The sequence below is a fragment of the Tympanuchus pallidicinctus genome, unplaced genomic scaffold, assembly GCF_026119805.1.
Source record: "Tympanuchus pallidicinctus isolate F22 unplaced genomic scaffold, pur_lepc_1.0 scaffold6, whole genome shotgun sequence".
NCBI lineage: Eukaryota > Metazoa > Chordata > Aves > Galliformes > Phasianidae > Tympanuchus > Tympanuchus pallidicinctus.
In genome coordinates this window covers 8,661,739-8,713,791 of record NW_026294780.1, presented here as the reverse complement: position 1 = coordinate 8,713,791, position 52,053 = coordinate 8,661,739, and the positions used below count along the sequence as shown (strand labels likewise).

The window sequence follows — 52,053 nt, the reverse complement described above, 5'->3', positions numbered from 1 at the left end:
AAATTAGCTGTTAGTTTTGGGGAAAAACCGAGCCTTTCATACTTGTTTCTGTTTCAGTGTGGAGCAAAAAAAGGCAGGCATACAGATATTTTTATTTAGTAAAGGAGAATTTGAGAGTCTGTGTAAACCAGAATGACCTTGCAGCCAGAACACTTTGATGGGATATGTGAGAGAGCGTTGAAATTTCTCCCTAGCATGATTCAGGGAAGACTCCAACCTTTAGTTCTGAAATGGTCTGTCCTGGAAGCTGAAATCTGAATAGTTTATGATACCTTCTGTTTGGTGGGTAGTAATGCTCCTTATCTGCGTCAGGATGTCCTGGAGTCTCCTCTTGGAGAACGGAGCTGGCACATACCTGGAGTCCCACATCATAGGGAGTTACTGGAGATGAAAAAGGAAAAGGAAAAGCCATACAAATTTTGGGAGAAAAGATATCTTAGTGAACAGAAAATGAACTCTTCCTCCAAAACTGCTTTCAGTCACATGAACTTTGAAATTTAACAACTCACATTTTTAGCTGAAAATGTGCCTGGGTCAGACTAATTCAACGTTGACTGCTCTGGGGCTTGTGATTGCTTCACCTGTGTCTGCTCTGAACATTTGAGGCTGAAGCCGTGCAATTCCGATGACATGAACAAAATGGAGGGTGAGGGTTAGGACTAGGGTTTTTGCACATGCATACTGCTCAGATATATGTGGCAGATGGATTGCATGCCACCCACAGTGATGAAGACTGGGATATCCTTGTAAAAATGGCTGAAGAAAACCTAACCTTAGAGTCCCACTGTGTGCAATAGAAATTTCTCAAAAATATAGATGGGAAAACTTACCAAGTGCAGGATCAAAACTGGCAGCACAGGAGGTCTGAATGCTGAATTCTCCTTCTGCATAGAGGCGGTGATAAATCACTCTTGTCTTGTTATATGTGTCATGTGCAAATATTGATTTATCACAGAAATATGGAAGGAAATGGATGAGTTCCTTTTTCACTGTTATTAAGGATCCATTTTACTGTTCTTTTCTAGGTATGCACTCTAACCTCAAGAAGCACTTGTTGTGGGATAACATATTAATTTTCCCTACTGAGGCCACACAGCCTATGTTTGGTTAAGTTTTTCTTGCATTGTTTCATATTAAACCTGGGAATTGTCAGGATGATTTATTCTTTTCATTTGAACACTCTGGTTGGTCTATTTGCACAGCCCAACCTCTGTCCTGAGCACCACACTATGCTGCACATGTACAGGAGGTTATGTTTTTATATGCTTGTTTCTTTCCTCCAATCTGTTTTAAAAAGGCAACTATTATTATGGCAGTCTGTCAACATGATGGATTTTCCAATTAGATTTGCCAGATGGCTGAGCTTGACCAGGACAGCCTAATTTCATGTTGTATCACTAGAGCATAACCAGATCATTGAACACCCATGTTGCTGGTTCCTCATACTGCCTCACACAAAGTTGGCAGTGCTGAGGTTAGGGTTGCCCATCCAGCTTTGGGACAGCCTAAAGCTATGCTCAGGCCTTGTCTTTATGATTCTTTTCCAGCTACTGAAGTGGTACTTGTCCTGCTCACCTCCTCATAACCCAACACCTGGAGACAGGCCAATGGCACTGAACAGAAGCATAAGATGAAGTCAGCTTATGAGGCCATGCTGCTTCTAGAGAAATGCATCTCAGAGTACTCAGTAGTGCCCAGGCTGAACTGTGTGAGGGATGAGTTCAGCACATAGAATCTTTAAGGTTAGAAAAGACCGTCTACTCCAACCACCAGCCCACTGACCACATCCCTCAGTGTCACATCCACACGGTTCTTCAGCACCTCCAGGGACAGTGACTGCACCACCTCCCTGGGCAGCCTGTGCCACTGCATCACTGCTCTTTGTGAGAAGTTTTTCCTAACAGACAACCAGAAACATCATAAGATCAGTCTTCTAATTACAAGCCTGTTAGTAAGGTTAGTAAGGTTAGTAAGAAATGAACATAAATCACATCTGTGACCTAAACTGAATATCAGCTCTTTTTGACCAGCCCTTGCATTTGAAGCAGCTCCAAGGGCTGGGTAGGGGCTTAGAAATGTCAGAGCCATCCTCTCTCCTGAAAGATGCTCCACATGCTACTCCTGCTGCTGCTCTTGTAGCATGTTCAGGAAGGGGAAACCTTTCCACCTCCAGCATCATTCCCTGCCCCAAGCAGCATCCTCCCTGATGAACTCAGAGGAGAGAGATGCAGCATCTGAGCAGCTACCCCTCTAATTCGTTGTTTTCCATATCACCCTAAGGCTCTTGTGAGAAAGACGTTGGGAAATGCAGGACACATTCTGTGGTGTTATGTTGGGACTGTTCTCAATTTCATTATTTAAAATAGAAACAATTATTGTCATTGAATTTCACAGGAGGATTTATGGCAGAGTTTGATGGAAAGCTTTTGATTTTAGGAATGTGGCTAATTCCAATATCTTTAGTTACACTGAGGTAAGCTGCGTGTTTGAGGTTTGTCAGAACTGAAAAACTGAAGACCAACCTGAACAGTCTGGCAGATCTGCCCTGGTTTACTGTAAAGATACAGAGCAGATCAGACTGATGCACCAAGCTTTGTTTCCATGGAATGACAAGCTCCAGCCACGCTTTCCCTCATCCTGGGATGTATTCTGAGTTCACAGCATGGCACATCTGACTTCACATGTGCTGCAGTTCTTTATACCTCTCCTGTTCATCTCTTTTAATACTTCCAGGCAGATTTCTTCTGCTTTGTTGGTCAACCAGAATCCACATGTTGCACCACTGAGCTTGCATTGATCAGCCTTGGTGACAAGAAGCCTGCATTGGCTTGGGGTCCAACCTGCTCTGTTGGAGCTACAATGAGGCTCAAAGTTAAAGCAGATCTTGGTTGCTGGTTCTTGAATCCAAAATGTGGGTTAGCAGTTAGTCATAAATGCTTGCAGATGACGAATTTTCAAGGTCAGCATTCTCCTGAGGTTAAATCACTGATGTTTGTATCCTTCTCAGATAGTCCTGTCCTGTTAGGATCTGCCTGAAGCTGCAGCTGAGGCTCTGCGTGGTGCCACCGCAACTCCCAGCCCAGGAAGATGGAGTAGGACATGGCTCTGTGGCACTGCAACTCTGGGAAGCTGTGGGCTGCAGAGCCAGTCTGCCTGCTTGAGGCAAGAGGGATTGTCTGCTGGGAACATGATGATGAAAGGGTTGGAGCACCTCTACTGTGAAGAACAGCTGAGGGAGCCACGCTTGTTCAGCTTGGAGAAGCCTTCAGAGAGATCTCATTGAAGCCTTTCAGAACGTAAAGGGAGCTTATAAGACAAGATAGACACTGACTTTTTTCACAGTCTAATAGTGATAGAAGAAAGGAGAATAGTTATAAACTAAAAGAAGGGAGATTTAGATAAGATATTCAGAAGAAATTCTTCACTCAGAAGGCGGTGAAGTGCAGGCATAGGCCAGGTTGGATGGGGCCCTGGGTAGCCTGAGTTGGTGTGGGGCAGCTCTGCCCACGGCAGAGATGGGCTGTGAGGTTCCTTCCAACCCAAACCATTCTGTGATTCTATGATTTCTTGATTCTATGAACACAGAGAGGGGCTTCTGTGGGTTGACAGTCTCCTCACCTACTACCAGCAATTCCTGAAATTACCAAATGGAAAAATTACCAAGGGAACACCAAACCTTTTACCAAGAGAAATGTGTGTATAGAGTGTATATAGGTGATTCGGTGTTGTGAATACAGGTGGCGAATATAGCTGTAAATGTTTGTTTTTCTCTGCTATTCTTCACATCTTTCATTTTCTCTGCCTGTCTGCAGAGCCTGGCTTTGTTCTGAAAGCCTTTTCATACATACTGCATTCATTTACCACCCGCAGTTGCTGCCGCTTTGTTCTTTCCTGTTGTTTCCATTGATCTAACATGAAAGTCACCTTGAATTGAAGGAGCTTTGCCCTTGCTATGCTTATAAAATCTCAGAAAATATAAAAATTATCATACAAAATACAAGAGATAGGCAAGTTTTTGTAAGGATTGCTGTTGTAGAAGGTCATTGATGCTGAATATGTGACATCCATAAAAAGGCAAGATGACAATGGATACATTAGATTAACTTATAGCGTGCCTGAAGATGAGAAAACAAGGCAGAGTGTGTCATACCTTTCAGAATTTGTTCTGGTATCCCTTTTTTTTTTCAAGCAGATAGAGATTCAGGTACCTACTCCCTGTTTTTCATTGATATCAAGAAGGCTGACAGGGGGTCAGGCTGTAGTTTTCATGTGCATGTGTTTTATGATGCTTATCACTGGAGAAAATGTCTTTCATAAGAAAGGTTAAGCCCAGGCTTAACAGCACCCTCTATTTTTATGCAGTTCCTTTACAGCACAAAAGAATCTCAGACAAGAATTTCCCTTACCAAACAAGATACAGCGCTTCAATTTAACTACTTGGAATTGGGTGCTTAAATAATTTTTGGCACATGGATTTAAAAGCATCTCATCATACAGTTGCATTGTGAATAGGCCTGCAGTGCTGGCAGCTGGGACTTAGTCTGCTTGTTCTCTTCATTAAATACGTGTCTGAGTGCACTTAGCTGTGCTGGTGCTGGATGGGATGAGTGGTGCCACGCTTGCTGCTCCCGTACAGCTCTGCTAGCTTCTGTGGTCACACACAGCAGCTACATGCTGTGGCCATACATTCTCATCCCAACTACAGAAGCCACGTGTAGGTTTCTTTCCTTTTCATGCTGGTATTCCTCATCTCTCACCATCAGCTGTGTCTCACACTCAAACTTTCCTTTTCGTATATATTTGCTTTTGTGTGTATGTGCTTTACACGGGCTGTGGCAAGCTCTTTCCAACTTCAAAGAAGCCAGAAAAAAAGGTGAGGTCGGGTCTAATCACTCTGCAGAAACTAGCAAACACAGACCTGAGAATAGCTGAGTAGTAGCTAAGGTGGAGTAACTAATCAAAAAGAAAGTCAGCCTTTACCATACTTTCAATCATATCTTGTATATTTTTATACTACATCCTATACATGTGCACACGCTCATCTATTGCTGCTTTGCCTTTTCTTTTCCTTGGATTAGTTTATGGGTACTTCTACAGAGGCTTGGGCCTTCTGATGAGCTGTGCAGTAGGGTGTCCATAGAGTTAGCTTATCGATAGGGTTAGGGCTATGGATAGACTTAAGGTTAGGGATAGGGCTAGGGGTTTGGATTGGGGGTTAGAGGTGCTCAATAGCACTGCAATTTTGCTCTTTTCAGCATGGCCCCAAATAACTTGTAGGGGTTATTTTTACAGGCATTGTAGACACCGGTGTGCATGACTTCAATTAATTCCAATAATATTCACCCAATACTTTTCACCACGCATTACCTGAAAAACGTGCCTCATCACAGTGACCTAAATGTCTTTCTATGTCTTTCTATGTACTAAAATGTGCAAAAGAATGTTAGCTGAATTAGAGGTGAGAGCCACACTTGAGAATTTTCTTCTGAGAGCTGGCATCTAAATGTACCCCCATGGTGAGGAGTATGTGGGTGTCCAGGATCCAGATTTAGTATCTAAGTGAATGGAGCTGAAGGAAAATCCAGTGATTTGGGCTGTAGATACGATGCTCATGAATTATATCCACAGATAATCCCCGGCACTCACAAGAGTTCTGAGCCCTATCAGTGGAGTCGTTCTTTTGGTGAATACTTAGGGAACATCTCAGATTTGTCTCCTTATATCCATTATATCCAAAAGAAAATGCTTGATTATTTTAAGAAGAATGGAAGAAATAATTTTGTTCTTAGAAAACAAAGGCATACCTACTGATGCCAAGGCACACAACAAAAGATGCCACTAAAACTTTTAATGAGCTGCTGCCCAGAAAGTCACAAGGGAACACTTATCTGCCCTGCAGTGTGCATTGAAAAATCATTCAAGTCTGAAATACAGTCATAAATGACACGAAAACATTAACATAACTTTTATTTGGACACTTTCTGATGGCAAGCCAGGTCTTTCAGTTGGATAATAGAAACAGCAGCTTCCTGCCTGAGAAAGCAGCAGTGGATTTAGTTTGCACCACATGGGTGGGAGGGTTCAGCTGCACAGGGAGCCTCAGGCTCTCCAAGTGCTGCTCTCTGCTGGCGTGCATTTTCAACTTCTCCCTGTGTTTGCTTTTCTGCTGCACTAGCAGAAGCAGCCCCCATGGCTCTTTTCCCATGTCAGCTTGGCAAAGCAAATGAGAAAGGAAGTTACTGCCTCACAGAAGAGCACTGGGCTGTTCGCTGGCATCTCAATCCTGCCAGGAGCCAGATGCTCCCAGATTGCTCAGAGGCAATCATGGCCCCTGGGGAACCTAAAGGGACAGGAACTTACGGGGACATTCAGAAATGCCCATCCACTTATTCCTGGTGAAGTGGCTGATGCACCGGAAAATTATATAATTTGTTGAGGCTGGGAAAAGGGATTTGTATGCAATTTATTTCAGTGTTGAAGAAAAGACATGGCATGGATCCTTTGGTGTCTTTATACAGAGCCACAGCTTCACAGGGAGTGAATTTTTGTTATTTATGTCAAACAGGACATAGCCCATACAACAAACTATAGTTTTCCTTTAGGCTGACACCCTCTACTGTTCATTCCTGCACATTATATGTTAGCAAAAGCATTAAAGTAACTGCAGACTTCTGTGTGGAACAGTGATCTCTTGACCACTGGCCGGTTTTTCTGGTTGTTCTTTGAAAAAAGCAGAGCAGAGATGGAGCCATCTGACCTACCTTGCATGCTTTTTTTTGACAAATAACATGCAGCAATGCCACTTTTCAGTAGTTCAAATATAGGAGGATTATTTTTGAAAATACCTTCAGTGTGAAGAATAACCCAATCACACTGACGCTGCTGAGTGCTGGAGCCTTAGCTTAGCAAACAGAAACTTGTGAAGTCGAGTTCAGTGGAGTTTCATTGCAGGTGGCAATCACTTCCATTTAAGAGATTTTGGAGATGACACTTATCTTCTTTTACGTGTTCAAAGAGCAAACGTGAATGAGCTCTCACAATCACAATCTCCATCTAAAGAGGCATCTAGGCTGCATACCTCTGAATAACAGGAACACACAATTCATCTGCTGTTCATGTAATCAGAATGAGCCATGCTTTGAGGATAAGGTTGAGGCAAATGAAACATCCCAACAGTAACATATTATTTGTCACAGAAAAAGAAGTTCTAAAGTCTGAAGGACTTACAGCTTCCTCTCCTTGAAAGACAGCTACACGGCAATGCAAGCAGCAGGAAGAAACTGCTGTGCACTTCTCCCCAGCCACTCAGTAGCACAGCAAAAGTATCTAAAGCTCAGCCTTCTTACTTTGGCAGAAAAACTTCTAGCACATGCTGCTTTCTAGGAATCCCCATCTCTCTTTGTAAGGAAAGAGTTTAAGAATAAAGTTAAAAATACTATTTTCTACGGGCATGAATTTTGTTCTTTGCTGCTATTCTCCATGTAGAGGACAATAAACAGACAGAAGACCTTTATGAATATTCTCTGCCAAAACATTCCTTTCCTTCCTGTCATAATCAGCATCAACTCAGCCAGTACTTGTTACTCTGTGTGTAGGCAGGTGCAAGCAGGGTTAATTCTTATCAGCTGTGCAGGGTCTTAGCAGGATTAGTTGCATGAGTTCTTCTGTCTCACTGCCAGCCTCTGAAGCTATTTCCAAAAACTCTTTAGCTCCTTCCCTAACTGTCAGACTTGCTGACCACCCAAAGTTTTCCCTGGGTTTCCTCTGTGCAAAAGGCACAGTCCTCAGAAATCCCTTTTCCCAGCTGCAGCTTTGCTGCCATTTCTCATTTGACTATTCAGGAGGCGTCAGAAGATCAGCAGCAGTCCCTTTGCAGGCTGCTAATCCTACTTATGTTAGAATATGAATACACACAAGTAAGTAGACAAAGGTGCCTCATAGGAAAACCTGAACTGAAAGAGAGGGAAAATTGTAAGAGCTAATGATGGGTTTTTCAGGTCATCCAGTGCAAGCTTTCCACAAAGCTGGTTCTTCATGCCCCCAATACTGATGGCACACTGACACTCCTCTCTGTTGTCTTTGTACAGTCCAGTAAGGAGCTCAGTCAAAACACAGGTGAATTTAGCAGAGGCATATCGATGCCCTTACCTTATTAGATCCAAGCACAGATATTTATGGGTTGTGAAAGAGATGTTTTCACTGTGTGATCACCAACATCTGACTGCAGACTGCCACCTGAGCTTCCTCACTCCTTACTGAGGCCCGGCAGTGACAGCAGCTGCCTGCCCAAAGCATGATGAGAAAAGCTTTGAAGCCTTGCTGTAAGTTCCACATCAGCATTTCTTTTCCCTTTGCTTACCTCTAATGGAACACCGTTATGTGACTGAAAATGCCTGTTTGGAAGAACCAAGCTGTGTCCTGACCATTCAGGCCAGACACACACTTCACAGAAATTCCTTTGGAGAGAGCAGAATCATTACATATTCCCTAAGAGAGGACTGTCCTGATAAGCAACATAAAATATAAGCATGCTCCAACTATCCCAAGCTGCTCACCTGGGAAAGACCAACAAGGATGCATTTGCAAATCATGCTTGGTTGAGCAGAGTTGTATGAGAATTCACAGCAGCATCTCTCCAGCTCCCCACACACCTGTAGCACTCTGCAGGGCTTGCTGACCCCTGTCTGTGGGCACACTGACTGCACAGGACCACAGACAAGCTTCCAGGTAGGCCTGCAGGCAGTGGCAGCTGACCAGGAGCTGAGTGCTTTCTGTCCCTCAGAGCTGAGTGCTCAGTAAGGCACCAGGCAGCCAAGGTCCTCATCTGTCTGGGCTTTGGTCTACTGTTATGCAAATACCTCTATTGCCTTGGCACTAACATCAAACAATCTTCTGAAAATTTAGCGTGTAATGTTTCATACTGTGATTTTGCCTGTAAAAATGACTGTCTTCTGGGGGCTGCTAAGGGTTTTCATTTATATACCAATGCTGCAAAGCTCTGTAGGATGCAATCCATTGATTTAAGTGGGATACAGAGCCCGCTGCTGTGGATTCTGCATTTATTTTTATTCAAACCAAGGAAAAGCTCATTCAGCTGAGGTAAGTATTGCACACAACCCTATCCTCTTCCCCTTACTACACCTTATTACACACGTACCATTTGAACCTTTTTTTTCTTGTAGCTGGGCTCCAAATCATAACTGGAGCTGTTTAAATGCCAGTGGCTTTTTAAGGCCGAGTTAATCCGTGTTCCTCTTGGGAATGAAACCAAATGAGCTCTCCTCAAGTTTGCAATTCAATCCAATTATTGCACAGATTTTTGTTCATTGAACTTCTTTGAAGCGGAACAATCAGAAGAAATGGGTAACAACTGCAGCGCAAACAGGAAATGATGACTTCTGAACCTGAAGAAAATGAGATTTTAAGCAGTCTTATTCTTCTGTCAGCATCCTGGAGGAGCTTTACTGCAATCACAGCAGTCCTGGGAGAACTGCTGCTGTAATAGCTAACGCCTCTCATGGTAGAACCTCATCACCAAAGCTTCAGATTTGGAGAGCAATCAACAACTAAGGTGCATCAGGAAATACAGTGTGGTATCGCAGACACATTTATTTCCCCAGCAGTTTAATGCTCATGTACCTCATTGTGGAGACAGACCTCAGTGATTTGCCTCAGATCCCAAGCATTTTCTCACAGAGAAGGAAACTAGAGTCACTTCGCTCTGGAATAAAGTGAGCACCTTGCATGTTTCTGCCTATGCTCAACAGTTGAAGTGTTATGTCTAACAACCAATAGACATTACTTGAATTATTCTGGTTAATGTTTGTAAGCTGGAAAATGATTCTTGCTTGAAAAGTGGCAACTGAGACATAAAAAGATTAGTAAAAAAGCTAAGAGCCAGCATCCAGATCTTCTGCATTCCAGCTGGTTCCTTATTCAGAAGTCACTCCTTCCTCCAAATTACCTAGGAAGCAAATCCTGAGTGGCAGCAGGCATCAGCAGCAGAAGCTTAGTGTCTAATGCAACAAGTTCACCTCTCTTTGCCTGCAGGTGAAGGATTGCCATCAGGTTGGTGAAGGTGATCCTTCTTCTCTACTCAGCATTGATAAGGCTGTACGTGGAGCATAGTTCTGGGCCCCAGAACAAGAAACCTGGACCTACTGGAAAGAGTCCAGCATAGGGTCATAAAGATATTGAAGGGCTTGGAGCATCTCTCCTATAAAGAGAGACTGAGAGCTGGGACTGTTCAGCCTGGAGAAAAGGAAGCTCAAAGTGAATCTCATCAATGCCTATTAATACCTGGAGGGTGCACAGCCAGGCTCTTTTCAGTGTTGCCCAGTGTGAGAATGAGAGGCAAAGGGCACAGATTAGTCCACAGGATGTTTCCTCAGAACACGAGGCAGCACTTTTGTGCTATGTGTGCGATGGAGCCGTGGCACAGGCTGCCCAGAGGCTGTGGGGTCTCCTCCTTGGGGATCTCCAGAAGATGCCTGGACACGGGTCTGGGCACCCTGTTCTGGGGGCTCTGCTGGGGCAGGCCCTGGCCCAGAGGGACCCAGAGGTCACTGTCAGCCTCAGCCACCCTGTGATTCTGTGATTCTCTGAAGTTTCTAGACAAAAAGGCATTGGTTAAATATCACTTACATATTATCATCTTTCTGCACTTCAAAATAAACTATAAAAGCCAAAGTATGGGCATTGGCAATTACGTTCAGTGAAGCCAGAATGAAAACACTATAAAACAAAATTCTTGACACAAAAGCAAAACATGAAAGACAGAAGTAGATGAGTGCAGTTGAACAGGGCTTAGAGGGTTCACAACATGAGAGACGAAATAAAACAATAGAAAGAATTCAGAACGGACTGACAGCTGAGGAATTTCACTGGGAAGCTCTATATGATTTGAAAAAGAATAAAATAAAAAAGAAAGGTACGAGAGAGAATAATAACAGGTAGCCAAGGAAAAAGACGTGGAAGACTGTAGCACAAGGAGTTGATTTTTCTTTTCTCTTTTTTATTCTGAACTCCAGATGTTCCCTTTCTTATTGATCATAATTGCCAGCTGCAAGCTACCAGTGGTGCTCTGCCGAATTTCAGACAGTGTGGAACAGAATTAATTTAATCTGTGTAGAAAACTACAAAATACTTTGTTAAAATCAGACATGGTAATTCATGGTTATGTTTTCTGTTATCAGAGAGCAATAATTTCAGATCAGTGAGTTAAATGATCAGCTAACAAATATATATATCTAACAAATCAGGAAATGGGAAAGTGAAAAGATATTTCTTTTTCTTTTTTTCCTGTTATCTTTGATATATAACTAAATAACTGGCGAAATCCAGCTACCAGCATGTTGATACCTACTGGTAAGTAGGTTTGAATAAGAGCATTATTGTCAAGCAGGAATAAATATTGTGTAGAACTGGAACATGTTGCCATATTTGACCACAGCACTCCGGATAGATTTCTGCTTCTTCATGTCTACTCCTTAGACAGTGACTGATAACAGTAACTGGCAACAGTTAAACACCTTCATCAGTTTGCTGTGTATACTTAGTGCTATTAGCCAAGTGTGTTTAGAGCATCAATGATTCCATACCAATGCTTCTCCATGTTTTGTCTATGTCATTTTACATAGATTCCTGTTAAATTATTCCCATTGGGAATTATTTAGCGGAATTAAATCTGTGAGCTTTGCAACCACTTGTGTTACATTTTAGACATAATTTCAGATATAATTACTAGGCACAGGCACTGAGGCTCTCTTTGGAGAGACATAGTCCTAATACCGATGTCTGGATCAGACATCAATCTTTAGAAAAGCAGTATCCAGCTAACATCATTTTCATTTGGGTAAATTTATGTCAATGAATAGCATGTCCCAGCATTTTTAGGCAACTTTCAGAACAACAGCGCTTAGAATTGATACTATGCTCACAGTGGCCCCTGTGCCTCATAAGTAAATTACACACTCACAGAATGGCCAGGGTTGGAAGGGACCTCAAGGATCATGAATCTCCTACCCCCTGCCACATGCAGGACCACCAACCTCCCCATTCAATACTAGACCAGGCTGCCCAGGGCCCCATCCAACCTGGCCTTGAACACCTCCAGGGACGGGGCATCCACAGCCTCTCTGGGCAGCCTGTTCCAGCACCTCACCAATCTCACAGTAAAGAACTTCCCCCTGAAATCCCACCTAAGTCTCCCCTCCCTCAACTTAAAACCATTTCCCCTTGTCCTGCTGTTATCTACTCTTTCGAAGAGTTTTGTAGGCTCCCTTTAGGCATTGAAAGGCTGCAATGAGGTCACCCCACAGCCTTCTTTTCTCCAGGCTGAACAAGCCCAGCTCCCTCAGCCTGCCCTCATAGGGGAGGTGCTCCAGTCCCCTGATCATCTTTGTGGCTCTCCTCTGGACCCTCTCCAACAACTCCCTGTCTTTCTTGTACTGGGGGCTCCAGACCTGGACACAGTACTCCAGATGGGACCTCACAAGAGCAGAGTAGAGGGGGTCAATCACCTCCCTGTCCCTGCTGGCCACCCCTCTTTTGACGGAGCCCAGGATATCATTTGCCTTCTGAGCCGCAAGGGCACACTGCTGGCTCATGTTAAGCTTTTCATCTATCAAGACCCCCAGGTCCCTCTCCACAGGGCTGCTCTCAAGGACCGCTCCTTCCTGTCTGTATGGATGCCTGAGATTCCTCTGGCCTAACTGCAAAACTCTGCACTTTGCCGTGTTGAACCTCATCAGGTTCACCCAGGTCCACCTTTCTAGCCTCTCGAGGTCCCTCTGAATGGCATCCCTTCCTTCTACTGTATGAACAGCAAACTTGCTGAGGGTGTGCTCGATTCTGTCATCGATGTCATTGATAAAGATGTTAAAGAGCACCGGCCCCAGGACAGATCTCTGGTGCAAGAGGACCAGAAGGAGTGGCAGCTGGATAAGTAGCCCCCTACCTTTAGTTTCTTCTCACTTTGTGTGTATTCCAAAGCACAAACTTTGCCTCGATGGTGGAAAAGGTTTCTTTCTTGTGATTTGGCCTGTAATGGGGGCATCTGTAATAAGCCTTCATAAACTTGGAGCAAGTTTAGACCTTCTGTTTGCCTCACTTTTTTGTGTTTTTCAATCCTTGAATGACGGCTGCATCCTTTATAACAGTGATTCTCTTTCTTGCTAAGGGGCTTTGCTAACACTTTGTCCTTCTCTTCATCACCTCCCAGCTAATCCTAATTTCTCCTGTTTATTCTTCCCTTTTCTTCCTCACTTTTTCTTACTTCCTCCAAACGTTTGGTTTTACCCTTGCTCTATCTTCCCCTTTGTGTCTGTTGTGCTGCTTTAGTGAGGCATGCCTTGCTATTTAGACATCAAATGGTTTTATCACATATTCTTCTGCAGCAGCAGTGATCATCCTCCCTGTCTGGGGAGTGCCATGGAGCACCGTGTCCCAGGTATCCTGTTCTTGTAACAGTCACTGCTTTTGAGAGGCCCTGTTTCAAGGGAGAAGCATGCAGTGTGTCTAACGCAACAGGAAGGCTGAGAATAGGGTGGGATGCTTAATGGAGAATGCTTAATATTGCTGATATCTTTGTTATACATTTTAACTACCTACACAAAGAATATTGTTGTTGGAACTTTAGGCTTTAATTGAGGCTTCTACTCCTCTAGAGATCTGGAAGAGCAGAACTGGTATTTACACAGAGATTGATGACTTCTCTCTTAAACTGTACAGACTATTCCAGGAAGAACCCAAGAGAGAAAGAAAACAATTGGTGCATGCTGTAATTTTTCTACACTAATTTGAGTATGCTCCCTTGTCATTTTGAGAAATAATTATCTATTCTTAAACACATGTCATTGAGCTTCACCTAAAAACTGAGAAACAATCCTATACATAAGAAATGAAGTAGCTATATTGACAGTGAACTATTTCCTCAAATGGAAAATAACAATTTTTAAGCAAACGTGCATGTTATGTTAAGTGTGTATAGAATAAACCTTTTTTTGCTTTTCTGAAATACCTTTTCAAAGGTATCTTGTCAAAGATTTAATTCTGTGATATGAAAGACTTAAAGAGATTTAACTTCTAATAATGGAGGCAAATGGAGGTATTATGAAGATGCGTTATAAATTTAACACAGTGCTTTCTCTAAAATGTCTCACACCAGTATCACATTATCCTGACAGACTTTGTAAAGGGATGCATTCTAGACATGGACATTCATTTTTATTATTCTTAATAATCAAAGTGTGTACTTGAGAATGGAAAAAAATAATGAAGGTCTGTTCATGTAACTCATAGTACAAAAAAAATCTGTATGTAATAATTGAATTCTTCCAAGAGTAGAGAAAACATCTGATAAACTTTATTCCCCATGTTCCCAAAACCCAAACCGTTACTTCTGTGAGACTTTGATCTCTATTAATAATGTAATTTTAGATATGGCTACATCTTTTTGTTAAGATTTTTAAAGGACTTGTGACATGGGAATGGGTTTCAGTTGTATGAATATAGGTGTCACCTCACTTGAGATGCAATAAATAAAGGAAACAACTAAGTGAGACTTGCATACATAACACAAGATCTACAGGAGACTTGGGCTCCCTTTGAAAAGCAGCTTGAGGCCAAGGAGGGTAAACTGAGGTATCTAAAATGGAACTGGACCCTTATCTTAAAGCAACTGAATCCTTTAGGGAGTGTTTCTATTTTGGGTCAATTATAATCTGTCCACGTGCAGAAGGTATTTGCTCAGATAACTGAAATATGGTGCCTTTGTGTTGTTCACTGAGAAGACAGTCCTTTGATTCGCATTGGTCCAAAGCATCCAGATATTTTCCCTGGAAGATTAGTGACTTTTCCAAGTGACTGGCCACTTCTAGGAACTTCCTTATTTTATCTGTAAAGTTATGGTTGAGCCTAAAGTCAGTGCATGCAGTGGAAGAAAGCTAATATGACAGACTGTCCCTCAGTATTTTTCTCTGGAGAAAAATTGCACCTGATAGATGAAATGCACCAATAGATATAGATTACTAGGATATGCAGCCAGCTTAGCAAAAAGAAGAAAATTTATATTATTCCCTGCCATGCTTTCATGTTTTTTCTTCTTTAACCTAATTTTAACCAATGATAGAAGAACACAAACAGAGCACAGATTCCCTCTGTCTGTTCTTCCAAACATATTCAAATGAGAATCTCATGACAAGGGGCACTGCTACCAAAACATTGGATAATGCTTCATTTAACTGGAATGACAGTGAAACAAATGTGTTTGTTGAGGTTTGTTTGAATACTTCGATTGCAAATCCATGATAGTTTCTCAGATACCATCACTATCACTACAAGAAAACTGCTTCTTGCCAGTCACCAATGAAGCACCTACAATGAGCTCTTATTACTGCATATTAGACTAACAATCTATCTCCTTTACTACAGTGTTATTACCTCTTACAATCATTCCTCTGAACTTGTTTGGGCAATAACAACCTTACTTCATGTTTTGTTTGCATCTGGGAAGGACCTGACTTCAAAAGACAGAATTGTGTATGCATGTATAATTCACTTTTGACTGCCTCCCTTAAATAGTTCATTTAAGTTCATTCAAATAGTTCATTCAAATACCTACATTTTTATCAAGGTTAAGTGCCAAAAGTAAGAGCTACGTCACAAATTCACATATTCCTGGGCCAAATACCAACCTGAAGCCAATCATTTCAAAACCAAGGAAACAGCATCTCTCTCCCAAAATACGGTAAAATGTACAAGCTGAGAACTTGTCCTCTCTTCAATTGCAGGCTGTGGCCTTCCTTTCTTGGCATTCATCGGCACTAGCATTCGAACTGCATCCCAGACTTAGTGGTGAAGCAACATATCATGCAGCCACAAGTCCTCACTACCTTGAAGTTCTCTGTCTAAGGGATCAGATTTAAGACCTTTTTGGAAATGTCCACAGTTTTTTTTGCTGGATCCCCTGCCCAGGCTCCCTCCATATAGCAACTAGAACAGGGGGGCAACACACCCTTATGACAAGAAGAAGCGAGGATCTGCAAACAGTACATACCTAAATGGAGAACCTGCAGCCTGAGCCTTCTGAGGGAAAACACCAACCTGGCACTTCTCGCCCTCCTGGTAGGCTTGTTCTCACGTCACAGCTTCCAAGAAACTGCTGGGAATCTACAGGGGACAGTAAGGCAGCAAAGGATGAGAAAAAGCTCTTCGAGATTTTCTACCTTCCCGTGCATTTCTACTTTGACCAAAAAAAACCCAGCCTATAACTCTGAAGATGGCTGTGATAAGTGTTTCAGAAAGACTTGAATTTCTGATTGGACTTTAAGACTTTGGGTTTTTTCTCTGGTTAGTGTTTGTTGTGTGATGTTCTTAATCTTTCTTATGTGAAATAATTCTCAAGGTAGAGAGAGCCACGGGAAATTCTGTCCCTCTTCATGAACCCAAGCAGTTACATGCACTTTTGGTGTCGTGTTTTGCTCAATTTGCCTGAATCAGTGTGCAACAGCTTCACAGTGATGAATGACATGCCTTTTAATAACTCTATTTTTTTCCAGCTCAAGAGGCATTTTATGGAGCCTTCACACACAGCATTTTGTTTCCAGCTTTTCTGGACCCTGGACAAAAAGCATGATCAGAATCAGATGAAGTTCAGAGGAGTGTGAAAGACTTCAGTGATCTTAAGTGTGACAAAATGAGGAAAATGCATCAGTACAGGTCAGGGGCTGACCTGCTGGAGAGGAGCTCTGCAGAGGAGGATCTGCGTGTCCTGGTGAGCAGCATGTTGGCCATGAGCCAGCAGTGTGCTCTTGTGGTCAAGAAGGCCAATGGTATCCTGGGGTGCATTGAAAAGAGTGTGGGCAGCAGGGTGAGGGAGGTGATCTTCCCTCTCTGCCTTGGTGAGGCCACATCTGTAGTGCTGTGTCGACCTCAGCTCAAGAAAGACAGGGAACTTCTAGAGAGTCATGAGTGGCGCTCTCCAAGAGTCAGTACTGGGGCCTGTCCTGTTCAATGTCGTTACTGATGACTTGGATAAGGGCATTGAGTGCACCCTCAGTAAGTTTGCAGATGACAACAAGCTGGCAGAAGCTTGTCCCTCTATACTCAGCACTGACAAGGCCATACCTTGAGTACTGTGTTCAGTTTTGGGCCCCTCACTACAGGAAAGACATTGAGGCTCTAGAGAGTGTCCAGAGAAAGGCAAATAAGCTGTTGAGCAGTTCAGAGCACAAGTCTTATGGGGAGCAGCTGAGGGATGACTTGACATCTCCACGATGACTTGAAGGGAAGTTATGGTAAGTCAGTCTCTTCTCCCATGTAACTAGCGATAGGACTAGAGAGGATGGCCTCAAGTTGCACCAGGGGAGATTCAGGTTGGACATTATGATTCCATGATTCTATGAGCGCAGCAAAGACGGTGAGGGGCTTGGAGCACCTCCCTTGTGAAGAAAGGCTGTTTATCTCGGAGCAGACTGAGAGATCTCACTGCTGTCTGTAAGTATCTAAAGAGTAGGAGTCAACTGGAGGGGCCAGGCTCCAGGACAAGGAGCACCAACAAGTAGGCTCAAACTGGAACACAGTACTTTGCACACAAACACGAGGAAGAACTACTTTACTGACAGAGCACTGCAACAGGCTGCCCAGAGAGGTCTCCTTCTCTGAAGGAATTCAAGACCTGACGCTTTCCTGAGGGCTGCAGGAAACTGCTTTAGTATGGAGTTGCATTCCAGTGGAGCTGGATCCGCAGAGGTTCCAACCTCCACGATTCCGTGATTCTGTTACAGTTAGCCTGCTATCGGTTTAGAATACTAGGGAAAAGAAATTCATTCAGCAGCGCGCGAGCGGAGGGCGCTTTCCCTGCCGGAGAAGGCGCCGCTCCCACCCGCGCCGTGGGCGCCGCCCCCTCACGCTGCCCGCCCTGACCCGCAGGCACGGCAGGGCACCCTCGGCTTCTCAGCCAGCAGCAGCGCTACCGATGAGAACCGCCCTCTCAGTACGGCCGCCGCCGGCGGGTGGGCCGGGCTCTGGCGGCGGAGACGGCGTGTACGAGACGGCGGGATTGGCGGGCACGGCGCGGAGCCCGCCGCCCGCCCTTTCCGCACGGAGCGCGGTGCCGCGGCGGAGGCGCTCCCGGCCCCCCGCAGCCCGCCGGGCCGAGAGGGTTTGAGGCGGCTCGGCGTGGCGAGAAATGTGCCGGGGCCGCCTGGCGGCTTTGACATGTTGATCCTTTCCGAGCGCTTAACAGGATCGCAAAACCTTTCGAGCGGCTTTTCCCCGTCAGCCCGGCTTACGCGCGCGGGTTTTGCCCGTAATCCGCCCTCGCCGCGTTCAGGGGCGGCCGCGGTGAGCGCTGCTCTCCCCCGCCCCGCCGCCCCCGCGGGGGTACCGCCGCCCCACGGCAGCGGGCAGCGGGCAGCGGGCAGCGCCGCTGGGAGCGGGCGCCGAGAAAGTTTGGGTCCGGATACTGCCGAGGGAGGCGTGGAGGGTGAGTAGGAGAAAAAGCAGCGTCTGTCGCGTCCTACCTGGGTGAGAGACCGTAACTCGTAAGTTTGCAGTGAGAACGTCGCTTGGCGGCTCTTTTGTGCCTGTGGTGTAACTTCAGCTGTTCGGTCAGTGTGTGTCTCCAGCGTGGGGCTTGCGGTATGTAGGGTATATGGCTGAGGGTCAGGTATGTACCTGGGGCTGTCCTGCTCAAAGAGAATGGAGCAAATGCTATGAGGGCTGCAAAAGCGAATTGTTTCATGCGGTTGAAACATGTGCGTTGGCTTTGTGTCTGGTAGTGTGACATCTTTTGCAAAACTTGTGCCATGTCAAAATGTGCCTGCGAGTGTGCGAGGTCCAGTAATTGCTGTGGTCAGTGTCTTTCTTTGAAGCATAGCCTGAGCTCTGGCTGGAAGGAAAAAGCCAAAGGGATGCATGGAAGAGTGACTCGTGTGGAAGAGTGATTCGGATGGTGCTTTCAGTCTCTGGAGAAATGATGTTAAGAGCAGCTAAAGCCATCCGATTAGAAAGCAACACAAGTGGTATGCGGGCTGTCAGGATGTCTGATCGGCCATGGGTAATGGTGGCAAACAAGTGGTTAGTGTCAGGAGATAGAAAGCATCAGCTTAAAAGATGGCATAGCATCCTCCCATGTCAGCATCTCTGCTCTGCCTTCGCTGCACCCCTGTGCATCTCAGGCTTTGTCATCCACTTTGCACTCAGCGCTGTCATTTCAGTTCAGCACGTTATCCTGCAGGCTTCTCCAGCCTTGCCGTCTCTTCCATTAGCATCTCTTAAATCCTCTTCAGCCCACTGCCTCCTTGCTGCCTGTGAAACGTGACAAATCGCCGCTCCCACTTTCCTTCCCCAGCCAGGTGGGATGGCTGGGGCAGTTTGCATGGCGTGAGCAGGGAGCGGGTTTGAGGGGTGACATTCACATGCACGTGCCTTTTATAATACTGCCTTTTATAAATACCCTTACAGAAATGTGAATCCGATGTGTTCAGGCTGTATTCATGCCGTTGTTGTGTTCACTTTGAACAGTTTCTTTGGCAAATAAACACCCTGATGGAAATGTCAGAAGGGCCAGATTTTAGCCAGAAGCCTTGCAAAGAGCTTGTGTTCTGTACGTAAACAAGGATACCTGCAGCGTGGTAATCCATGCTGGCAACAGAAAAAGCACGGTGTGTCTTGGTTGTCCACCTAGCTGTAATCTGGAACTTACTGTGCTGTAATTTACAATGCTGTGTTCAGTGTACACAGCTGTTTTCTCCTGAACAGCTTCCAGTCTAAATAATAATAAATTCATAGAAAGCATTCTGCAAAAAGGAGTAAATCAGAAAACTGTCAGGTATTGTTAATAATTCATAGAAACAGAGGGACACCCAAGCCAAATCATTCGAAAGATTATTATTTAAAAGATTATTTTGCTGCTTCAGGGCATCAAGGATGCAGCCTTTGAATGGATCAAGGATAATTGTATGCGTCTCATTCTGAAACTCAGTTATACACACATGAATATGCAGCGTTGCATGTAATGCATGCACATCCTGGAGTACTGTGTGGAGAAGTGTCCTTGACAGATCTTCAGTGCTGGGTTTATGAGGTGATGAATGCAAATAACATACATTTTTTAGAAGAGAGCAGTGCTTACAGACTGTAGAAAATGCAATATGATTTACCAGAGAATTGTAACATTTGAAAAGTGTTCTTTTGAAAGAGCTGGTGTTCTAAGGTGTTAGTTGTAGGTGAGGGCAAGGGGTGGTGCAGCCCGCTTGTTATTTTTCCATAGCATTGGGATTGCTTCAGTAGCTTTCATGCAAAGCTGATCTCTGTGAGAGTTTGCCACCATACAGTCTGCAGGTTAATTTAGAAACCTCCAAGTCACTGAAAGAAACAGTTGAACCATCTTCAAATCGCACACTTGCTGAATTTCTGCAGTCTCAGAGATCCACATGCTGCCTGCGCTGGTTAATACATCGTGAACTGTTGGCTGCCGTGCATAATCTACACAGCACTCATGGGGGTGAACTACAACTCTTACCAGATGATGTAACAAGGATCATGTAGGTGGAGGTCAAGGCCCAAAATAAATCCCAAAGGCTTACTAGGGTTGAACCTGAGAGGCTGTGTGAGGATTTGGGAGTGTGTCTTAACTAAAATGATGTAAGTGATCCAATGCAGCTTATCACTGCTTCCATTAGCGATAAGTGAAACAATTTTGAAAGCCTCAAGAACAACAGTATATTATCAACTATGCAAGTACATAAGATCCAATGTCCAATTACATGGAAAGTCACCTGTTACTCTGGCAGTGATAAATATTTCACCTTGAAAAGCTGTTTTTGCATTCTACTGTGTTAGTTATCTGCAGTGCTTTTCATCTAAACAAATAACTTTAAGAAACAGCTTCATCTGCCATTGTGACTTGATAAACAGAGACACATAATATCAGAAGTTTTAACAGATGTTTGCTTGGTTAGCAATTTTCAGTTGAGCTAGATTCGACATATTATGTCCAAAATGGGAGCTGCTTTAGTAGTCCAAATGTGGCATCTCGATGCAGGGAGAATATCCAGATTCAAAACCTCTTTCACAGATGTTTAAGCTGAAATGTATTGTTGCACAATGTTGACAAGCTACCCAGTTCATTTTGGCGGCTTATTGATAGCCAGCAAATTCCTAAATTTGATGTAATTTGTACTATTTATATCTGCACCAGTGTGTGGTGTCTATCTACTTATTTATCCACATCTTTATTACTTAGTTACTTCTATTAAGCCTGCGCCAAATTGTCAAAATCCTAAGCCATAAAGCTGCTCAGAGGCATTCTCAGCACAGCGAACCCGTGAGTACGCAGGAGTGTATCCTGCAGTGTGCTCGTGGAAGGCTGTGAAGGAAGGAGAGAACCTGATTTTGGCTTGCTTGATTTGAAGCAGACTTGAAAACTTCCTCATTTTTGAAGTGCAGGTCCTAACCACAGTGCAGTTTGGCGCCCATGGGTGATTAGACTTCAGAAAGGGAGAGATGGAGTTAGGGCCGTGAGCTATGAGCCGCCTACTTTTCGGGCGGGAATTAGATGCCTAGTTGTTTTTAGAGTCTCCTACTTTAGCTTCATTCATTTACTATGGATTGGTATATGAGGCTTCCTTAAAGGAGCAAAGAATGTCCTGGGTTGGAAAGCATGCACAAAGATCAAGTCCAACTCCTGGACTGCTGCCGTGCCCACAGCCCTGTGCATCCCGTTCCCCGCCCACCGCGCTGTGATGCAGCCCCTTTCCCTGACCCCCAGCTGCCCTCCCCTGACAGCTCCATGCCGTTCCCTCGGGCCCTGTCGCTGTCACACAGAGCAGAGCTCAGCGCTGCCCCTCCGCTCCCTGCAGCCACCATCAGGCCTCCCCTCAGCTCCTCTGCTCTGCAATGAGCACAACGAGGGGCCTCAGCCGATCCTCACACACCTTGCCCTACAAACCCATCTTTGTTGCACTTCTTTGGATGCTCTCTGGTTGTTTTGTCTTGAGTACCTGATTTTCTGCATGCCTTCTCTAGGAAACCTGGATGCTTGACTTGGCAAAGCTGCTGGGTGATAGAGTTCCTAAAAGTTAGATCCTGCAGCCTTTGCACCTTTAGTCCTAAGTCTTTAATATTGTAATTATAAGGAAATGAATAGGACCTAATTTTCAAAATCAGGAAATGCTCATATGAATCTGAAATTTTTATTTCTTGCTTGAACTCATGTTTATTTTTAGATAACTGACTGCCAGGGTAAAATGGATCTTTTATACCAAACAGTGCATATAAAATAATTTGATGCAGTGTTAGTTACTGTTTCACCCACGAAGAAGAGGACTGACCAGTGTATTAACTACTTGTGTTTGGAATAGGAAGAGCTATCAGTAATGTGTGATTTGCTGCATCTTTAGTAGGATAATATGTATTTCTCATTTAGCTCCTGTTTCATTCTTGGTGGTTTGTGCACCAGAAAGCAATAATCATGAAACTATCTGTTTCTTTCAAGTAGCTGGTAGCAAGAATAGAAAAACTGAGAAAGCATGCTGAAACTCTGCTGAAGTCACTGGTAGAGGTGTCAGTCTTTCAAGAGCTTGGGGTGTTTCAGATGGGTTTTATTTTGCTGTCTGATATCAGAAGATTCTTCACTTCTGAAAAGTTCAGGCAGCCTAAGACAGTTTTGTTTTGTCAGTGTGCTGAAAAACAGGTCACTGAGCTCTAGAAAATTCAAGGTGTTAAATGAGTGGGGATTAAAGGACTGAACTTGAGCTTGGGGATAAAAGGCAGTGAGATGGAGGGAAGAGGGTGGCTTAGCTTCATTATCATCCAACTTTGTTCTAGATTAAGCATCGATTAAAATAATTCTCCTCAAATCAAGTCTTTTTAGTGCGTGACAGTAATTGGTGAGTGATCTCCCCATCTTTATCGACACATGAGATGTTTCATCTCATTTTCTCCCATGGACTGCTGAGGAGGAGGAGTGGGAAAGCATCTGGCAGCCAGCCAAAACCAACCCTCTGCATCAGCCATGGTTGTAAGCACAAGGGCAAGCTCTGTGCAGTTCTTAAATCTGTCTTGTAATTGTCTGCTTTCAATAAAGGTTTAGGGTTGTGTGCTCCAGCTAGCTGGAGCTGTCTCTCTGTGTGCCCTGCAAAAAGTATGTGAAGGGCCTCTCATCTCTTCATCATTTTCCTGATTCCTGGTAGCCCCATACTCATAAGCTGCTCCCTACTTGGTCTCTAACAGGTTTGGATCCAGTTTAACGGGCTGTGGAGGACACTGCTATTTCTAAATACTTCAGTAACCTAGGGGTAGAAGGCGCAAATATTTCTCATTAATCAGATTACCACTAATTTGGCAGTGTTTTATGTGCTTCATGCAAGACCAAAACATGTTGCTTTGGGAAGTTTCACCACCTGCTCTGTACCCAAATTCCTGCACTGCTGATGTCTCTGAGTCCTGTACTCAGTCTCTCTCCACCACAGCTGAACACACGTAGCACAGTTTTGTGGTGACAATCCATGCACTCTTCCTACCTCCTTCCAAAAATTGAGGCACTTTACTGAATGAATAGTGGGCTTGGATTACTGTGATTTCTTTCCTCTGGTCTAGTGTAGAACAGGGGCTCAGCTTGCACTGTATGTTGAATTGGGATTTTACAGCTGAAATCATTGTAAAGCATCTAAAAAGAACTCTGAGTTTGCCTACATAATTTTATTTTGTGAGATGAAAATACTTTATAATAATAAATATTAATATATAAATAAAATAGCCATAACAAGTATAATTATTAAAAGCTTATTTCTTGCCTTTCACAATCATTCTTGCTGTGCATTTGCTCTACAGTGTGTTTTGTTTAAGGGGAGGACTAATAATATTGCAGAGAGGTCCATGCTGTCGTTTCATAGAGCACTTTTAATATTCTTTTTTGATTTTAACACTTGCCACGGATAAATCCTTCTACCTTTTTAGCTTTTGTGTCAGCAAGCTTGCTTGGCACTGAGCAGAGCATTTCACTGAGCTGTATGTATATAAATATATAATGCTCAGATTCCCTTTCTGAGAGCATGTTATCACTTTGGAATCATAAGATAGTAGTTTACATGCTTTTCATCAGCATGCATTGACTTGCATTTGCCTACACTGCATGTCACTTGCCGTCAAGTTGTGAATTTGATCTAGTTGGTGTGGGTCACTGGAATTCCCTGCACTTCTCTTTTGTTTCTGCAGTAACTTTGGTGTCCTGAGGTGTTTGTCTCACTCATTCATTTTCAGTGTCATTAATGACAGATTTTCATATGAAAACCTTATTCTTAAACTTCTGCAGCATTGAAGGTCAACTGTTTAATCCGGTTCTTGCTTTCTAGGCTAATAGTTTTTCATCCAAAATAGCATTTGGTTTTATATCTTGTGAGTTGTGTAGTTTCTTCATAGCCTGGCTTTGGAACATCTAAATAAAGCATGCAACTGTTTTCTGTACTCTCTGCTCAAATGGTATGTTCAGAGCATTCCAGGAGATTAGGACTATCCAGTTCCAGTATCTATTAGTAGTGTCTAATTCCAGATTAGTAGTATCTAATTCCAGGAGATTAATAACAGCTGGAGAAGCCATGCCAGTTTCAAGCTTAAAGAAAAACTGTACTCGGTGTTTTTTAACCAGTCTTCCCTGTAGACAAATTACAAGTCTGAAAATACGTACATAACATCTACAGCTTTTAAAATATAGAAAGGCACTATTCACTGCTCAGCTGGTTCAGAAGCAAGCACAGAATCATGGAGTAGCTTGGGTTGGAACAGACCTTAGATTGTCTAGTCTAACCCCTGCTAAAGGCAGGGCTGCCCCCCACCAGATTAGGCTGCTTGCAGCCCCATTCAACCCGTCCTCAAATACCTGCAGGGATGAGGCACCCACATCTTCTTTGGCAGCCTCTGCCAGTGCCTCACTGCCCTCTGAGGCAAAATGTTCTCCCTAAAACATCTAAATCTCCCCTCTTTTAGCTTAAAGCTATTTCCCCTTGTCCTATCACTATCAGATTGTGTAAAAAGTCAGTATCCCTTCTGATTACGAGCTTCCTTTTAAGTACTAGAAGGTCACAGTAAGATCTTCGCAGAGCTTCCTCCTCTCCAGGCTGAACAAACCCACCTGCCTGAGCTTTTCTTACTACTAGCCCTTTGATCATACTCGTGGCCTCCTCTGGACCTTCTCCAACAGCTCTGCAATCCTTCTTGTGCCAGGAGTGCCAGGCCTGGACACAGTACTCCGGACAGGGAGTCATGAGGCTAAAGTAGAGAACATTCCCCTCCCTCTCTCTGCTGGCCACCCCTCTGTTGATGCAGCCCAGGATATCACTGGCCTTCTGTGCTGCAAGTGCGTGCTGCTGGCTCTTGTCCCTCTTCTTGTCCATTAGGAGCCCCAAATCCTTCTCCACAGGGCTGCTCTTAATGAGTTTTTCTCCCAATCTGTACTCATATCTGGGATTGCCCAGAGTGACCCAAGTGCAGCACTGTGTACTTTGGCCTTACTGACTCATTTGGTTCTTGTGGGCCCTCTTCTCAAGTGTATCTAGGTTCCTTTGGATGGCATCCTTTCCTTCTGTCGTATCAACTGCAACATTCATCTTGGTGTTGTCTGCAAACTTCCTGTTGGTGCACTCAATCCCATTGTATTTATCATTAGTAAAGATATGGAAGAGCACTGTTCCCAAAACAGGACCCTGGGGAAAGACACTAATTGTTATTGGCCTCCACCCTGGACGTAGAGCCATTAACCATAACCCTCTGGCTGTGGCCGTCCAACCAATTCTTTATCCACTGAATATTCCACCCTTCAAATCTGTATTTCTCCAATTTAGAGATAAGGACGTGGTGTAGGAGCATGTCAAAGATGCTGCACAAATCCAGCTATATGACATCACTCGCCCTTCCTTCATCCACTGATGACTCCATTGTAGAAGGCCATGAGGATGGTCAGGCACGATCTGCACTTTGTGAAGCCATGCTGACTTCCAGTGAAGACTGAGGCAAATAACTCGTTGAGTATGTTGAGTGACGTCTGTTGTAGTGAGTTCTCCCTTCTCATTTAACAGATGGAGGTATACTCTCCTTGGCCTGTCTCTTCCAACTAATGTACCTGTACAATCCCTTCCTGTTACATTTCACATCCCTTGCTAGGTTCTGTTTCATGTGTGCCTTAGGGCTTTCCTGATCTAATTTCTGCATTATTCCTCAGTCTCAAATCCCTGCTTTTGCTTCCTGTACATGCCCCCTTTTTTCCCCTCAGTTTAACCGACAGGTCCTTGCCTAGTCATGCCAGTTTCCTGCCTCTTCTGCTTGTTTTCCTCTACTGGGAGACAGAGAGCTCTTGTGTTCTCAGAAAGGTGTCCTTGAAGAGCTGCCAGCTCTGCTCTCTTGTCCATAAGAACAGCTTCCCAGGGAATCCTGTCCAGCGATTTCTTAAACAGCTGGAATTTTGCTCTCCTGAAGTTCAGGTTCCTGACTTCGCTTTTTGCTAGGCCTGTATTCCTTGAGATCACAAACTCAGCCAGGCCATGATCTCTGCTTCCAGTATTAACCTTTTTTTATGGTCTCCTCTGTGTTGGTCAGCACCAGGTCCATTAATGCGTCATCTCTGGTTGATTTATCTACTACCTGGATCTAGAGGTTATCCTCAGTGAGCTCCTGGAGTCTCCTGAATTTCCTGCAGCATGCCATGCTGCTTTCCCGGTGTTTCTTTTTAGTGAGATGCTGCATGCTGACAGCAAACAAGCTACATCATGCCTACACTCTAGGTTTTTATTATCTCATACTTCTGTTGTCTGTGCAGTTATTCATTTTATTGGAGACTCTAAGCCAGGTGATCCTGGTTTAAGAACTGCTGTAGATAGATATGAATTAGCGAATCATTGGAGCTAGTGGCAAGGTTTTTGTTACATTAGGTGGCAGGTACTGGTAAAGGTTGGGTTGCATGGGGCCCTGGGCAACTGCTCTAGTACTTAATCTAGTGACTGGCAACGCTGCCTGTGGCGGAGGGGTTGGAACTTGATGATCCTAGAGGTCCCTTCCAACCCAAGCCATTCTACGATGCTATGATCTTAACTTGGCACTAACTTGGTTTTGGAAGTCTACTCTTAAAAAAAAGCTTGTGCTCTGTCACTTATGAATCATTCTGATTTTCTCATTATCAAGCTTTTAAAGCTTTGAAGTAGAATAACATGCAAGTCCAATGGTGGATGCGTTATGGTGTTGATTGGAATAGGGAGGAATCATTTCTCTCTCAAAATTCTATTTTGATTTAAATGACAACAACAAACAATTGGCTGAGTTTTGAAGGAATCATAGAATCATAGAATGGCCTGGGTTGAAGAGGATCATAATGTTTACTTTCTAGTTTCAACCCCCCTGCTATGTGCAGGGTCACCAACCACCAGACCAGGCTGCTCAGAGCCACATCCAGCCTGGCTTTGAATGCCTCCAGGGATGGGGCATCCACAGCCCCCTTGGGCAACCTGTTCCAGTGCGTCACCACCCTCTTGAAAAACTGCCTCCTAATGTCTAACCTAAACCTCCCCTGTCTCAGTTTAAAACCATTCCCCCTTGTCCTATCACTATCCACCCTCGTAAACAGCCATTCCCCCTCCTGTTTATATACTAACTTCAAGTATTGGAAGGCCACAATGAGGTCTCCTCAGAGCCTTCTCTTCTCCAAGCTAAACAGTCCCAGTTCCCTCAACCTTTCCACATAGGAGAGGTGTTCCGGCCCTCTGATCATTTAGTGACCCTCCTCTGGACCCCCTCCAAGAGCTCCACATCCTTCTTTTACTGGGGGCCCCAGGCCTGGATGCAGTACTCCTGATGGGGCCTCACAAGAGCTGAGCAGAGGGGGACAATCATGTCCCTCTCCCTGCTGGCCATTCTTATTCCTAAATTATCTTGCATTGGACTTCCAGTGTATAGCTGAAAACAGCGGAAATGCAATAGGTAGCAAGAGTAACTATTCATAGAAAGAAGCAGTTTGCTCTTGTGCCTTACTTTCTGTATGAGCACAACAATTTGCCAGCAAGGGGCATGCTGCTCTGCTTTTAAGTGAAGCAGTTGTGACAACCTGGCTACTGTGTTAGAGTCTCCCAGTATAACTTCAAGCCTTGGAACCTGGGAAGTGAGAACATAAATTGGAGGCCATCATCAGTAGTAACAAAAGAACAAAGGCATTTTATTTTTATCTTCAACTATCTTCAAATTAATATATGAGAAATGGGAGTTACTGCTGTAGCAAAATAAATCTACTCATCACCAAGTCACTATTGTGTGTAATCTATCTAATTCTGCTGTACAAAGCCTGTAATAGAAGCAATAATTGTAACTCACAAATAGTTAACGATAATTTTTCTCGGAGATAAGAGAAATTGGTATCATATCTATTTTGGAAACTGCTCATTCAGCTAGTTAATTTATTAAAATGTTTGTCCATCCAAGGCTGAATTGATTGAAAAGAAATGGTATTCCTTGATATTTATAATGGATATACCTTAACAGAATTGTAGAAATAATTCTTTGGACATAACAAATTGATTCATCTTGTGAAAATGATTCAGTTAACATTTTTGTATGCAGTTTTCAGTATAAATCATCCATGTCTTAGGAATCAGTTCTTCTCAGTGAACATTCAGATCTAAGAGTGGGTTGAAAATCCTCTATTTATATCGGTGTGTCGTAGAAATGCTGATTTTCTCCCCAGAAAAGCTGAAGTTACCTGGTATGTGCAGGGCTGGGTTTAAGATCAAACACAATCATGTATCAGTTGACCTGTGTTGAGGTAAGATTAGAAATAGGAAACACTAACCAGATTTTCAGGTGTTAAATAAGATATCCAGGGGCTATTTCCAGGCCAATTTTATTATTTCTGGATGCAAAATTTAAGTTAGTCTGTTTTGCGTTTTGAAATATATTAAATTCCTTTAAAAGTTATATGCTATTTCCTTTAGGTCTCTGGGATTTGGATGGAGGGTAAGTCAAGCATCTGTCTTTTAAGAAGCTGAGTGCATAACATAGACCTGTTAGTGGGCAATGAGTTTTACTTCAGGAGCGATGCAGGGGAGAGTTTTTGTGTCTGTATTTTGTTTGCCGCTAGTTGCATGCTGTATGGTTTTAAGGCCATACAGGGTGAGAAAAGGACATTAGATGATCTGAAGCAGTGGCCAGATCCCAGGAGAAATTGCTTCTAGAGATGTCTCGGATAGAAAAGGTCCCTGACCAGGGCTTCAATAATTAAAAAAAGTTCAAAATTCAGAACTTGCAGTGAAGTCTTTCAGACTGCCGTTTTTAAAGCAGTTGTGTTGACTCTTAAAAGCTGTTTTACTTACGTTGGTAAGGCACTGAAGGACACATCTGGAAAGGAATTAAGTTGAATAACTTTCCTAAATCTTACAGGAGTTGGATGGTTAGATATCTCAACAGACTTCGTCTTGAAGCGCTGCCATAAGAATGATAGATGAGAAGGCAACAGAAGAAATGTTTAGCATATTGTTTAGATAATGTATGATTAATGGATGCTGTGTATTAAGCTGAAGGACACATTTGGTTAATGATCTGTTTGCTTCCTATGCAATTTCAGAATAAGAGATTTCATCATAAAACAGAAACAGGTTAGCACAAGAGGACTGACTTGAAGCGGATTGGTTGTCCCAGCACGTAACCACTTTGCTTTCTAACTGTAGTCTTTGAATGAAATTTTAAATGCAGTTTCTCTGTGGATAATATGTCTGACACTGTGGATATTCAGAATCCCCAGAGACAAAAAATGTCGTGTCACATAAACCTTTTTGTTGGTCCTGATGGGTTTTCTTTGTTACAGGGCTTTTTCATTGTTATGTGTTTCATGAGCACTTCTGTCTGGTAGAAGTAAATCTGGGAACGGCTCTCATACTATGTATATAAATATTGCTGTCCATGAAAATGGTTAAATTAGCTTTTTACTGCCCTCTTGTTGTAGTCAGTCACTGTTTCTAAGAACTGTTACATTGCTTTTGGTGCCTTCATTAAATGCATTTTTTCCCCTGTGTTTCAGCTATCAATTAGATGTTGATATGTAAAGCAAAATGGCAAAAATCAACACCCAGCACTCTTACCCTGGCATGCATGGACTGTCTGTCAGAACTACTGAAGAAGATATTGAAAGGATTGAAAATGGCTTTATCAGGTAATGTGTTTGTTTCATCACAATCAGATAGCCACAGAATTTGGGGCAGTTCTCCATATCTGTATTTTGGAAGTGATCACATCTCCGTTGACCCTTTGTATTTAAATGACCTAGTGGTGTATTTCCAAAGTACAGAACAGACAGCAATAGGAAGGTTATCATGATTTGCAGTTCTGTATTCAGGACCTATATCACCTGAGGAATAAAACACATTTTCCCATTGATGGGAATTACACCATCTCTATAAGGATAAGCATCTTTCTTGAATCAGCTTGCAAGAACCTGCACTTGGAGTGTGTATGGGACGAGGAGAAAAAAGGCTCTTGCCAGTACTTTGCAGTGAAAAGCCTTAGGAAAGTTTTTAAAGCAACTTCTTCAAACTGTTTAGCTCCACTGTTAGGAAACATGTGTAGCATATAAAGCATAACAACGTTTTTTTTACTGGCTTTTCAGAGCTTCACACTGTACAGTTGAGCTGTACTTGTTTCCTTACACTCACTTTTCTCTTTTTCAGGGTTGTTTTTATGGCTGCATAAAATATGCCTGTGTGCTGTACACTTGTATTTTATGCAGTCCCAGTCATTTCTCTGGTCTGGGCAAATGCTACTGCAAGAAATTGTCTGATGATACACAGCACTTGTGCAGGCTGGAAAACGTTGCCTGCTTTTGGCTTCTTGTGGTCAACTGCCTCAGCTGTGGGGGCTTTGTCAGACTGACTCTTGTTGACCAAATGTTTAAAAGCCTGTTAGAACTGCTTGTATTGTGATAATTTTGGATCATGTGCCCCTAGCGTGTAGTGTGGATGTGATCCTTGTCCTCTTCACGTTATTTATTTTTTTTCCATTTCTGCTTTGCTTATGTGATACCTTCTGGTATGTAGGTGTACTCACACTAGTGAAAATGGAACTGCTTTTATTCTCTGCAGTATGGCTTGCTTGATTTAGTTAATACTGCTTCATGTTGTTCTTCGAGAGATTGGAAGCATCATGTCTCTTTGTCTTCATTTACAACCGTACCTCAGAAGCAGGGAAAACACACATTGCATTGAGCCTTCATTTTATGCCCCTTTTTTTTGGTAGAAAATATCAGTGATTGGCAGCTTAGAACTTACTAGTGGAAGTGAGAAGCGTAGTTACAAAGGTTTGAATGTAGAATTAAATGGCTGCAGTCAATGAGGCAATGACTTAAACATAAAGGGGCGAAAGTATGAATTACACTTTATGATGATAAGAGTCTTGATGGACCATTTATTTAAAATGAAGTTCATTGTGGTCAGCATTGATTATGGGATTTCACAGATGAGTAAAAAACGATTACAGGGTCGCTCTGTAAAAGAGATCTCACTTTAAGGTTTTTCTATTGCTGAAGTGAATGCCAAAAAATGGTTATATAATACTTTTGTAATACAGCTAAAAAAAATGGTATGTATATTGGCAAAACTCAATATGCTTGTGTTCATTAGGACACACATGCATTTTAGACCACTGAATCTATGAGAATATGATTGTTATTTAACAGAAGACAATTTTTAATTTTCTTTTATAAGACAGAAACCTTCCATTCTGTTTCTTTTGGCAAAAGTTAATCCTTTTTTCCACAAAAAGACAATGGGAATTATGGTGAGGGGAGCAAATAAAACGTATTTCATGCATTATCTGTCACGAACATCGCAGATTGTTTCTCTTTCCAGTTCTGAACTTAAAACCTCAGTCACTGTCAGCAGAAACTGCCACTTTCACATCTTCGCATTGAAGACAGTTGTGGGGCATTGGTCTTCATGCAAGACTTCAGGCAACTTCATGCAAGAAATTCTGATACACATTTTTGAAATTCAGATTAGCAAAAATTAAAACCGTAAACACAGGGGAAAACAAACAAACAAACAAATAATCAATCCAGCCAACCATAGGTTTTCTAGACTAGTGACACTGCTCCTTATTTTCATTTAAGTCCTGCTGGCTCTAGTTCAAGAAAACAATTAAGCACATTACTTAGTTCCCATTACAGTCGGGTGTTAATTTTATGCTTAATGCTAAGATGTGCTTAAGTGCTTTCCTGTAGTGGAATGCGGTGTTATCAAAGAAAAGCACTCACTGGAACAATTAACAGAAAGCTGCTGGTGGTCTTCAAATTGTAATTTGCTCATCTGGCAGATGAAGTAGCTAAGCTACTATCCATCGTATTTGAGAAGCTGTGGCAGTCTGATGAAATTATCACTGACTGGAAAAGGGAAACATAACCCCCATTTTTAAACAAGGAGAAAAAGGAAGATCCAGGGAACTACAGGCCAGTCTTGCCTCTGCCCAACAAGATAATGGAGCTGATCCTTATAGAAACTGTGCTAAGGAACGTGGAAGACAAAGAGGTGGTTGGTGGCAGTATGGCTCCACTAAGGGCAAATTCTGCCTGCCAAATGTAGTGGCTTTCTGTGATGGGGTTACAGCATTGGTGGGTAAGGGAAGAGCAACTGACACATCAACACTCCTGCCCACCCTGGTGTCATCTGCTAATGTACTCAATGTGTGCTCAATCCCTTCATCAAACTTGTTGATAAATATTTTAAACAAAACTAGCCCCAGTACTGAGCCCTGGAGCACACCATCTGTGGATTTAACTCATTCATAATGACCTTTGGGGCCTGACTATCCAGCCAGTTTTTACTCCAGTGAACCATACATCTCTCCAAGCCAGGAGCAGCCAGTTTCCCTAGGAGAAAGGTGTGGGAAACAGTATCCAATGAGGATCATCCAACTCCTGGCTCCCCACAGCACCACCCCAAATTCAAGCCCTCTGAGAGTGGTGTCCAAATGCTTCTTGAACTCCAGTAGGTTCAGTGCCTTGACCCCAAGTTCCAGGGCCTGACCACACTTTGGTGAAGAACCCCCAAATCCATTTCTGCAGGTCTGCTCTCCAGCCTCTCGTCCCCCAGTCTGAATTTATATTCAGGGTTTCAACTTAAGCTGAGGAGGCACAGTTATCTACTGTTCCTACTTTGTAACCTGCTCTCTGTTCTTAATGTTGTGTAGTCTCTTCTCATGGTGATTTCAAACTATGTAACATAATGGGACAATAATGGCAGTCCTTTCTGTTCTGCTGCAGATACCAACCAAACTAATGAGTCTGGGATAGGAGTGAGTTTGTGTTCATAAAAATAAAGTCAGAATTAGGCCACGTGCACTGAAGGTGTTACTTCAGAAGCCCAGTCTGTAACCTTCCTCTGCACTGATAGAAAGTCAGTTTACAAATGAGTTCTCTTGTGTTGTGTGAACGTGGTTGAGAAAAATCAGAAATGAGCTTGTGAGTTTTATAAGGAGTTACAGTAGTGGAAGGAAGAGAGCATTTTAGATTTAGTTTTCAGTTTGCTTGTGTGAATTAAAGTGGAATGTGTTTATAATTGCTGTGTAATGTTGGACAGATGCTTCCACAGCAGCTGCCTGGTAGAGTCCTATGAGTATTACTGTAAAGGTGAAATGCAAGCCCTTCAGTGCTGTTTCTGCAAACTTCTTTTGATATTCTTGAGTTGTCTGTACATGCTGCAACTTTTTTTGTGAAGTAAACCTGAATTTACTAAAAGCAGTTAAGCTGCTGCAACTTAAATACTCCTCTTTTTTTCTTCAAACTGTGTTCTGTTAATTAAAATAATTTTCTAAGAATTCTTTCTGCCTCCTTTGAAAATGTCTTTTCAGGACTCAAAAATGATGGTGATTAGTAAGTAAGAACAATAGCAACATTAGAATCCATGCTGTTTAAGAACAAGCAAGATATATATTTTCCAAGGAGGAAATACAAGGTAGTAAAAACAGGCATAGCACTGCAGTCTAAAGGATGCTGTCAGCCCTTCCCCAGCAGGAGTGCAGATGCTTCAGGAAAAGAAACGGAGTGGGGATAAAGGAGCAAACTGCAAGTATCTATGCTTGCCTTAGTCCTAGCATCCAGCTCAGCAGAATTCCTAAGCTGTGTGTAGGCCCTGTGTATCCAGTAGCCTGTAATGGATTTCTGTCCCATGAGTTTGCTCGTTGTCCCCTGGGAGCTGGGTTGACCTTGGCAACCCCAACAGTCACAGCACCCACAACGTAAACTGGGTTGTAAAACTTTTTCAATTCTAACCTGTACCTCTTGGTGTCTTATTAGAAGAGGAAAAGAAAACAATTAAGAAATTGTGAATCCCAGGAGTCACTATCTTTTGTAGTGTGGAGATGCAATGAAGTTTTAATTCTTTGTCTGCCAGCTTCCCTGTGTACTTCCCTGCCAGCTGTGAGTACAGACAAAACTAAGCTGCTAATTATCCTGTTGCTGGCACTCAAAATGCTGCTGCCAGTTCTTATGAAGTTAGTGTAAGTATCATCATATTCAGTGCTTTCGTGGCAGTGCGGATTAACAGAGTCATGTGAGAGATTGTTTGCATTACGAAGGGAGAAAAACGTGATCCTTGATGAAATGTGGTGATGGCATCTTGTAAAGGAAAACACAGAGAAAGCCTCAGGAGTCATAAAAAAATCCACAGTGAGCTTTGATGAAGTCCTGGTTCCACTGAAGTCAGTTCCAAAACTCCATTACAGAAAGATAAAGCCAAAGCTTCATCTATTATTTTTCAGTCTAATTATTTCTGTGCTAATAAGCAGTCTTAAAGAACTCACGTGAGCTGGCAGACACTGCATGTGACTTGACAGTATAATCACTATCTGCAGTTGCATGCAGCTGAGATTCTGCATTGTTTTCTGTGTCTCATCACCACCAGAGTAGCTCTGAACATCTATAAGCCCGTTTTACCATGCAGTAGGCTGATTTTCACTTATGGAGCGAGTAAGAACAGTAGTGGTGCTACTCAGTGTTATCTACTGTAGAATCAGTGTTTTTCCATTTCAGTCTAGACAAGGAGCAAAAGGAAAAAGAGGTGTTTGCTTTGAGTCATAAAATGGAACCACATTGGTGGAAATATCAGACTGTTAAACCCAAACAAGGTCTAGGGGATCAATACTGAAAAAAACAGTGGGCAGTCACTTTGAAGCCCCTTGGAGGCACGGAACTTTCCTCCCTGCTGAAGGAAAGCTGCTGATGCAGTGCAGGAGGAGTGCTAGGAGACTAGCAAATATGCCCAAGGAGGCTGTGGATGCCCCATCCCTGGAGGCATTCGAGGCCAGGCTGGATGTGGCTCTGGGCAGCCTGGTCTGGTGGTTGGTGATTCTGCACAGAGCAGGGGGCTTGAAACCGGATGATCATTGTGGTCCTTTTCAACCCAGGCCACTCTGTGATTCTATGATTCTATGAAGTGTTCTTCTCTTAATTGTGTATCACCAGAGCAGTAATTGACATGTAAGAAATCAGCTTCTGACCTTGCGGGGACAGATGGCAGAGCCTCGTCTGCCTCATTCATGTTGGATGGCTCCAGAAAAGTGGGAATATGGGTTTCACTGTACATTTATCAAATGCATGTCTTATTGGTAGAAAGAGGATAATTTGCAATATTGTTTTCTGGTGCAGTGGTGTTAATAATTGGATGGGGGGAAAATCTGCTGGAGGCTGAATATAAATTAAAAAACATTTCCTTTTGCAGAACCCATTCACTGTGTGAGGATACATCTTCAGAGCTGCAGAGAGTCATTTCTATGGAGGGAAGACATCTATCTGGATCACAAGCGAGCCCATTCACAGGCAGGGGAGCAATGGCAAGGTAACATGCTAATTAACACCATTTTCAGTATTAGCGTATTTGAAAGAGACAGGTCACTATTTATTTCAAGGTAAAGTAAGAAGAGCCATCACTTTCCAAAGAAGATGGATGGAGTGCAGCTCAAGATCCTGTATAGAACGTGACTGAGGCTTCTTTAGACATCGATTCTGAACTCATTGCTTACTTGTTTGTAATAAAAGCCTTGGGATCCTAGAGGTGCTGGATGAGCTCACACAAATTAGTCTGATTAAAGAAAAAGATATTTCTTTTTACAAGATCTGATTTGAAAATTATTGAATGCTGAGCAAATGCAAGAAGTGACAGCAGGAATGACTCAGGACTGTAGAGTAAATGGATAAGTGGTTCTGGCTGGTAGCTGATGCCGTGTTATTTTCCTATCAGGTATGGGCTAACGATTGTTGCCTTGTTGACGGGTATCTCTGGCAAAGGAGGAGATGGGGTGTTTGTGTTGTGAATGCTGGAATTTCTGTTTCTAGAATCCACTTTTGTTTGTAATGAAATGTGAGCCTGAGACAACGAATTTCAAGTCAGCCATTTGCTCAAGTCATTTACTTTACATAGACTTAAAACACAAACTTTGAACAGAGCTTCAAAAACTTTTTGTGTTGACTTTAAGGATTTCCAACTGAGACTGCAGAGCACTCTCTCTCCTGATGCCATGATGGTACATGCTACAGAGCATACTGAGTTTAAGCATAGTGTATTTCAAAGACAAATATTGCTATAAAACTAGAGTCATTTAAAGAGTTTACATTTCAAGGTTTTGGGTGGTAGAGAACAAACTTGTGTTGCCTTATTTGGTTGTCAGGTGATGATACCACTGTGTGTACATTACAAAGTCTGCAAGAAGTTGGTTTTAGGTGGAAAACGTTTTTTGGTGTATATTGGAAGCACCTACATGTGTAAATCAATACTGAAAGCTTCTTAATGTTTATATTATTCTATACCCTTTTACAGAATACTTTGAGTTACATGCATGTATAACTTCAATTTCTTACTCTCTGAATCTGCAAGGAAACCTTTGATACAAACACGAATGCTCAGCAGTTTAAATAAAGTATAGTAGTATAACATGCCTCTCAAATGCAGATTCTCAAAGACCTAAGATAACAGCCTCTGCTGGACTTCTTACTGAGAGTATCTTAGGACAAAAAAGGTGAGAATAAAACAGTATGGCAGAAATAAGAAAAGGCTTTCTTTCTTCAAATAGAGAAGTTCTCAATCTTATTTTGTGGAATCTGTTTGGCTTCTTAACTAACAGTTCTCAAAATGCCTTGTTTTCTAATATAAGTAAGAGCATCCCTGTCACTGGTTTTTCACACCACTTCTTACGTGAGAGCTGAGTTCTGCTCAGATAAAGAGGAAAAAAATCACAATTTAATTTTATGCAATGCTTTCTAAATGAGTTAGGAATCCATTAATTCATCTCAGACTTTGATGTAGAGCTTTTTTTAAATTTTGCATTCCTGGTAGATTTTGAATTCTCTCAGTTGTTGGACATTGGTGATGATTTATATGATGCTTTGTTGGTATAGGAATAAAGAGCTAAAGATGTCTTTCTCTAATTTCTGACATGTGGTATTGTTCCTGCTTTATTTGTCCTTTTGTTTCAAGGTAAGAAATCCTGGGCAAGATCTATGAGATGGTATAGTTAGGCCCTGGAGAAGTGCAGTAAGACAAGTGTACTTCATCATAAGATTGTGATATTGTCCAACATGAAGGGAATGCGAAGAGCTTTCCTTGAGTAGCCCAGAGCTCCTGTAAGAAGTTACTGGTTGTTGAGGATTTCATTATGGCATTTTCATGGACAAGGTTGGGAAACCTGAAGTAACACTACTTTTGTCCAAATTGGTCTGCTGATGAGAAAGAATAAAGAATACTGTTTGGGGAGTCAATAAAATCTAATTTATATATTTCAGTGTCTGTTGTTTTCAGTTTTTCAGAAGCACGTTTTTGTTTGAACTTTGGTAACATTACAAGAATTTGTGATGTGTTTCAGTCAATTAGTGGGAGCATAAAATGAGTCGTAACAATACAGTGATAAGTTAGTTTTGTTGCATGATGTTCTGCTTATCCAATTTCAGTGCTCTGCTTGAAATTTAGGATGAGGAAATAGTGCTGTCTATGCAGTAGGCAGGTTTATGTGCAGTGTGCAATTACTGTATCTGCAGACAGACTCTTTACAACCTAAGGGGAAGTGACTGAAATTTTACCATTCCTTCTTGCAAAGTTCATCCTTCTTCACCAACTATTCAGCATTTTTTTCTACTGTGTGTACCCTGAGAATACGTTCTTGTGAGTATGTTATGTCTCCTGATCTGTCAGTCCAAGATTCCTCATTATCACATAAGGTCAGAAGTTTTTTGACTCCATTGTGACCACTTGGCAAATCCATCTTTAATTGGAGTTTTTCTATCACCTCTGCAGTGCTGGTACAGTGATGATGTGTGAGATACTTTCCTGATCAATTACAGGAGATGATGTATGAAATTGTGGAAAGTGTCTTAAGTTCACACGGTTCATCTATCAGGCCTCATTTCTGTGGCAGGTGCAGAAGTGGAGAAAAATCCCCCTGAACTGATACTGTGGGGAAAACTTAATCCATCCGTGTGTGGTTCAGTCAGTGTTGTGTGTCTGTTCTGCACAGGCTGTCACGATTTGTTGTATCTCTGAGGTCGTGGGCCACAAGACATCTACACCATGAAGACCAAAGGCCTGATTCTTTCCTAGAGCGTATCCGAGGGCCAGAGCTTGTAGAGGTGTCCAGCAGGCAAAGTAACATCCGCTCCTTCCTGGGCATCCGTGAACAGCCTGGGGGAGTAAACAGGTAAGCAGATGTACTTAGATTTCAGGGGAAGACTGAATGTGTAAATTACTGTTCTAAATGTAACTCCAGCCAAGAGAGGAAAATGAAGTCGGAAGACAAAAGTTTGCCTTCTGCTTGGCAGTATGCTGTGGAGCACAGAATCCCATGGCTTTTTACTTAGTTAAAGATTGGAATGTAAGCAATTAATCACTTCATTTGTTTCAAGAGTCCGGCTAATAAGTTAAATTAAAGCAGAAACTTCAAGGGGCTCTGCATGGTAATATAGGTGACATTGATTTGTTGTCAGTGATGAACACAGCCTCATCATCTTCATTTGATCTGCTCCTTAGAAATTCCACTTAAAAGCACATTTTGTTGAATTAGCCAGTCTGCTGTCCATTAATTGCTCAAATGAGCAGACAATTTTTTTTCAGGTGCCTCTATCAGTAACAGTTGCAGGTTCCAAATCATTAGGGAGAACGCTGATCTTGGGCCAACAAGCCTGTATAAAAGGAAGTATCCATCCTTGCCTTCTCCTGCTTACATTGTGGCTGTATTACATTAACTCTCAGTTGTTCTGCTGTGAAAATTTAATTTTGCAGCACTGGTAGGTATGCTTGTCACAGAAGCCTTGGCACTGCATCTGTGAAGAACACTTGGAAGGACTGGAGAATGTTCAAAATAGCAACCGAATGCTTACAGGGCTAAAGATAGTGAGTTGCATGTTACCATGCACTAATACGCCTGAGAACAAGCTTCAGCCATCAGGTGTGGTCACAAACGTGTATGCCCAGCACGTGATAAAGAGAAACTGGTGCCTTGAAATAGTTATGCAAAGGGGCTTAGCGCCGCAGTCAAAGTTGACCTTCCTAATCTTATCAGTGTATATGTGAGAGGCCAGTAAGTCAGGCTGTCATGTTGGTAAACACGTGTATGAAATGCCAAAAACCTTTACGCTCTTCAACATGTTTTATTTCAATTGCTGCAGTCCGTGGCCCTTGGCCAGGTTTAATGTCAACTTTAGCAACAACACCAATGAAGAGTAAGTACTGGTAACTTCCATATGTCCTTCTGCTACTAGCTCCTTTTTTTTCCCTTTCCAGCCTCGTAACATTTGTAGTATGAACTCCTTATCTCTTCTTAAGCCCTTTCTAAGGCTTTAAGCCTTTCTAAGGTTTTAATTATAAAGAAAGATCTAGTTTTCTCAGTATTAGAAGCATCCTTCGTGATCCCTTTTGTCTGGTTACCCTTACTTACTTTCCAAGGAACGAATCGGATTAATTAAGCATTTGGTCCTTACCTCCTTTTATTCAACTGGCTGATTTCACTGCATTACCAATTGCTCTATTAATGCTTCAATTTTAAAAAGAGATTAAGATATTCATTTTCTGATGGTCCTTTTCCTCTTCTAACATACTCAATCTCCTTCCGGAAATCTTAAGTGTCCCCCAGATTTCAAAGTTATCACATGAGATGTGGATACGGAGCAGGGTGCCAATAAACCCTTTCTGTAGGCATTCAAAATGAACACTAACCTTCTTTCTAAAATGTGTGTTTTAACTCAGCCTGATATGGTTGCTGTAGATGTAGAGAGTGTGATAGGCAACATAATAAGGCTTCCATTGCAACTGAAGTTTTGACAGAAGCTGCTCTATTTTATTTATTTGACAAGGATATTTTACAGTTTCAGACCAAAGAGAAATCTCTTGAAAAGGTGAAGAACTCCTGTAATTTAAAATCACTCAAGATTAATGCTCGTTGCATGTATTAAACCACAGCTGTTTGAAGACATACCTCCTCTGTAGCATCTAGCAGTAGATTTTTATGTCATGGACTAGCAGCAAATTTCGTTCAGAAGTGATGCTGTGAAAGTTTTGTGCACATATCTCAACAGATCTTCCTGCTCCTGAAGCAGTGTTTTGGTTTGACTCGCATAAATTTTGTTAAAGCTGAAATGGAAGTGCAGCAAACAGTGACAGAAATGTGCAGCATTTTATTTAGACTGGGAAAATTAAAGGTGCTGGAAGCCTGGAGCCCGGCACGCTCGCCAGGGCCCAAAGGACTGGTTGGAATGGAAATGCTGCTTAGCCTGTTTCTGACATGGACCTCAGGCACAACTTACATCCTTCAGGTGTTGCATTATTGCTGACTGAAGACAACACCTGTCTGTCTGCCTGCCTGACTGTCTGAAAATTGCTTGATTTGCAAAGTAGTCGACAGCTGAGAAGTGCAAATATTCAGCTCATTCACAGACTGTGGCAGGGTTTCTTTGGAGATAATGAAGGCATTTTCTGAGGCTGAAGGTGCTCCTTGTAATGTGCTGGAGACACTGAATAGATGCCACTGTATTGCTGTCAGTGATGACAGGCACAAACAGCTGTTAACTGGATTAGTTTACTCAGTTGTACTAAGAAGGGAAAAAGATGCAGGTCTTTCTGAAGTTGTGTTTTTTCCCGTGTGCGGAAGACCTGTGAGTTCCTGCTGTTGGGGAACTGTAGGTAGTGCTTTCAAGACTTTGACTATGGCCAACCTTTTCTTCCAAGTGACCTCAACTGCCAGACTACAGGTAGCTGGGATTACGATGTTAGGAGATACCTCGAGAGATGAACAGCAGCCGCAGAAATGGAAGAGCCTCTCTTCCACTTTTTCACTGACTCTGTATCTCAGCCTACTTTTCCTTGGCTAACAGCCACAAATACGCGGTGACGCTGCCCTTTGGAAATGTATTACTTTGTATCCATCTCTTCCATTCCAGTAAGAATGCCAGACTCTTGAAGTTTTCCCCAGCAGCGTGATAACGCTTAACAGCAGCAACTGTGCATTGGATTTTCAGACACCAAGCATAGCAGTGCACAGAGAAATCCTGACATGTTTTCTACATAGGAAGGTGTTTTCAGGACAGATTTAAAAGAAATGCAGTAGAAGTCCAAGGGGCCAATGGCAGAGAAATAAACCATTTGAGTAGCAGTTCCTGCTGCTGTGTAGAAGTCAGCCTTGATGAATGAAAAACTGTTTCTTGGGAAGCTTGTATGAATAATTTTCCAATTGTGCCCCTTGTAGTGTATAATTTTAAATGCTTCAGTGGGGTTGATTAATTTGATAGGTACTTTTCTAACTTTTTTTTTTTTTTTAAGCAAAATTAGTCTGAGAGTTTCCAAATTATATTGTGATACTGTGTCTCTATGGAAATGTCCAAGGGTGAGAATTAGAGCATGTACACATTGCTGATAGGTAGAAGCTGTTCACTGACCTATTGTATTGGTAGGTGCTGTCTTCTTCCAGTCACAAGTCATCTTGTCCTGTTACAGAGATCTAAAATAGCTCATATTAATTGTGTTGACAATAAAACATTTACAAAATAACTTCCTTGTATGTGGATGTCAGAGATTAAGTGAAATGAGACGCACCTTGTTCCTCTATATTTGCTGCTTTTGTTCAAACATGGACAGGGATTCTTCTCCAAGGCAGTTGCTGAAAGCAGAGGTAATCATTTAATCACAGCTATGTTGGTTTTAAACAACTGTGAGAAGAGGTTCAGCCTCATTTCATGTAATCACCAATAAAGCTTCAGAGGGTCAATGTGAGGTTCTGTATATGTCATGAATATTGGCCATTTGTTAAGCCATTTTGTGGTCTGTTCTCATTAAATAGATTTCTTTTTAAGTGCTCAAATTCTAAAGATGGAACAAACTGGAAGCATTTAATTAAAACCAGCCTGGTACACTGCTGTATGAAAAGGCCAAGAAAACATGGGTGGCTAATGCACAGAATCAGCCAATTGGTTGTATAATGTAGTGGTGTTGGTTTGAGAAGCCTGAGAACCATTTATACCAGTTGGATAAATGGTATCATTGAGAAATCCTGTCCTACCCCATCCAGAATCCAGGTCAATAGTTCCCTGTACCTCACTATTCACCCTCTCCCCTAGCTATTAGAGAATTGATAATATTTCTAAGACTTCGATATGTTGCACAGCAAAAAGGAAGAAAAGAAAGAGGTTAAAGAGGAAAAGAAGGAGGAAAAGAAGGAGGAAAAGAAAGAGGAAAAGAAAGATGATAAAAAAGATGACAAAAAGAAGGAAGAGTAAGTATAACAAATGTACTTGTAACACCTCTCCTGCACTCCAAAGCATGGTATGGTATTGAACTGGAAAACTCCTACTACAGTTATTGATCTGTAGGCTGCAGAATGTTATACTGTAAACCTTGTATATGTTTTTGCTTTTGAAAGGGTGCAACTGCTCAACAGACTTGTTGTGTCTTTAATATTGTTGTTTAGATCTTCATGAGCAGCTCCCCAGGACATTAAAAGGGAGTTTGTCTACCTCTGGGCATTTGGTTTTCGTGTTCAAGATCACTTTATTCCTATTGGGGCGTTTTAGGATAGCAGCACTCTTTGCAAATCTGAACTGGATTTTCATGGTTCCAGAACATCTGTAACGATTTAGAGCTCACACCAAAAATGTAGTTTGGATAAAGAACAAAAATTTTACATGTAGAGAACTACAGATTTGCTTAATAAGTTTAGTTACTATAATTACACTGACCAGCACAACTGATTACTTAAAACTTGGCATAGTTCTTTACTACTGATTACTGAAGTTTTCTCTTGCTGACCAGGAAGAGCTGCTGTATTTCTGCAACAAAATGAGACCATTGGCATGCTTTTGATATAAATAGTTCCTTGTTTTGTTCCCCAAAGGCTGACCTAAACTCAATATGATTTATATATACTTAAGTGTGTACTGTGTCAGTATAGTGATGTGTAGGTAGGAACAGCTTCCAACTGGAATCTACTTGATCTAAGTATCTCAAGTTCCTTAACCAAAGCTTTGATTTGAAAGCCTGTGTTCAAATCTGTGTTCTTCAGCATCAGTTACTATGCAAAGACAACCTGAGTTTTACAGTACTGGAAAGTAGCTTCAAAGAAAATAAATGTTTCAAGAGTGAAAGAGGTAATGTGCTCTGTTGTATTAAGACCATATTTCTTGGTCACCAGTTTTGTGATAATGACCAGTTTTTTGAGAAGAAACGGCTCAGATGCTGCTGTGAAGATGGCAAAGGAAATGCTCATTAGATTAAAGCTGCTTTCTTTTTTTAACGTGTAGGTAGATTTTTACTTTGATGTTTTTAGATGTATTTTAGATACTTAGATACTTTTTAGATGTTCTGCTTTGTCTTTAGTGGGGGTCATATGCAGAAAAGGTGTTATTTTCAGCCTCAGCAATTTGAATAGCTCTGTTTTTCTTTCCAATCCCACTTACTTTTTCCAAAGCTGTGCCAAGCAGGAATGGAGCATCTCAAATAGGATGAAGGTGGTATCTCATCAGGGGTCATGGCTTAGGTACTTTCTCAAGCAGATGCGAGTTAACCATGAGACGAGCGGCCTCCAAAGGAGGGGAATACCAGTAGGCTGCTGTGAAATTTCCACTACAAATGTACATGTTTTGCTTTCCAGGCAGAAGAAAGAGGTCTTTGTGATTGATCCTTCAAGCAATATGTATTACAACTGGCTGACCATCATCGCAGCACCTGTGTTCTATAACTGGTGTATGCTTATATGCAGGTATGGATTTAAGTTAATAACAATTTTGGGATTCAAATTTAAAGTATCTGTGTTTTCTGCATAAATCACCCTCTGATCTCCCCGTAGTTTTTTATGAATTGCTTACCTAGAAGATTTACATGTGTTTGTAAGTTCCTCTGGGAAAAGCTGGTCAATGCTTCTCCTTTATCTGCCTCAAAAACCCGACTGTAAGGTGCAAGGAGCATCCCCGTGCTGGCTGGCTGTGGCCTTGGTGTGCCACCTACTGGCTGGATGCAGAGATGTGCCTTGGCAGCTGCAGGCTCGGCAGCTTTGTAATCGCAGAATCACGGAGTCGTGGGGGTTGGAAGGGACTTGTGGAGATCATCTAGTCCAACCCCTGTAAGAGCAAGTTCCCTACAGCAGGTTGCACAGGAAAGCATCCTGGCGGGTTTTGAAAATCACCAGAGAAGGAGTCTCTACAACCTCTCTGGACAGCCCATTCCAGTGCTCTGTCACCCTCGCAGTAAAGGTTTTCCTCATGTTCATATTTCTGTGTTCCATTTTGTGCCTCTTGCCCCTTGTTCTGTTGCTGGAAGCCACCAAAAAGATCCTGGCTCCATCAATTTGACCCTCGCCCATTAGAAATTCATAAGCACTGATAAGATCCCACCTCAGCCTTTCCTTCTCCAGGCTGAACAGCCCCAGGTCTCAGCCTTTCCTCACAAAGGAGATGCTCCAGACCTCTCATCTTCTTTGCATCCCTCTGCTGGACTCTGTCTAGAAATTCTCTGTTTTTCTTGAGCTGAAGAGCCCAGAATGGGAAACAGTGCTCCAGATGTGGCCTCACCAGGGAAAAGGAGCAGGGAAGGATCACCTCCCCTGACCTGCTGGCCACGCTCTTTTCAGTGCACCCCAGGATGCACCCCAGGCCTACTTAGCCACAAGGAGGCAAACAGCTGGCTCATCGCCAGCCTGCTGCCCACCAGGACCCCCAGGTTCTTCTGTGCAGAGCTCCTTTCCAGCAGGTCAACCCCTAACCTGTACTGATGCATGCAGTTTTTCCTTCCTGGGTGCAGAGTTCTGCACTTGACTTTGTTGAACCTCATCAGGTTCCTCTCCTCCCATCTCCAGCCTATCCAGGTCCTTTTGAATGGCAGCACAGCCTTCAAGTGTGTCAGCCAATCCTCCCAGCTTTGTATATCAGCAAATCCTCCAATAGAGAACAGTGGGGAAGGCTGCAGGCAATGAGGGGTCATCTTAAATTAATGCGAGGCATTTATGGATGCTTGAAGGATGGGAAAATGTTACTCAAGTGTTTGCTTTCCTGTTTGGGATGTGGGGAAACAACTTCAGTCAAACTAACGGAGTGCTGTGGAAAGGGTTCACCTTGTGCCAAATGGCAGGGAGAGATGCAGATGGTTGGCCTCCCAGAAGCAAATATTTCAGTTGAGAATCACCTTAATGGTGATGCTTATGGGTATGAGATGAGCATTCCTGGGGATCTTTCACGTGAAATCTGAGGCACATTTAAATGTAGGGGCACTTGCATGCCCCTATCTGTGCGTTCACATTTGTGAATTCTGCCAGATCCTAGTGTCTGTTTAGGCACAGCTTCAGTTTGCAGATGTCTAGGCATGGAGATGTGCTGCCCTTCATTTCATTGCCAGTCCACACTAGCACACTGTGGTTATATAGTTGGTCTAATGTTCTTTATTTCTATCTTTGTTTCTTTAGAGCCTGCTTTGATGAGCTACAAGTTGACCATATCAAACTGTGGCTGTTCCTGGACTATTGCTCTGATATCATCTATGTTTTCGACATGTTTGTCAGATTCAGGACAGGTGAGTTTTCTGGTGATTTTACAAAGTTTTCTGATACAACATGGACATCAAAGCAAGAAACAGATCTGCCAGGGTAGTGCCCTGTCTCAAGCAGTAGTGGAGGCTTTGGGAAAATGCAGTGTCGTGGCTTAAGGCTAGACTTACCAACACCTGCACTTCACTTGGCTCATCTTCAGCTTCCTCATCTTGTTTCTGTAGTCTAGGCAGGCTGAGAAGATTTCATAATGAAGTGTGCCAACAGATACTGATTCTAGCCTTAAAAAATCATCCGTTTTAAACTAAACAAGTTCATAATATAGGCTTACAGTGGTCCATACCACTAAATTGCTAGAGTAGTCCTTGATGCACTTTGACCTATTCCAGCTAGCACTTTTTCAAGCAGCATCGTGGCACAGCTAGGGGACAGCAGAGGCTGGGAGTTGTTCCTGGTATTATTTTTGGAGGGGGCTGGGAGAATCTGTGAGCATGAATAGAAGCTGTCACTGTAGCTGGTCTCCAGGCCAGAAAATGTTTCCTGGCTTGCACTGTTTACTGGTACATCTACAGCCCAAAGCATCACTTGAAAAGGTTCAAAAGTGCACTGATCATTACAAAAATGAGAGTTCTTTTAAATCTTTGAATTTTACATTTCTTTCTTTCTTTCTCTTTCTTAATCATGCTGACAGCTTGACACCAGTTATGGCTTGTGACAAGTTGTAAACATAATTACAAGACAGCTAAAAATGCTGTCAGTTTGAGAAGCACACAACTCACAGCAGCAAGCTGAATTCTAAAATCTAGCAGGTACCTTGTTCAGCAGAGATGTAAGTCTGTCACATTGAAGCCTAACCCTCAAGACTGCCATTTCTGGGACAATTTTGTATTAGGCTATGTTCTGCTAAAAAGCCAACTCTGCCCTCTAAGTTCCTCTTTTGCAGTTGTATCTGTCACTGTGATGGGAATGAACTGAGCAGAAACTGTGCAGTACAAGTTATAAGCTTTCCACAGCCTGCCCTGGTGATGGCTGTCGGAGCAGATTTGTTCTGCAGGCCTGAGTTGGACCACAGAAATACCTCAGAGATCTGCTGAGAGCTTTGGTGCAGCGTATGCTGCAACTTCAGGCACTCACATGGGGGAGTTGGTTCTTTTAGGTGCTGAGATCTTTGACAACTCACTTTGCAATCCCTCCTGGCTCCACATGTGTCTGCTGTCTTCTGTAACTGCAAGGTGCAGGAAGCCACTGGGGAAGAGTGTGACTCCGTGCTGCGTCAGGGTAGGAACTGACTTCACACTGGGATCTGAGCAGCCCCACAGCTCCTGTGATCTGTGGCAGCTTCTCTGTGGTGTGCTGCAGCTTCATTGCGTTTCTCCTACGTGATGACTGCAGTGAGGCAGAAAGGCGTCACCTCTCACTGATCATCATTGGTTCACACCATGGTTGGATGCTTTCAGGAGGTTTTTCTGTAGAATGCAGTTATATGAAGGGACAAAACAGAGCTGAGGAGCTGTTACCTACCTTCAGAAGGGATGTGTTTTCAGAGCTATTTTTAATAACGATGAGTCAGAAATCCAGTTGCCTGGCCAGCTTTTCTGTCTAGGTATATAGCACTGCTAATAAGGACATATTTGAGCAGCTCTTCTAGCAGTTTCCTGTGAGGTGACACATCCGTGGCACAACAACTGACTCTTTTTGTACTCACCATCAGTTTACAACTACCTACGGACTGACACACACATACATGAGGCAGATGTGCAGGTATGCAGACATTCCAGAAATGCAGCAGTGCTGCACAGGGCAGAACGAAGTGCAGCTGGGTCCCCTGCAGCAGATGCTTCTCTGAGACAGTTGCTGTTGCAAGGTTGCTAAATGAGGAGCAAAATGTGATAAGCTCTGATAAACAGGAAATCTCTCTGTGCACTTTTCCTCCTGCCTGCCCTAACGGGCAGACACTTGGATGCAAGTGTTTTGCAGTGTGTAGGCTGCTCTCTGTGCAATGTATTTAATGTTGTGAGCTTTCAGAGGTAAGATCCAGTCCTGCAGCTGTGCTGCTCGTGCAGTGTTCCTGTGAGCACTCTTCCGCAGGTACAGTTTAAGGTCATACTGCAGTTTGCATCTTCCCATAGCTCTTAAAATCTAATGCTTTTCAGAGTCTTTGGAATGAAGAAATACTAATGTATAAGATTCTGCTTTCAGGCAGCTCTCTCACTGGAACATACAAAAGGAAGAGCAAAGCATTTGCTGCACCATGAAAAGTGAAGTCAGCTGTTACACCGGTGCAAGAGAAAAGGCATGGCTCCAGGGAAAATGGTTGTCATGGCCTTGGGGGTATCCAAAAAACTCTTCTACAAAACTCTCTGGCAATTCATTGCACCTACTTAGCATTTATTTAAAAATATTCCACTTTGATTTTATGCATGATTGCTAAGCACACGCTTAACTTCAGTTCTGAGTCATGCCAATGATTCATGAAATACGAGGCAGACCAACCTCCCTGTTCTTTTTGCAGAGATACCTAAAAGGCAAAGGTACGGCTGTCCCAGAGCGGGGCACAAAACTGCAGGGAGCGCTGTGCTGATAATGCAGTCATTGCTCTCATACGTGCCCAACCTGGTAGTTTCATGCTTTTGTTGCCCTATTTTTTGGTTTGAATCAAAAGTAAAACTAGGTTTTGTTGCTTAAACACTTTTACTGTATTATATATTTTGTACGTGGCCCGTGACAATTCCTGTTTGCTCAGTGTGTCCAGGTGAGCCAAAAGGTTGGACACCCATACTCTACGTTGCTATTTACTGAACTGAAGTATTTAAATGTAGAATAAAGCATGATGTCACAGCGTGTTCCTGGCCGTGTGCTTAACAGCACAAGCTTTCATGTTCTCAGGTGTCTGAAACATAAGTCATTCCGTACCGCTGGTGGTAATTCTGAACATCTCTTTCTATTCTTTAAAGGCTTCCTTGAGCAAGGCTTGCTGGTAAAGGACGAAAAGAAGTTACGAGATAATTACACCCAAACTGTGCAGTTCAAGCTGGACGTGCTGTCTCTTCTGCCAACAGACCTGGCGTATCTGAAGCTGGGTTTGAACTACCCTGAGCTGCGATTTAACCGCTTGCTGAGGATTGCCCGCCTGTTTGAATTTTTTGACCGCACAGAAACCAGGACAAATTATCCAAACATGTTTCGTATTGGAAATCTTGTCTTGTACATTCTCATCATCATCCACTGGAACGCGTGTATATACTTTGCAATTTCAAAGGTAATTGGCTTCGGAACCGACACTTGGGTCTACCCCAATGTCTCCATCCCGGAGTATGGGCGCCTGTCGAGAAAGTACATCTACAGCCTGTACTGGTCAACGCTGACGCTGACAACCATCGGGGAAACTCCTCCGCCTGTGAAGGACGAGGAGTATCTCTTTGTGGTCATTGACTTCCTGGTGGGAGTCTTGATCTTCGCTACCATCGTCGGTAACGTGGGCTCCATGATTTCCAACATGAATGCCTCCAGGGCGGAGTTCCAGGCCAAAGTCGATTCCATCAAGCAGTACATGCATTTCCGAAAAGTAACGAAGGATTTGGAAGCCAGGGTTATTAAGTGGTTTGATTACCTCTGGACCAATAAGAAAACGGTGGATGAAAAGGAAGTTCTCAAAAATCTGCCCGACAAGCTGAAAGCTGAAATTGCCATCAATGTCCACTTGGACACACTGAAGAAAGTGCGTATATTCCAGGATTGTGAAGCTGGACTGCTCATCGAGCTGGTGCTGAAACTGAAACCTACTGTCTTCAGTCCTGGGGACTACATATGCAAGAAGGGAGATATTGGGAGGGAAATGTACATTATAAAGGAGGGAAAGTTGGCAGTGGTGGCAGATGATGGTATAACCCAATTTGTAGTCCTGAGCGATGGCAGCTACTTTGGTGAAATCAGCATCCTCAACATCAAAGGCAGCAAATCGGGCAACAGGAGGACAGCCAACATAAGGAGTATCGGTTATTCGGATTTGTTCTGCTTGTCTAAAGATGATTTAATGGAAGCCCTCACAGAATACCCAGAAGCCAAAAAGGCTCTGGAAGAGAAGGGCCGACAAATTCTGATGAAAGACAATTTAATAGATGAGGAAGCAGCAAAAGCAGGAGCTGACCCAAAAGACTTGGAAGAAAAAATAGACAGGCTTGAAACAGCCCTGGATACACTGCAGACGAGGTTTGCGAGGCTCTTGGCGGAGTACAGCTCTTCTCAACAAAAAGTTAAGCAGAGACTTGCCAGAGTAGAAACCAGAGTGAGAAAATACGGTAGTGGCACCTTATCCGTTGGAGAAGAAGAGCCTGAAAAACCCGAGGAGCAGAAAAAGGACTGATAAGAGTATTTATATTTCATTACTTAATGGAGAAGGTTGGAATGTGTGAAAGCCATAAATGTATATAAATACGTGTGTGCATACATAGCCATGATTATTTTTATATGGACTTGAGAATGGTTTTTAGCATTTTTAACTGAAGCAGAATTTTCTTGTAAATAGGATAATGTCACCTTCTTCGTAGGGGAGATTTGGTCCATCATTTGGGTACATTTTTGTACTGGGAGTGGATTTCTTCTAAGTTATGCTCAGACCATCCGGTGCATGTATGGCATGTGTAGGTCTTGACACACTGTCTCTTCACACACACGTTGTGTTAAAGTAGAGGGATTATTATGATTCTTTTTTTTGAGGCTTTGAAAGTATTTATAGGGCACATCTACCTTCCTAGGACTATTAAATGCATGGATACACAGCCTGGCTTCTCAGAATCCTTCTTTCACAGTGAAGCAGTCTGCACAAGCTGTAGGACTACAGCTAAGAAGGCGCTTGGCCTACACAGTGTAGATCTGGGTACAACAACCCCCACTCGAGAGGGAATCCCCAAAAGCTCACTGATGGAAGATGTCTGTATAACAATAAAGCTTTAGAAAACCTGGGAAGAGCAAAGAGTGTCTTGCAGCTCCTGGACACTTGGTTTGCTCAGTGCTGGAAGGACACTGCTAGGAAATTATGCTGCCCAGAGAGGTGGTGGATGCCCTGAACCTGGAGGGAGACACGGTCAGGCTGGATGGGGCTCTGAGCAACCTGATGTAGCTGTAGGTGCCCCTGTTCATTGCAGGGAAGTTGGACTAGGTGGTCTTTAAGGATTCCTTTTAACTCTAACAATTCTATGAGCTGCTAGGACTGCAGGAAAGGATGTCCCTTTCTGCCTGCCGCCTTTCCTTCCCCATAGGGTTCCTGCAAGCTGGGAACAGACCCTCTGTTGAAAAGTCTTTGTGGCATTGGATCTGTTTTCTTTATTTCATTAACTAACACAGGTAGAACCACTCCAAATATTACTTACACCAAACACGTGCCTGCCAAAGCCCCTCCCCACACCAAAGACAAAAACGTTTGTTCACCAGATGGGTCCAACAGCTTCAGCCATCAGGGAAAGTGTTTGCTGTTCCCTTTTCCTTTCTCTCTGCTTATCACATGCCAGAAAAAGAGCACTCCTGATACAATTGGCTTTGGTCACTTTAAAATGTGTAGCTTTTGGCACTGTGAAATCACATCCTTTGCCGTCTTTCATCTCTGTAAGACACTTGTTTCCCCTTAATGTGGATATAGCATGTACATTAAATTATTTTGAGTAGCACCGTGCATTTTTTCTCATCCCTCACCCTGTTTCTTTAGTGTTTTATCACAGACTTCAGTAGTTCCAGTACTACATGGCCCAGAAAACCCTGATGTGACAGAAATCCAAGTGGGGACCACTGCATTGTGTGCTTACTGCAGGGCAGCTGGGGCAGCACCCTGCTTCTGTGCCCAGCTCTCCACCCAGAGGCACAGTAGGGATGGGGCCTCATCCAGCAGAAATACACACTTACAAACTTCTACTACCCAAAGCTCCTCCCCTGGCAGAGCTAGGCTCATCCTTGAGCCCACCCAAGAGCACAAAAGCAAGGAACATGAAAGCTGTTAGGGACTACATAAACACACAGCCTGAAATGGCAACCAGC

The 52,053-nt window shown here is 42.9% G+C and overlaps 1 protein-coding gene across 3 annotated transcripts; it reads left to right on the top strand.

Annotated features, from left to right (window-relative positions):
• Window positions 1-18,081: 18,081 nt before the first annotated feature.
• On the top strand, window positions 18,082-51,689 carry CNGA3 (cyclic nucleotide gated channel subunit alpha 3). Of its 3 annotated transcripts, XM_052705705.1 has the most exons (9): window positions 18,082-18,487; window positions 30,056-30,187; window positions 35,742-35,858; window positions 38,527-38,706; window positions 39,674-39,727; window positions 42,661-42,768; window positions 44,143-44,250; window positions 45,946-46,052; window positions 48,981-51,689. In XM_052705705.1, the coding sequence occupies exons 2-9, from the start codon at window positions 30,087-30,089 to the stop codon at window positions 50,387-50,389; spliced, it is 2,184 nt and encodes a 727-aa protein (XP_052561665.1). In that variant the 5' UTR covers window positions 18,082-18,487; window positions 30,056-30,086; the 3' UTR covers window positions 50,390-51,689. The 3 variants fall into 3 exon arrangements, with proteins under 3 accessions (XP_052561665.1, XP_052561663.1, XP_052561664.1); XM_052705703.1 differs by lacking the exon at window positions 39,674-39,727 and having other exon boundaries at window positions 18,083-18,487; XM_052705704.1 differs by lacking the exons at window positions 39,674-39,727; window positions 42,661-42,768 and having other exon boundaries at window positions 18,084-18,487.
• The last annotated feature ends 364 nt before the right edge of the window (window positions 51,690-52,053 follow it).

What these genes read in the sequence shown, in the direction of transcription:
- CNGA3 (XM_052705705.1), top strand. Translation starts at nt 30,087, where the DNA reads ATGGCAAAAATCAACACCCAGCACTCTTACCCTGGCATGCATGGACTG. An exon ending in CAGCCTGGGGGAGTAAACAG is followed by an intron (nt 38,707 to 39,673) that starts GTAAGCAGATGT and finishes CAATTGCTGCAG; the next exon opens with TCCGTGGCCCTTGGCCAGGT. An exon ending in AGCAACAACACCAATGAAGA is followed by an intron (nt 39,728 to 42,660) that starts GTAAGTACTGGT and finishes TATGTTGCACAG; the next exon opens with CAAAAAGGAAGAAAAGAAAG.